The following is a 63648-nucleotide window of genomic DNA, read 5'->3' as shown; positions in this document are numbered from 1 at the left end:
TGTGTGTGTGTGTGTGTGTGTGTGTGTGTGTGTGTGTGTGTGTGTGTCCTTGAGCCTTTTGAGATGGGGAAAAAAAAAATAATAATTAAAAAACAACAAAAAAAACAGGTAAGTATTATTAATTTATTATTATTGTAACAGACTGTCTCATGTTTGTCGTTTTGTATTGGAGATATGATGTCCCTTCAGGGTTGCCATAGAGAAAAGGCGACTTCAGCAGACACTTACATTTTAGTGCACCTATATGCTGAAATTGAAGGTAAACGCATTTAAACAGCACAGATCGGGAGCGAGCGAAGGACTTTGAAAGTTAGTGGAAAGATGAACGTGAGACAATATCCGGTTTCTTCAGACGAACATCCGGTTTTCAGAATAAGATGCCAACAAAGTATGAATTACATTCACATTAAGTATAAAACATGCTACCTGCGTCTCGTGAACCAAATGTTATTGCCCTTTAGTTCATATAGCAGTACTTTTAAAATAAAAGTGCGCAATACACTACTGTTGAATTCATTATTGAACTTTGCCATAACAATGCGATTAATCGTGATTAAATATTTGAATCGTTGCCCAGCACTAATTTTAATCTAACTTTTTTTTTAATTGCCAAAACATTAGATATCTAAACCTGATTTTTAATATACCTTTGGTAAAATATACCTGGCTGTTTTCCCTGAACCAGTTTACATAAGGATGGTAGAGCCCAAATCATCCATGTGTTAAAGTGGACTGTTGTTATTAATGTAACGTTAATACATGAGGCCTGTTAATTACTTGAAATTAACATTGGGATGGTATTCTTTTCTGCATGTCATTTCAAACACCCCAAGAGAATATTGCATTCAACCAATTGTCCTTTTCATCCTCCAATCAGTGGATTGACTGAAATCATTTTTTTGAGCATTTTTAAAAAGCTGCATTCTTTTCTTGAGTTCGTTGATTGAAACCAACAAATTCCGAAGACCAAAACCTCAGAAAACGATGCATGCTTTCACCATAGTCTAAAACACTTCACCTTTTCCCATTAAATGCCACCACAGCCACGTTAGCCTCTCAGAGCTGAGCTGTAATGGGGAATCAGCTTTGATTGCTCCCTGGGCCTGGAGTGGAGCTGCAGACCCACACAGGGCAGCAGTGGGCAGGTGCAAGAAAAGGCCCTGATAATTGGCTGGCTAGTAGTGTGGCCGGGCCTCCGGTGGGGCTGGGCTGTAACTCCTGAGGAAGACACACAAAATGAGCTACTGCATCAAAAATTGAGGTTGGCAACCTCCATGCACGTCTGGGCGATTTTTCAAATGAGCATTTCTCAGCCCCAAAGGAAACCACAGCACTCCTGCTATCATAAGCAATTGGAATAGAAATGGACACGAAATACTCTTTTTTTGCTGGCATGCATAAGTAGGTTGGGCAAGAGAGCAAGCTGTGATGTTCAAAGAGTGGCTGATAGGAGTGCAGGAACTAAAAGGGACGTGTTTTATTTCCTATGAAATGAGGTTAGTATATTTTTGTTTCTGTAGTTTTTCTGTTAGGCCTCGCATTTCCTTTTCCTGTTCTCTAAACAATGAAAAGAGATCAGAGAAATGGGCTTTGAGTCCTAATAAAACAGTAAGGGCTGCTGTGTGTCCTGCTCCCACTGACGGAGCTTTGAAAGCCCAGAGCAGAAATAGCTCAATTTTCACATCAGAGATTCTAAACCTCTTTTTAAAGTTTGATAGATGTAACTAGACAAGTGTGCTATCAGGTTTATTTAATCCAAGGCATTGTTTTTCAGTTGCATACAATATTTAAAGATGAAGTGAAATTGCAATTTATTCTTTAACTTGCCTTATATGACATGTCACAGACATAAGATGTGAATGTAATTTAAGGTGGGATTTGATCAAATTGTTCAGAGATTTAAATTGATTGATCAAAAGTGGTTGTTATTGTGGGCGGGGAGTCTCAAGAGAACGACACCTGGCTCGCCTGCACTGGGAACAATTCCAAGATATGAAAGTTCTTCATGAGCAACTACAGCTACTGGCTAAGCGGAAGGAGTTCCCTGGTCGGTATCTCTTTTGATGAGATTACATTTATGTTGCTGTGTTTGTTCCCACTAGGCAAATGCAAGTCAATACACATGATTCACTCAGCCTTAAGCCCTGTTTTGGTCTCCACCAACTGAAACAAAACAGTGAAGTGTCAGGGTCTAAAACCTAAACAATATGCTGAAAGATACTTTTCAGAGCAATGGGCCTTCAGAACAATGGCCTCCTGTTTGCAGAATAACAGACGACCGGAAAAATGGGCTTTCGACAGAATGGGACATTTTCGGATTATTGGGCCATCAAAACAATGGGCAGTCCCCAATCCTCAGAGCCGTTTCCAAAGTTCACAGGGTTTCTAATATTATTCCATTCCTTTTGGGGCTTTCCTTAAATCTGATGATTTGAAGAAAATGTGCTTGCCTTGGATCCAGATTGTACGCCACGCTTAAAAGGAACTTGGCAGTTGATTGAGGGAGAAATTTGCATTTGGCCGACCAAATCACCATTTTTATAGACCTGTTTCGCAGTTACATATTCTCTGTGTTAATGTTACTTTCAGATGGAATTAGTTCTTTATGTGCTCCGATGCTTGTAGTACATTAATTTAGTTTTATTGCCGCTAAATTAGATTCACTTACCCCCTCTGGCAAGGAAGCATAATGATCATAAAAATAACTTATACCCCTAAACATTTGCTTCCAAAATATTCAGCTCAAGTACACTGTAGGTAGGCCACATGAATGTCAATAACTTTCAAAACTCCTTTATGTTTTAGGCGTCTATTGTGATATGAACTGAATTACTCTCGTCTTCTCATTTCAGTTCTTCTAAAAGTCACAGGCTGCCGCTGCCAGGTTAGGACACCGCGTCTCGCCGCCTACTTTCAGTTTCTAAGGGAACGTTTTCTCCGAGGATCTGGCATTAAGATCACGATAATATTATCACCTTCACCCACCACATTCTGTGCAGACGGCACATCCTTTAACATTATGTTTTAGTGCCACTATTAAGGCATTATGAGTTTGCGTGAGTGGTTTTTTTTTTTCTGTTGGAGAAATGGCTGTGACTCTCTGGGTCACTTTGGGAATTGTCTTTGAATGCAGCTTGTGTGGTGAACTATGAAGTACATTTTCAAAGAGCAGCACAGATTGCTCTGTGGGGAACTGCAGCTATAGGACTACGCTGAAGAGAACCAACTTAATGTTGAACAATAAAAGCAAAGCAGCACATGCTGATTGCGGAAATATGTGTCACAGAACATCTGCCCCTTGAGGAGGTAAATGCTGCTACTTGAGAGTTGTTAGCACATCATTATAAAAATGGAGTTGGTTGGAGTTGTACTAAGATGGAGAAAAACATTTTCTTGTATGACAAAGTAAATATAAATTTTACTTTGTAAAACAAAAAAATATTTAACTAATAACTAAGCGTAAATTGTACTTTAAGGCCAAAAGATCATTTTATTTTTATCACTGCATGCCAACACTTTATTCGGCATTAAAATCAAACTATCATCACATTTCTGGTTTTTATGCATCAATCTGTTTACATGAACTTTTTGCTCAGTGTTACTTGCAACAGTTACTTCACTGTATGCGCTGAGGTAAATGCTTTGAGTGTGATATCAAATATAACATATCACATTAGAGTGTGAAAGCTAATGTTCAGCAGGACTTTGACCCAACAGCTGTAGGATTGTTACTGGAAGATCCTCGTATCTGCAAATATGAAAAAAGTGGATTTTTTTGTTGTGAGAAATAAAGAGATCTAATGTAAAAATTAAACATAGAAAATTCACGAGACACATTTATATTCAGAAAGGCATGGACCTTTTGTTTCACTTTTATTCGCCTTGTGTTCAAGGATAGTATGTGCTACTTTATTATTTTGTGGTTTTCCTATGCGTTTACCCCAAATCATCTTGGATAGAGCCTGAAGCACCAGTTTGTTGCTTTAAATTAATTGAATAAAAGATATATACAAGAAGATGGTTTACAACCACATTTACTAGCTTGCACTCCACCTCTTCTTTGTTTTTGCTTGCATTGCTGCTTTGCTTGGCACATAAGAGACACCTGTAGATTAATAGAATAGTGTGAAACCATTGGCAGTACGGTGTAACACATGCATGTGCATCCTCAGGATCCACTCATTGAAAAGCAGCGTCACGTTGCAACTAGAGGTAAAGGACTCCACACTGAGCTTTTAGTCTCACAGGGCCTGTTCATTTGTTTTCAGCATTCAGCTCATCTGGTTCTATTTATTCAACACATTGGATGAATTGAAGTTATTTATCATATGTTTTCCAGTAGCTTTCAGTGCTTTTATGGCGAGTTGGTTGAATCTGAGAAATTCTGAAGACCAAAACCTTGGAACATGATGCATTTTTCTTCCACAGCCTGAAAGACTTGAACTTTTCTCATCAAATGCCACCACTCTGATAGCCTCTCAAAGTTGAGCTGTATTGGGGTGCCAGCTTTGATTGCTCCCTGGTCTGTAGTGGAGCTGCACATGGGCTGCACATTATGAAGTGATTTGGGGAATAGTTTTAATTGGAAAGGCATACTTCCTTTTTCACTTTTTTGATTATTTATATTAGTGATTTTAATCTATTTTAATTCAATAAATGTATGTTATGCTGTTGTTGCATTGTGACATTATGTCATGAGCATGCCTTGTCTGTCCAATGGTTATATCTTTGAGAAAATAATCACTTGAATAACCAAAAAAAATAAGTTATTTCAAAATTGCACCCTAGGGTAATAAAACTAACAATGGTCATTTCAAGAAAAATCAATTCACATATTAGAGCCGTCTTCATCAGAATTTGAATTGAATGACACTGCTGTTCATTTCAATGAAAGAGAATAATATGTGGCTGCAAAGCTAAAAAATTCTGATTTCAAGTCAAGGTCAAGATTTGACTCCCCTAAAACAGAAACACCACATCATTTAGCCATGTCCCAAATAATCACTGAGCCATCAGCGAGCTCCTGAGTGATCGGTATGAGAGTTTAGAGAAGGTCCAAAGCAGCGATGAGTCAAAGATCTTTGAGGTACACAACGCGTTTGCCTTTATGACTATAAATACACTTTAATGGATATTCCTTTGATTTAGTTACCACCTGCTCTGAGTTTAATGTCCCATTAACACTTTCAGAAATACCTAAATGTCCCATTTGTATGCCTCTTTATGCCAGTGACAGTTGTGGCCAGAGGCATTACGTTTATGGGTTGTCTATCCATCCCATTTGCGCGAATGCGATATCTCAAGAACGACTGGAGGGATCTTTTTCAAAATTTGGCACAAATGTCCACTTGGACTCAATGATGAAGTAATTTGAATTTTGAAGTCAAACATCAAGGTCACTGTGACATCGCAAAATTCATTTTTGGCCATAACGGCATATATGTACATGCCAATTATGTCACGCAAATGCCCAATAGTATTAAATGATGAAGCTATGACAGTTTGGCAAGAAGTGGATGTAAACTGTAACTTGACTGGTCGGCGGAGGCACACAGCCGCGAGGCGGTAATTGGTGATTGATGGTTGGATTATGATAGCTGCCTGAGCACGAATAAATTCAATTTAATCTTCCTCATTGTTCCCACTTGGACCTGAGCTTTAATGAAAGTATCACATTTTTGGTGTGAATCCATATCAATATGCTGGTTTGCTCTGAGTTACATGGAGTCATAGAGCAAAACATTCTGCACAGACTTTTCTTTTGATTGTTGTAATGCACGGATCATTTCAAACCAAATCACTATGCAGAAAAATAATGACAAAAGCAAAACACCCGACACAGCCGCATAATGGGGCTAACGCTCCGTTCCATTACATCTTGGAGGGTGTAATTACAGTATGAGCTTGCCACAGGGATTTGTTTTTCAGATGTTGGACAATATATGAATGAAACATCGATGCAGAAATATATGTATGTTCGTCATGCAGCCGCTATTGTTCCAATATGTTAGTGCAAGCCAAACTCTGTTCATCCCTCCATCATATCATTCTCCATACTCTCTTGTTTAGGTTCGCAGGGTGCTGTAGCATTTCCCAGCATCCACTTGGCCCAGATTACTAAATTAAAATGCAACTTTATATTCTAAATGTTTATGTTCAGTAATTGATCACTCAGATTTTGGTTTGATTTTACAGGAAATACTTTTAAGATGACAAACATGTTAAAAATTAACTGAAGTCAGTTTCATTTTATTCTTTTTTTATTCTGATGTAATGTCAATCTTTCAAATTCTACCTATCATTTCCACATGATCTATTGTTTCGTTCCACTGTGCTAGCAGGAAGGAGCAATTTGCATTTTTCTGACATTTTCGGCAGAAGGAATAATTGGCCTTTTTTTAACGTGTGATGGGGATTACTTCGGGCGATTTCAGTCTCTGAACCTGCATTTTCACACCAACTGCTTTCATCATATGAAATGGTTAAAGATCAGAGAGGAGTAGGAGAATGGCTGCATTCAGGCTACATACTATACGTCTACAGCACAAAGCGCTTGGGGGACACGGAGTGTGGTGCTTTTATTTCACGGCTTGGAGTAAGACATAAACCCCCGCAAATTACAACAGACTACAAACCAGTGATAGAACCACCTGAGATAACGGGCTTTGATGCTGTGTCTCCCCCACTGCCTCCAGCAGCCATCAATCACCACAAATCCAAAAGGGTTCTAAAGAATAATCTTTTCTCTTCTTTTTATTTGAGCATCATATGCGGTTCATGTCTACAAAATTTGGTCAGTGGTAGTTTTAATCACATATACACAAAAATGCATGTATCAAATGTTCTGTAGAGAACTATATCAAAAGACACAACATGTTTTGTCCTCAAGAGGTCTCATATATTGGATTGATGTCCACAGGAATAAACTAGTATTTAATGATCCAGGTAAAGATGTTAAAACACCAGCTGCCGGCTCTTTTTCTGTAAATCAGTTATGCTTTGGTTAGATTACCTGACTCCTAACAAGCTGTCAAATGACGTGAGTGTTCCACTCAATAATTCATGATTTGTTTTCTGTGGAAAGTGCTTTCATAAAGGAATGATAAAAATGTGATTCAGAGATGCAATTTTCCAAATGAGTTGAATAGCTCCTAATAATATTCACCAACCACTAAATGTTAAATTTTGTATTAAAAAAAAGGAAATGAGTCTTGGATGCAGCCGTCAACATTTTTGCATTTGCACTTAATCTCTCTGATTTCCCCCTTTTCTCTCTACTTGCTTTATATATTAAAATTATAAAATATATATTCAGCATTTAACTGTATAAACAGGTCGTGGTGCAACACTCATTGGCTGGATTAGTTAAACAGCCATCTGATGTGTAAAAAAAAAAAAAGCAGATAAAGAAAAAAATCCTCTCTACTGTTTTGTCCACCTCAGTCTGCCAGTGTTGCAGTGATGCTCTTGTACACAACAGCTGGCTTCTACGGTGCGAGCACCTCCCTGCACTTGCAGATACAAATTTGTATGTGAATGTGACAAAGTATTTGGGTGCACCAGTGAGTGACTAGGTTCTGAAACTGTTAAAGTGCACGATTCGGTTGGCATCAACAGCAAAGAGCAATAATGTAGCAGCCAGTTTAAGTCGCAAATATCACTGGTTATGGGTCTAAATCTGTGAGTAACTTAACAGGCCAAAAATAAACTTGCTTGGTTAAAGTGCTCTCTGAAAGCCAGCTTCTGTACTCAGACAAAGGAAATGTGTGAGGGGAAAAAACTGCTCTTTGGAAAGCCACCGCTACATAGACCTTTACCAGCAGAAATTCTGAAGGGCACAGGTGAAGTTGACGACATTACCAATGATTTCCGTTAAAAACTAAGCGGAATGCAGCTCATTAGGATTATTAAATACACCTGTTATTTTCCTACTATGTCAGAATGTATATTGCGAGTGGACTGGGTGTAAATATACAGTGCATTAAACACTTTGTCAGATTTTGTTGTTGCATTAATTCATTTCCCCCTCATCATTCTATATTCGATACCCCAAAAAGACAGAAAGAGGTTTTCATAAGGTTTTTGCAATTTGTTGTAATTAAACCAAAATATCACAACGCCATAAGTATTCAGACCCATCGGTACTTTGTTGAAGCACCTTTGGCAGCATTTACAGCCGTAAGTCTTCTTGGGTATTATGTGACAAGCTTTGAAGATCTGGATTTGGAGACTTATTGCCTGAGCTCTGAGCTCTGCAGTCAGGTCCTTCAAACTCGTGGCTTGGTTTTAGATCTGATATGCATTGTCAGCTGTTAGACCTGATGTATGCAGGTGTGTGTGCCTTTCCAATGTCCAATCAAGTGAATTTTCCACAGCTGGACTCCAATCAAAAGTGATCAAGAGAAATGGGAGGCACCTGAGTTAAATGTCAAGCATCAAAGCAAAGGGCCTTAATACTTACGTCAATGTCATACTTAAGTTAATGAATTTGCACAACTTTGTCACTTTGTCATTTAAGGGTGTGATCTTTCTTTGTATGGAGTTGGTTGTTGAAAAAAAGAAAGAACAAGTGTTACGATCAATATTAGTTATGGCTGTGTTTTATTCCCAAATGCTATGACAAAATTTATGTAATATTTGAATGCCCTATTTTCTGGTTCCATTGTTTTAACACTCAGACAGTTTTGTGTGTTTAAATCTTTTTTGGATAGTATCCCACACCCAAGGTAATTAAGTCTCCATTTAGATAGCTTATTTGTAAAAATCACACCATCATATAATGCCTACTGCACTCGTCTCCTAAAACAGAGCCCCCCAGAACCCGTGGTCCAGGGCCTCATCATCAAAACAGATTACTTGACCGTTGCATGTGTGCTAATGAGTCCACCCCCAGGGGTGGATCATCCTGCAGTCAGTTTGTTGTGAAGGTATGCGTCTCTGAACCCCAAGCCTATTTAAATGTTTACAACCTGTACTTACAGACCCTCTGGTTCTCTTATCTGTGAATCAATGCTTGTGATTGGAGGAGAGTTGTATCCTTCTTAGAGTCCAGTAGAGGGCGGAGCCTGTTTGAGCTGGAACGTAATGTTTCCCATGACAAAGCTGGTTTGCCTTTGCAGTTGACACATTTTCTCAAGTGCTAATTTACTCAATTTGAGTTTTACCAAGCGAAACATGACACCAAATCTATAAAAATAACTAAAACAGAGTAACGGTAATACGGAAAAAAGTTTTATTTTTGTCAGGTCTGATATCCAGTGATGCACTGCCATAGTTCTGTGGAGAGAGAGGTTTTTCTATGACTGAAACTGTACGAGTGCCTGCAGCGCAGAAAAATTGGTTATATTGGTTATAACCATTCTCACAGTGGTCGCATGGTCAGTGATCGGATATGTATCGGATCTATGCATGTATGAAAATGGCCCAGATATGACTGACAAAAAAATTAAAAAAGATTTCCCTGACACCACTTTAAAAAAGACTGATGGGTCATCATGATCGTGAAAAAAAAATAGCTTGTAATGTTAACATAGCCTACGGATAACTGAAAAAGTCAGACTTGTGTCAAATCCATGACAATCCACAAACAAGGCCCAGAGATGTTTCACAGCAGACGTTTGACATACCATATCAGGGAAAGCACAGGCGCTATTAACAACCGGAATGAAGGTCCTCTGTCTTCTGCATACTGTCTCACCAATATATAATAAACTTGTCATTGATGGTATTAGTCATAAGGTAAAAATACTGTGTGTGTGTGTCAAGTATCTCTTCCATGAAAAGTAAACCATTTATAGACCACACATAAAAAGTTTTTTTTATTTAGTGTATTAACAAATTGTATTATACATTTTATAGACAGTTTTTTTTTTTTTTTCAATTCACAAACGACAGCATTATAAAAATAAAAGCACATGTAACATATATTGTGTATCACGGTGTTGGTTTCTTATCTGCAAATCTGTAGTAATACAGCATCTATTTATTCATTTTGTGTATTTATGCGTATTTTGTTTTTGTCTTACAAAAATGTGTAGTACAGCGTAAAAAAAGGAGTGAGTTTATCGTTGAATGGAACGCTTAAAACAATGAGGTGCCCATAATGTGCCAGGTTAAAAGACAGGGCGTGATAGTAAAACAGAAATGTGTGTTTATTTTTGAGCCTGGGAAATAAATGTGATGGAAAAGTACAAACAAAAAAAACATGCTGGTGTTGAAATGTTTATATCTGTAAGATGATAACATTGCTCGGGTAATACTTCATCAGCAAAAGCTTTTGTTTACGCATGACAGCAATTTCAAATGTATGCAACCTACAAACGTCAGCACACTGGCAACATATCAGTGGTGGGAGAGCTTTAAATTCATATTATTAACTGTCAAAGTTAATATTTCAATCAGGATAGAAGAAAAAAAAAGCTATGAGGCAAGTTTGGTGAAATCCTCCTTAATTCTACAATGTTGTACAAATTTATAGGAAAAGCTGACATGAGGATCTCAAATGCACTCTTGAGATCCATGACGACAGTGAAACTGTCCCCCAAATGTCCCTTGCTCGGCTCCAGAATTGCTCTTAACCATCATCAGGCCTGTGTGATAACTGCTCTGCCATCTGTGCAGCTGGCTGCCTGCCCACTTATTAGCTACATAATTTGGTTGTTTCGTATTCGATCGAGTTGGGCTGCTTGGCACTGAAAGTCTGCAGCGCTGCCTGGATCCTGGCAACGTCCGTGGTGGACAGTTTGAGCCGGTGCCGCAGCAGACAGGAGAAGAGGTCCAGAGGCTGAGCTCCAGGTGGGGAGAGCCTGTTGACCCGATCCCGGATCTCCAGCAGCTGCAGCAAGGCAGAGTCCTGCGATCCCTGAGTATATGGGTAGTCAAGCTGTAAAATCAAGTCCTGGATTGCTTCTGGGTCAAAGTGCATACTATAGCCATACACCTGGATGCTGTTAATCTTCATGTAGCCTAGATTTTGCCCCGGTTCCAGGTACTCCAAGGGCTCATAATATACACTTCCATTCCCGGTGCTTGAGGGCGCCCTGATCCGACTCCGGAGGTAAAAGTGGACCGTCTCAAAAAATGTTTTCCACTTGTTGCCCAAAGTCAAAGTCCAGTTGTAACAGTCATAGGGAAGGTCTAATTTAGTTCTCTCCCAGTCTGGGTAGTTGCTCTGGTCAATGGGCATGATCCAACTCTCAGAGTGGCTCCCCCCAAACGGGTTGATATAGACAGACAGCATGGGGTCCAGAGTGCTGTTCTTGGTAAGGCAGATCTGTAGAGACATCCCCAGGAGCATGTGGACATGGTTTGACTTGTATTTATTACTTTTCAGCGTCAGCAGCATCCTCTTTCTCCATGACGGGTCAAACCAGTTATTAAGCCTGACATCGTTGCTGACAAAGATCCCGTGGATGCTGATGCGGTTGTCTCGTTTCTGCAGAAGGTAGCGTAGCTCCATGTCCTGCAGGTCCGTCTCAAAGCCGATGTAGTGATCAGTGGAGTCGGGCACTTCGTTGCGGCACACGCCCTGGCTTAGCATGTAACCCTGGTTACAGGTGGCGCAGCGGGATCGGTTCTCGTAGGAGCACGAGGCGCATGAGGTGCCCTCCCCCACCGTGCAGGGGATCACACCCAGGCAGGGGGGGTGCTCGTAGGGGCAGGAGCAGCTCCTGGTTTCCTCCAGGTAGTAGCCGATGTGGTTGTTCTTACTGCAGTACATGATGGAGAGGATGTAGTTCAGCCAGTAGCTGAAGGGCCTGGAAGAGAAAAAGTGCAGTATATAAGAGTTGTAGATATAAATACATCTATGTAATAAAATAAAGTGTTCACAAGGAAAAAGGCTTGTCCAGAAATAAATTAAGGGAATAAGTGTAATGTCGGAAAGCAATTTTTTTTTCTTGACAACGTTTTAAAGGTACCTAAGTAAAAACAAGAATAAAAGGCTTTGTATTGGACTAAATAAGATATATAGTACATCTCGTCAAATATGCAATTAAAAAAAATTAAAGGAATTAAAAAAAGTGTTCACTCAGTGTTTGTTTTAATCTGTCAAGTATGAATATAATATAAAAGAATATATTTTTGATTATTACAAAGATTTATCTGTTATCTTCTTGTATAACATGAAACTATATTTTATGACACGTAACGTGTTGGCGACCAAATAAATCCACCCATTATATAAAACCACACTAAATCGTTAGCTTGCAGTATCATGGGTTTGCGATGTGTTTCTATGTTATGGCAAGAATATATAAAATACTCCTTGTCAAAGGTTTAATATCTCCCTTGTCAGCTTCCCGATAAAACAATGTAGGCGAGGGCAGTATGGGAGATGGTCCACAGTCCTCATCGCTTCATGTTCTCCTGAGACTCACGCCCACTCAGCAAAGCGCACATTTACACAAATTTTGATCAAATCCTTCTGGAAATTATTTTTTCTATTTTTCTATAATACTTCACTTTACAGAATGTTCGAGAAAAAAATCCATAGTTAAATATATTTAAGTTTAGCACTCAAAGCTGGCCAATTGGCTTTGCATGATAAGCTGAGAGCAGAACAACTTTAATCAGATTCTGATTGCTATGTCGTTACATTTTGATTGGTGCTGGAGATACCTAACATCTTCATACACTTTATACCAATAGAAGAGCTCAGACAAAAACTCATGTATAATAGTTTAATTTATTCTGAGACACAAACTCTAAATCAAAATTCCTGAGACTGTTTATGAAAAAAGAAGCAGATGGGCCGCATGACAAAAATATAATGCCATAAATCAGTCGTTCACCGTCTTGTTCCACATCTGTCACTTTTCTGAATCCTCTCCTGTGCTCTAGCAGTGTTAGCAGTTTTGTTATTGTTCTCGTGTGCAGCTGCTCAATTAATTTAGGGCAAACAATGGTGCATGAATAAGTCATTTACGTTAAAAAAAAATGTATTTTCGAAGGAGTAATACAACAGTTGTTTGACTAACTACAAGCCGGGCAGCTTAGTGTGTGCGGCACTGAGAATTTTATCTTGAATGATGAATATTAGATCAAAGCCATTAAAAGTCAGCAAAGTTTCTTTCCACAACTTCACAGTCTTCTGTGTAGAGCAAATATACGAGGCATGTTTCAGCATTTCAAAATAAAGTTCTACATCATGTCGCATTTCTGCACAGGAACAAATACTATACGGTAGTATTTGGTGCCGACTTTCCCTTTCCAAACGTTTGAGACACGATGATGACAAATGTCGATTGTATGTGCGCACACACAGGACCGTCGCCAAAGTACAACAGATTTTGCAAAACATTTAAAACAAAACCCTCTTTCCAACTAAACTGACGACTGAAGACTTTGATTCTTTGGATATGAAGCTCTGATTTGAAAACGTCTACAATTATTCAGTACAGAATAGACATCTATTAGAACTCTGTTCATTTTTGTTGGATTTGATTCAACATATTGAAATTCAATTAGCTTTAATAACACAATATAAATTGACACGTTATTAGACTCTAACTGGGGCTACTGGATTTCATCTTTATGTAGGAATTGCATAGAAATGGCAACGTTAATGTGATAATATACTACTATATGCTCGGTGATGGATAATGGTGAAATTGTATACATGCAGGTGACATTTAAGGCAGTTGCATGTTGTACTACATCATGTATTATGTTTACATTGTCACACATCACTGACAAATCTTACAAAAAAATGTAGATTATTAAGTATTAAAAGGTGGAATATGGTACACATACTGTAGGTTTCATGCTGCTTCTAAACAATAAGTTAACAAATATGAAAAAAAAAAATAACCAAGGCTAATTACACTTTCTAAATATGAAGAAAAGAATAGAGTGAAAACTGCAACCAATATATATATATATATTTTCTTTTTCTTATGGAGTCTGTAGAAACACAAGAGCTTCGAACTAACAAGCTACTTTAATACAATATTCCGACATCAAAAAACAATAAAATGTGTTCACAGTCCTAACAGTACCCGGCTACTCTGAAACTCATCAGTTGGAGTCAGTTGTGCATATCTCACCTCCACAGAGGAGGCTGTGCACAGCAAGAGAGGGGAAGCTGTCCCGCCATCACAAAGCGCATTGTGTCCGCAGGACATGTAAACTGTCATGGAGACGTAGTGTGCAGTGCGGGCCAAAGAGAAGCTGGGTGTTCACTCTGCAATCTGTTCGCTGTCTGTCAGCTCATTTCACACTGATCAATGCATTACGTCAGCAAAACTTTTTTCTCCACTGAAGAGGCACTCCCATTTTTTTCCCCATTTATTAACAGCAAAAAAACATCACATATGTTTTGTGCGGCTCTATCACTGATATTCAGACACCTTGTGTTCTCTGACAGTGCAGCTCGAAACCGAAAAAGCCTGCTCTCTTTATATTTTAAGACTTTACGAGAGAATTACAATAGAAACTCAAATGGATAGGTGGCATACTGTTGCAAAGCAAACAAGGGGGGAAAAATATAGAAAAACCTCCATGAACTAGGTCATTAGACACAATACAATATGGAAAGAATCTGTTGAATAGAGGAAATCATTCTATTTTTTAAGTGTAGAACTTTCTGCATTTTTATGAAGCTTGTATTTTGTGTAAAGTTTGTAAATTATATTCCAAAGTAAAAAGGATTTTGATCCTGCAGGAAAATGCAATATTTAATTTAACTGCTTGGCTTTTAACCGTGTTATTATGAAAATAAAATGAAAAATAGAGACGCTCCTTAGATCTTTTGAGAGCACCAGGTTATTACACAGCAGGATCCAAAATATCCAGTTTAAGTATTTATTTTAATCACTCCCACTATATCTTAATACTGCCTTTGCTGCTCTCTCTAAATTTGCCCCAGATACTGTCCCCGCTGAAGTGTTGAGAAATATTGAATATTACATTCAGTGCAGATGGTGTTATTTACCTGTATGGATTCATCACCACATAACCTACATGCCATGTATTACCTCATCATCTCATCTCATTGTCAGTAGTTAGTTAGTGTTGTAGATAAGAATAAGACACTATTGCCATTCTACAGAGTCATTTTGCCTCCGAACAGCATTGCCCCTTCAAAATAAAAGTACCAGTCTTTTTAATACATCCAACAGGACAACAAGTAACACATAGTCAAGGAAATACTTGAAATGAATACACATAAAGAACAGCAGTGTATTTAAACATGCTGGACCACAGGAAACTGATGAAAATATGTGTTAAATATCCTGATGTTAGCTCAACAAAGAGATCCATAATTAAGTTAAATTATGGAAACGTGGGAGATTAGCAAAACTGTTTAAACTTTGACTAGATTATTTCTGTAAACGGATAATATGACAGCCTATTTAATCACCATTACTGGCTCATCAAATCATTTTGGACTGAACTGGAGAACTGTGAGCCAATCAAAGTCAGGAAAAATAGGCAGGGGGGACTTGCGGGAAACAAAAAGGGTAAAGTTTTTTTTTGTGTTGCAGTGCTGAGAGGACAGCTCTTCAAAACTAATTCTGTAATGCATTTTTTAATTTGCAAGTCTCTTTCTGTATGTGGCTTTATTCTCACACCGAGTGTGTCTGATAAAACAGTTCACACCTGCTTTCCTCACACATTCAATTTCTGAGACGCAGTTTCCTCCGTATGATGTCAGTCTACAGTGATAAATCAGGTGCAATGGCTATTACCTATGGGACCTTTTTCTCCTATCATACGTTTCCCCTACTAGCAATGCTGTAAAATGCGTATTATTACTCTTAATTTTGAGAGGTGCAGCTTTCCTTTCATTGAATAGCAGGTCAAATCTTGGTGCTTATTAGTAAGTAAGGACTAATGCAATTTGGCTGTTTAGTGGGGTGTAAATATTTATGATCGTGTGCTTCGACGCTGTAGATCACTGGCCATTTTGCTGCTGAAACATTAGAATCGGCTTTGTTGAACGGGCAATACAAAAGCGGAAATTTTGAAATTGTAGCAGCTCTAAGGTTAACAATGCCTCCTGTATGTATGGTCTGATAGGATTTCGGAGGTGATTGGTAAAATGAATGAACAGGGATTATATCCTCTTCAGTGGTGGGCATGTGAGAGATGTAGCTGCAGCTAAAAAATCACATTGCAGAGAATGTATATGTGGTTCTCACCTCAAACGACTCCTAAAATAAACTTGGCTGAAATAGCTGTACTGACTAACTCAGCGTGGAGTTGGCAAACTATATGACTTTTTAGAAAACCGCAAAAAAAGATCGAATGATCTACTGAGGAGACAACTTTTTTTGTCTTGACTAGTTAACAGGAAGAACTTCCAAACTTAGCATATTCCTTTTAAAACACTGCACACTTTAATTTCACAGGACGATGGTTTTGATTTCCTGGATGTAAAGGAGACTTGGGCTGGGAGTGCAGCCAAGTCATCAGGCGTGACACTATAGCTCATTTCTGTAAGACCTCAGTTGAATATCAAAGCTCTAACGTATTGTATGTATTATTAGCATAATGCATAGTTGAGGGGATAACAAAGCGCTGCGCACAGAGTGGGCTGAAGAAAATAAATGAGCACTGCCGTTCACAGCTTGCTTGAAAGAACTTGTGATGTGGCTGCAGGCATTGGATTTTTTTTCTCATTTTCACACATGCACAACCACACGCTGGCTTGCACACAGACTTACACATCCGTATTAACAGAAGTCAGCAGGAATACTTATCAGCTTCTCACCTCTCCCTCAGCATAATAATTTTGGGCTGAGTTCGACACCTCTTGCTGAGGGTGAAGAGCTTGTTGATGATGCGTCGCGCTTTGCTCAGGAGCTGCTGGGTGCTGAGCTCAAGCTGTTTGTAGCGTTGGTGAATGGCCGGCTCCATCTTCCAGAAGTATTGGATGGCGGACGTGTTCAGGGCGTAGAAAGTGGGAAGCCTTCGGACGAAGTTCTGAAACTCATCTGGAAGGCATAAGGAGACGCAAGATGAGAGTTGAACACTTTCTCCAGCACCGGCCAAACTAACGCTCTCACTTCCTTCCCACTCTACTTTGCTAATCTTGTCAAACTAAATGAGAGAACTTTGCAGGGGTCACAGGTGCTCAAGAGCTGCTGGTCAAACTGGAAGTGATATTGTTTGATGCCTATGCTAATGGGAAAAAGGCAAATACAATACTAAATACAAAGTTGGGGTAAGATATTCTTTTCTTCCATTATTGAATAGCCAACAGCTTTTCCAGGGCTACTCCTGCTGGTTAGTCTGTGATATAATATTACGGACAAGTAGCACAGAAGATAATATCCTGTATGTCAACCCTTCAGAGCTGCTGTCTGCTGAAAACACAATGCGCAGCAAACAGATTACATTTCTGAGGCATTCAATAACAATATCATCATCATTGTGATCATTTGTTATATGGGATATCAATGCAAAGCTCAACACTGATGAGAAAATGACTTTACTGTTTGTAATTAGTTAACAATATCTTGATGATATAGCATCTGATTAGAAAACCAATTAAGTGCCAATGGCTTCCTTGGTGATTATGCAAGGTGTATAACAGGTTCCTATGAAATTAATAAGCTGATTAAACAGCTTGTAATAAAATATATTACAGGGGTATTTGGGGTCGGGGCGCTTTCCATGTCCTACATACCATAATGAGAGACATTCTCCTGAGGAGTAAAGCAACTACACGGTGCGGCTTACATATTTGTTCATCGGATTCCACATATTCATTTGTATCGTAATGCAGTGCCTCTTCATGCCACATTGCATGAATAGCTCCACAGATGTCTCTTTATTTGTTTGTACAACAGAAAAAAAAGGTTAAATCAAGAGTAAACACAAAGTCTGATGAGACAAAACAAACAGCTCCAATGAAAAGTAGAGAAGGGAAATTACAATTAAAACCCAAAGAAAGGAATAGGAAAAAAAAAAAAAACAACTTGCTGGAAGGATATTGCCTGGCATTGAAAAACTGTGGCATTCAAAAAATGACACAGTCTAGTGCTTTTACATAGTACCTCATCAGGGTGGTATCTTTCTTAAAAAGACAAAGCTATGGTTTCCTCCATGTTATTTAACCATTGTTAAAAGTATTAGGTGATCACCGTTCACCGTGTGTATTTCCATCTCCAGTACTTTATCCTCTGGAAAAGATATCGATTGATATGGTAGAGGACACAAAATAGTGGCTGAACCTGTTCACAGTGTTTCCTGCAGAACGTTGAAACTGCAAGCTGCTGCTGAGCTTGACCATTATTTTATCACCAAGACAACGATAGCTCATTGCTGGAGACCCACTCTCTGTCCAACCATCATTATCTTGTCAGCCACTGAACCCACTAAGGTAACAGCACTCCCCCCCCTTTTGGTATGATTTTAAAAATAGACGACTGTCAGATTTGAAGGGGCAGAAGAACAGACACATTCTGGGCATTGTTAAAACTCAATTGGTGTTGGAGGGTAATGATGTGGAAAGGCTTATTTGGCAGATTCTTCATAAATCGCTTAATTATGAGGTTACAATTAAAAAATGATCCGTCTTAGTTGTTAATTTTACACATTCGAATCAATTTTACAACAATGCAAAATATTATGTTTAACCATGATCTCATTTGTCCGTATTGTATCACCCTGACTTGTTACATATTGCACCCTCCAGTCAATGGATATTAGACTGTTGTCCGTTTCAGTTTACCGTTATGAATGACTTTTTTACTTACTCACCGAAAATTGAAGATCACCAAGCAAGTGTATAAAGCAATGAAAAAAACATACATCTTTTAGGAAATTAAGATGCTGATTCTAATTAAAGCATCATTCAGTGGAAGGTCCAAGCTAATCACGTCTCTATCAGCCGACTATAGAAACCTCATTTAACAATCAGAGTCATGATTATGAATCGCTGATGTTAGTTGTTCTCTATTAGATCAAATACACAAGTGGATCCCCAGGGGTTTTAAGGGAACTTACTTGTTTTTTTTCATTTAATTCAGCACTGCAACTGCAGTTCTCAGGGCACGTTGCTGCTTAAGTTATTGCCAGCTGTGAGCTAATCAAGTCGCCCTTAGTACAGAAGCATGTCACCTGTAATAACATTTTTAGCCAGCGAGGTGCACAAAGAGCAGATTAAGATAGGGCTGGGAGAGAGACTAGATGCCCTCAGGGTGTGTGGATGCAGCTCACAGTTTAAATAATGATAAGAACACAGAAACAGAGCTTTGTTGGAACATTCAGTAAAATGTGTGATACACTGTGAGCGTGCAACATTTCAGTGTGCCTAATAAAATCACTTTGCAAAAAGCTTGTACGAATTTTCTCACAATCATCCCAAGTGAACACCTCGAGCAAAACGGTAAACTGTATTAAATGAGGTTAACTGATAAAATGGATATAACTCAGCTGCAAAGTATTACATCACAGGTTACATCATAGGCTAACAGATTACAGCTACTGTAGTTTGTTTATAGCGAGGGACAGCTTCCCCTGTAGTCACATTACTGTCAATGCTACTCTTTCATTTGCACAATGCGATTTCTGCACACAGACAGGCTCAAATGGCAGCAAAAGGTAGTTGTTTGAATGCTGAAGAGCACTGGGAGACGACAGATTTATCAACTGTTAAGAAATGTTTGCCTTCATTATTTCTGGCTGTATCAGGGAAACTGAGGGAAATGTTGCCAACCAATAGGCTGGACTGCTTTATGGCAGTATTGGATTCTTTCTTCAATTTGATGAAGTCACCTTAATTTGTACATCATCATCATCATCATCATCGAATTTAGCAGATTGTCCAACAAAAATGTATCTATAATGAGCGACTCAAATCATTTTACAGACATTTATCAATATCAAAATATGATATTGTAAAATTACATAATATTTAGTTCAACAATTGTTTTGGAATGGTATTTACATCAAAACTTACCAAAAAGCAATTAGAAATATGTAAAATGGCCTTACATTTATGAGACAGACCAATATTTTATGTAAGAATGTATAAGCTATGACCAGTGGGATTTTACTAATTCATCAAATCTCAGTCATTTCAGCTAATAGGCATGAAATGCCCTTCTCTGTTGTTTTCTTCTAATTTTTTGCAAGATGCTGGTTTAAAAATTGCACCTCTGTGTACCGTTGAATTCCCATCACGTTGATTGGATGTAATTGCCCCTTGTTTCGTCTTTTGTTTTTTTTGCCCATCGGCTCCTCTAACAATAGAGTCTAATTTGCCGTCAGTGTGAGGGTCACAGCCAATGAATGAGTGCAAAAAGGAGAACACTGACCTGACTCCTCAAAGTCTTGGTTGGCCAAGTTCCAGGAATCTCGGATTTTCAGCACACTGGCTTGCATAGCCCTCAGATCCACCTCGGGGCAATTACACTGCGGGTAGTCCACTTTGCAGCGGCACCAGCAGTCACTGTCCCGGCACACAAACTGGCCCTCCTCATTACAACCGATGTAGCTGAGAGCTGCCTGCACGAACCTGGCCCTTATGTACTCTGGCAGTATGGCCTGGAGGCCTATGGCAAGGACAACAACATGGAAATGTCACATAGATGAATGAATATGGAGCTGTAAGTACTTTAGGTATTGCAGAAAATGTGTAAAGATGGCTGTTGTGCGCTACATCTGTAAATCACAAAAGGCCCGGCACTCATTTTCTTTTTGTTTTTTTTGCCACACTTGACATATGCTTGGCGTCACATGCAATATGCTGAGATTCACTTAAAGTTTTATTTTCACTACACAGTTCTGCTACTTTTGTTCTGAATCATTACTGCCCGGGATTCATTTGAGAATCAGGCAAGGATGCACGGCAAAAAAAAAAAAAAAAAAAAAAAAGCGAAAGAGTGATTGAAGCTAAATTCGTTCCGACACTCTCATGCTGCAGTTATAAGCTTGCCAGAGAACAGACACAGCGACAATTCCATCAGAAATTGGGCGAGTTCAATTATGAATGCCCAACCTTGCAAATGAATCTTATTTTCAGGGCTCTGAACCAAAACGGAGCTGACAGAGTCGAGGTTGTCATAGTTACTGCATCCAAGAGGGCCCGTCCTTGTTTCGGTCACCTGAAGGGAGGAAAACAGAGGCACATAACACATACTGAGAAAAAAAAAAACACACTGATGGCATTAAATATAGAGAGAGTGATAGATAAAGGACAATTAAAGAAAGCACATGACTAACTGTCATGCAGAATACAATTACCAACACCCTTTCCCTTCACTATCTCGTCTTCAACTCTGTTACTTAGACCTGACCTGAAAACTTTGTGAACTTGTGGGCTGGAAATTGAGTTGAGAGCAGGATCCCTGGAGTAAAGCATAATGAGTAAGGTGGTGTCATCTGTCAAATTCATCTCTACGTTGTGTTTCCCCATTACAATGCCCCCCTGACACCCATAACATGCTAAAATCTATTGTGATGCTAGAGTAAGCATGTCCTATTCAATTACATACACACCTGAGGATTCATGTAATTGCTCGGTGCAAACTTTTACATGAGGTATGCAATACTGTTACAGCACTACACACAGGCTGAAATGTGATGAGAGGATTGGCAACCAAAAAAAAAAAAAAAAAAATCATCTCAATTTGGGAACCATTATTGAATTGGTGGAGTACTCCACCAATTGCATTGCTCTTGTGTTACATTGTCAAACACACAATGTACAAAAAGTATTAAAATCAATGAAGCACAACCCGATACGTTTTCTTTTATATTTATTATACGTTTCATCTTCATGCCAAAGCATGGCGCCTACATTACCCACAATGCAAGTAACATCACTCGAGGCAATTTACCAGATTGTACAAGGCTCCCTCTGGAGCAACAAACTGCTTTACACAGAAAGGCTTTCATTTCATATCGTACCCCTCAAGACCTTTAAAGAAACTCTGATATACAAAAAAGTTCCACACGTGAAGCACAAAAACTTTGACTTCGGAGTATATAATCATCATGATCCTCCGCATCAATGGGCTGCATAGAGCAAGCACACTAGCGTTTCCTTTCACTGCCTCATAGCCGCTCAACCTCAGGCTCATTCACGTGAACAGAGGAAGAAAAACAAGTCTTTTACAGAGGTCCCTTTCCCAATGTACGTCTATAGGAAAAGGTATTTTGGGGTTCAATGTAATAATTTAACTCGTTTTAACTTATGTTCTTCTCTACATAGTAATGCCACTTAACCCAAATAATAATATTTTCCTAAATCTAACCCAAATGTCCGTGTTGCCTTAACCTAACCAAGTTGTTTCCCATAAAGACGAAAGGTTTATTTTAAGACTGAATGCATGTAATGAGCGGATCAACACATGTTGCTGGAGATTTTTTCGGAGAATGGACAAACAATTAGGAAAAATAATATATCATACAACCGTTGTATGAGGATATGTTGAAACACTTGATCAATTAAGAATTTGACCTGATGGTGGATCACTAAAATTATTACAATTCATCCTGTGACATGGTCCTATAGTTTTGGAGAAATTTCACTCAAAATGTGAACCTCATGGTAGCACTAGATGAAAGGTCAAGGGATCATCAAAGTCAGTTGATTTCATCCTCTTGGGACCATAGATGTGTGTGCAATAATTCATGGCAATGCATTCAATAGTATTAATAATACATACATACATACATACACAGTATATAATAGATATTTTAGTCTGGACTAAAGTGGTGGACCAACCGAACACAGAGTTGCATAACAAATGCAGTTTGTAGTCCGATGTTGCAACATAAGAAAAACACTCCAGCTAAACTATATTCCATGGTGGAGGATGGAGGATGAGATTAGGAGTCTCACAGCCTGAGGAAAGAAGCTGCTCTGATGTCTGGTGGTACGGTAGCTGATACTTCCGTATCGCTTGCCAGACGGCAGCAGGGTGAGCAGGACGTGGCTGGGGTGGGTATTGTGTTTTAATATCCTTTCGACTCTCCGCAAGTGTTACTGGCGGTATAAAGACTGCCAGAGTATAATTATAGAGACTCTCTTTTTAAAGCTTTTTGTTTTCTTCAGCACACAACACAAACCTCTGTCAAGCATGTATGATGGGAGCTCACATGGTGAAACAAATGATTTTTGGCCATTTTAGTGTGCCTGTGGTGGAGCTGAACACAGAACTACAATTTAAAGGATTATTATTGTCAGTAGGTGGGACTACTTCAATCATGTCAAAGTCGCCCTTTTCTTTATTCTCTTTTGAAGAGTGCAGTTTGGACAATGGAAGCCTGCCAATATCGTGAGGGAGAGAACAGTGTAGAGCTGGTTTCACCATACAAACTGATGCAACTGTGTGGGACGTGTGAAGTCTCCATGTGAGAATATACGACACCCAGCTTCAGCTATTGAGGGTTGGAGGATATTAAATAACTGAACGCATTTGGTTAACATGAGTTACTCGTGTCCAAGGAGCACTCTTGTATAAATCTAGGAAACGGTTCAGTCACATTAAGTGAAGCACCAAACAAGTTGGCAGAAGTTGCTGGTTTGGCACTGAGAGAGTTATCTACCAGCCAGCCTACATAGAGGATATGGCCGCCCTATTTATCCACACTCCATGCATCATTATGGCATTTTTGTACATCTGACAATCTGTCACACAACAGCTATGTGTACATATTTGGCAATGAAAACATTTCCTGCTGGTTTTAAGGATTCATACCACATCAGACAGCTTCTATAAAACAGCACTGGAAAGAAGGTCTGGTCATGAGTGCTGTTCTGTCGTGAGTGTTTGAAGCACCAGCTTGAGGCAGAGAGGGGACCTCATTTTACACACCTATTCTGAGTCAGGTTAATTAACTCAGAACAGGTGCAAACATGTAGGAGTAGTTGAAGTAAAAAAAAAAAAAGACATCAATTGACACACATGCAGACAACTCTGTCCACCCGCCTGTTTATTTGAAGAAAGATGTGTCCATGCAGAGGCCTGTGGCCAGTTGCAACGAGTTGTCTGTGTGCAGGGATTGTCTGGATTGTGAAGAAGCCAGTGTTTGTCTGAATTGCCAGTAAACATCACTGTGTCCTCTTGTCTGTGCTGCGGAGTTGAGTTAAAAAAATGTTGCAATTTGCTTGGTAATAAATTCATGAAATCAGCACCTGTGGTTTGTACTTTGAGCTTTTCACCTGGTCTGAAAAAGAAGCCAAACTTCCCATTACGTTTACCACCAGTGTTGAAAACAAAATAAGAGCAAAAAGTTCAGCATTGATTGTCAAATGCTAATGTAATATTTTGGTGAACAAGAACTAAATGACAGCAACAGTGTAGAAGACCACGTTTCTTGTATAGCATTGTTTGCTTGTATTTACTTATTAAACAAGCAGAATGAACCTGTCTTCTTCTTCTTTTTATTTAAAGTACCTTATGTGTGCCAAGAGGAAATGATTCTCTGGAAGAAATGACCCTTTTGAAGCTGTTGAGGCAGATAACTGCTCCACTCGAGCTGAATGTGTTTATTTCTATTACCAGTTGGGTGATCTATTAAAGCTCATAGCTCATTCTTTGCTGGCTAAAAAAACCCGCAAAGAAAGCATGACAAAAATACAACTATTTTTATGGAGACCACTTCAATTTTCTAAAGCCATTAGGCTACACTCTGCTGTCAAAATGAATCAGAGACTAATGCATTAAGATACATGGTTGAAAAAGGGCTTTTAACACAGTAAGTGGGTGCAAGCATAGCAGACATATTATACTAATGGTATTCCTCTTGAACATTGCGTTTGGCTACGTGGTCAGCCTATTCAGTCTGTGTAGTCACTACAAGTTGTACTGGATACTAAGGCAGTATTTTTAACACCAGGTTAATTTATAGGTCCCTGTGGTGAGATAGTGGTTTTAAAATGGTCTAAGTTGTGTTTTAAATGAGTTCATTGGGTTCATGTTATTCAAACTCACCCACTGATCTAACAGCACCTTCAATCCATACTTCAGGTGCTTCTTTCTAACTGTACTAAGTACTTGTGTGTGTCATGGTTTTCATGCAGGCTAGCCTGCTCACTATAGAGCATGAGTGCGGCTAAATCATTCAACTTCATATAAGAACATGAAAACATTCGAAGAAGAGACTCTCTTATGGGGTACACTTTGGTTTTAGAGCTGCTGCTATAGGTTTTATTTCACCCAGGTGTAACCAGGTGAGCTCTTTTCTTTGAACAACTGTGACACAAATTGCTAAAAAACTGATGGAAAAGCAGCAAATATCTGAGATCATTCATGTCAAAAAATGCAAAAATATTAACACTAAGAGCAAAGGCCAACATGCACAAACGCAAGGCAAGCTTACCTCAGTAAAAAAAAAAACAGTCAGTTGCAGACCCTGACAATTGCCCCAAGTTTGGATAGTAAGCTAAATGAAGCCGTAAATAAGCTGTCTTAACACAAGGGTCGAAGAGACATACAGCATGAATACAACAGAAAGTAATTGGCAAAAACATGTAGGTGTGAAACACAACATCCTCTGGGATAGGCACTACAATATCTTACAAGTTCACTTTTGCCCCACGTCTTGAAAGATGCAACTATATAAAGGCTCAAAGACATAACACCATGTTTGTGCTGAAAACACAGACACACAAAAGAAAAATCACAGCAGAATCTATCTTCTCCTTCTCAGCTAATGGTTAGATTGTTCACAATCGCAGCTCAATCATCCTCGACAAAAGACTGATTTGGAGCGTGCGTATATTCAGGCTCCACGAGCAGCAAAGATAAACTGCCAAACCGGAAGGGAAATCCATCTCCTTCTCTGTCACTTGCGAATTATTGCCAAACACCATGACGGTGTCTTCTTTTAATATTTTCCCAAAGGTCCAACACAAGTAACAACATCTCCTTGCCAGATTAAGGACAGCAACTGTGGTATTCAGCCAGGAGGAGAAGGAAGACTTTTACTGCAGTGGGCAAAAAAGTTGTCTTGCTCTTGACATCTACAAGGTCAATAAGGAAACTAAATTCAGAGACATGTGAGGATGAATAAAAGCCGGGGGCGCTATGCACTTATTTTTTTTTACACTTTCACTCTCCTACTTAACTAGAATAACTGCCTCTTGGTATGCCTTTGCCAATCAGTTATTTTACAGTTTTACGTCAATGTCTGTCAAAAATTGCATTACCTTTATCCTATTAGATAATTGTGAGAAATTGTCATACTTTAAACCACAGAAAGAAATCACGAGATTATGCCTGTGTGTGCAACCGTGAGTGTGCATCTCTGTGTCTGTCCACAACTAATCTCGCATTTTGCTCCAGCAAACTGCATAAGGTTTAGGGTTGCCAATTATACATGCATGCTCAAAGACCTCCCGTGGTTGTGGCGACTCACGCTTTCTCAAAACACGCTTTATGACCTGTTTTACACTGTCATTGTTTGCTTCTTACTACAGACTCACTATTCATACCCGGTTGGAAGGGGCTGCAAGTGATAACACAGCTGAGTGCATCTCCGTTCTCCGTCTGCTACTCTGTTTACGGTGTATTTGATTAACTGCTAACAGAACTACAAATACACACACTGCTGTACAGACTGACTTTTGTTTTGGACATTGTGTTTGGCTGACCTTTTAACAGCGAATGGAACTACCCGCTAACGGATATAGCCGCTGCTATTAGATAAGCTTGTTGAGTTTAATTTGGTCCTTGGCACAATTGTATGACGTGTCTTATTTGACAACTTTGAGCTAATTGTCTGCATTCATCGCCGCTTGTTCTTTTTCAGAGTTTTAATGTTTTGAAAAGATTGTTTTTACGACGCATTACAGCGCATTGTTGTCTAGAAGGGAGAATAGTGCACTTTAATCATCAAATTCAAATAAGTTCATTCTTCAATCCAAGTGGAAGTTTGATGAAATTTGCTCATGGGATGGACATGAGGTTAAAGTGACCTTCACCTTTGACTTAAGTCAGTTCATTGTTAAGTTTGGTGGGCATTTGTCCAAAATTTGCCAAAATTCTCATCCAGGCATTCCTGAGAATGGGCCGAACGTACGGACGGACGGACAACTTGAAAATTTAACGCCTCCGGCCACGACTGTCATCTCTGCAGAAGCTTGAAAATACTTAACAGAGCTACTGCTTTGTAATTTACAATTACTTGAATGCTGTCTTCTGAATACAACAATATCATCATTTCAGGCAGGAAGGGCAGAGGGAGCGATGTGGGAGAGGGAGAGTAAGTGACTTAAATTCTTCTTTTTTATTATTGACGCGTTTAATTAAACACAATTAATTAAAATCCGAGCAGCCTCCGTAGGGATCCACAGATTAATTTCTAACACAGTCAGATGTCCAAACTTAAAGAGGAAAATTGACCAAATGCAAATCTAAAGATGGCTTTTCTATGCATAGCAATGAGACCATCTGCAAAAAGAACCCAGTGGAGCAGAGCATGTGTGCACAGTCAGCCTTCTCTATTAGAAATCGACCCCAAAAAGAAAAAATCCTTTTTGTATAATTCACTACTTTCAAGACCCCACAGGGCTTTTTCTGGGGGGCTTTTTTTTGTGCTAAAAGCAAGAAAACATACAAGTGATTCCAACAATGTGATATGCAAATGACATGGATCAGTTGGTGGGGGAATTATTAATGTGCCATAATTGAGTACAAGATAATTGTGCTGACTGTGTTGGAATAACTAACAGCTGCATTTAATTGCACTTAAAGGCTTTCCTAGAATAAGCAGTTTGCGATGCTTACACATGCTGTGGACGTGACTTGTTTATCTTATCACTATGAATTTTTTCACTATGCCCTCTAGGTTTGCCTTTTGATGTCTTCTCACTGTCTAAATGCTCCTTTCAGAATTAATTAATCCTGAAATAGTCCTAAAATCTTTAGCTTATTCAAATGTCTTTCGGGCTGACTTACATGGATGCAAATTAATTTTACCACGGTAAAAGGAGTGTGTGTGTTTTTTTTTTGTTTTTTTTTAATCACAATATGACAAATAAAAATCATGACTGATCATAATGATGTTCAGCGCTGGAGCAACCATGAATCATATTAAAACAGAAAGTTGTTTCCAAAAAAGCAAATGATCAATTTTAATGAATTCACAAAGCCTAATGCTCATTTCAATTTTGTATTAGGGGAAAGCCATATTCCTCCTGTGCTGTCTGTCTTCTGCAAATCACCATTGTTCCCAGAATCCTTGAAGAAGCAAGCTTTTAAGCCGGTAATCTAAATAAATAAATAAAACTCCTATCAGATTAGTGCTAAGCTTTCCAATCTTCATATGGGCATATACAATACTGCTCCTCAGCAAGGAAAAAGGAGAGCTAACGGCCAGCAAGTCAACTACAGACGGGTGACAAATGGGAAAAAATCAACGTAAAGTATCTGAGGAGGTTGATCAGGACGGACTGTTGTAACAGCTACATTGCTCTTTGGTATAGATTCTTGGAGTCTCTGGAACTCTATCAGAGGAATGAATGCTATTCTTCCCAAATATACTTTCTTATTTAGTGTTTTAGTGGAGAGCACGGTCTTATGGTGTGTTTACACCAAACGCAAAGCAAACCTTTCCCGCGGCGCAATGACATACAAAGGCAATACAAAAACGTACATTAAAATACTGTAGAAAATGTGGGTATACAGGTAAGTTTATAGCCCATAGACATCCAACCATCCATCTAAAATGCGTCTTAAATCTCATAACTGCTCAACTGAGGTGAGATCTGATGACTGTTAATACCATAGCATATGAGATTTATCATTTTCATCAAACTATTCCCTGAACCCTCATGAATAGAGGCATTATACATTTCATAACTCATATATTCATGTTTTCCATTGTAATTGCCCACCAGTCTGTATATTCAAGCAGCAGGCAAACATTCCCAAGTCAGCCCTTTTTTTTTAGGTTCATATTACACTGTGCCGGTGAAAATGTAGCTCTGCCTGCTGCCAGACACTCAGGGAAACACCGCTGCTTGGAACATTGACATAGTTCCACTCTCAGACAACACAGCGGCCCAGCTCACAAGTGCGGTGTCTCAGGAAGTGTCATTTTAACTATTGGAGCAGATGAGAGCCAGAGCCAGTATTTGGCATCTTAAACTGGATTCAACTCTGCTCAACTGCTAGTTTTACTGAGTTTCTGCAGCGGAGAGAGAGAGAGAGAGAGAGAGATATTGTCGGATACAGTGTTCCCACTAGAACACTCTCGAGTTCAAAAATGCTTGATGTGGGAAACGACTACAGCAAATATAGAAAGCAGGATGATACAAAAAAAAACAAGAACACACAAAGAAAACAAATGTTCAATAATTAATAAGAAATTAATCAATAAAACTAATTTATTATCATTTTCTCCCAGACTAAGTAAGATGTCACCATGATATAATGTCTGATTTCATTAAGAAGCTAGAACTGAATATTTATAGTTCATAAATTGAATAAAATGAACACGATACAACGAAATTATGCTACAAGTTGGCAATTAAAATACCGGTATTATCTAAACCAGATTATGCCTCGTCTTGCATAATGTATAGATGGATGAGAGGCTCTGTACTATTGGTGTGGGGCCTTGGAAGGGCAGCACAGCACTTAGCCTGTTAACATGGTTCAATGATTCACATAGCTCTGAGGCACATCTATTATTTAAACATGTAAGGCTTTAATATTATTATAAGACCAGTTAGGTGAGAGCATTTTACTGATGGAGATTCATCACTTCAACAAATCCCTCGTATGAATAATTCCACAAAATCTGCATAAAATGTCACTTAGTGAGCTTGTGTTGTCAGATTGAGCAACAATGAGCTTTTAAATTGCGGCACTTTTTTTTTGCTTGCTGGAAAAAAAAAAGCACAAGACGGCATTAATGTTTCGTGAAAATCATGGTTCATTTCAGAATCGCCTCATTCGCTGCACCTTCAAGAATTGTCGTTGGCTTCATCACCACGGCATAGTAGATATGCAAATCCACATTTGCTTCTGAGATACGTTTTTCCTGCTGTATATTCAGTCTTTTAGGATTTCCATGCCTGTTTTAAGACCACTTGGTTGCAGTGGCTTACACTAAAATGTCAACCAGCGAGGGATAAGCTTATGAACTATAAGCAAGAAAAAGCAGAAGAGGAAGAAAAAAAACATCAGAATAAGATTATTGTGTGCGTGTGAGGAGGGAAAAAAAAAAAACACTCAAAGTCACAGGGGAGCAGAGGGGAACCTTTGGTGGAAGAAAGTGGAATTTAATACAGTATGTGGTGTTTTGTTCACTGAGACTCTCCAAGGGGAGCTACAGTAAGCAATGCGATTTTACAGGAAGTACCAGTCACCTGAAAAGAGGCCAAATGAGCTAATTCTGAATTTGGCTTCACTTCATTGAATTAGCTGCAGGTCGAAGAGAAATAGCCGAAAGAAGTGAAATTCTTGACATTGGAGATCAGATATGAGACTAAACCAGGAGCTGTCATCCATCTACTTATACCACACAATTATCTGTCGCTTCTTCACTCTACACATATCCAGGAAGGAAACCCAGAGATCCCGTTAAAGGTTAAATGGGTCGAAGACACGGTAAAAGAAGGACATTTATGTTCCTTTCTGAATAATGAAGAAGCAAAAAAAAATAAAATCTGCCAGTAATGAATTATTCACCCACGCTTGTGATAACGGAGCGCTATGTTTTGTTTTCTTTATCCTGCCATCAAAACTGCCCCGTACTCAGGGAGCCGTGTTCTCTGAAACTGTTCCTCAGCAGTCATTATCTGATTTCTGAAGCTCGACTCGTACTTGTGTTCTCTTCCACGCCAACAAATGAAGTGTATCGCCGCACGGCTGGCTGAACACTCGAGGCTCGCGCAGCAAATTGTGTCAAACGTCCCTCACCACTTCTCCTCCCCGTCAACGATATTCTCCATCCAACTTTAGTTTAATGAATCTTCAATACAGAGGAGCCCGGGCTGCAAATCAAAAGCTAAGCTCGTTGATTGATGCAGCATTTCCTGCGTAACTGCAGCACCCCAATCCTGGGCTTAAAGGCCTGCTAAATAAGGCCCGTCTGTCCTCGTCTCATCTCTTCTGTGCAGTCGCACATGACACCTTAAGTCATACCGCAAAATGTTTGACGAATGATTGAGGGTCTCAGAGGAAATTACTGAAATGGAGGGGCTGATTCATCACACTATGTACCAGCAGAGACATTTTTTTTCCCACTCCTATCTCCTTTTTCCCGTCTTTGATTATTTTCCAGTGCTGCTGCACCGATTCCTCCAGGCCTTCAGGCCAGGCATTTCTACTATTTAGACTATATTACCTCTTGAAACCAGGGGACCAGTGCTCTTCTTAAAGGCAGCTTTGTTTTGGCATCCATCTTCATTGGTTGAGGTAAAAACCCATGTTTGGAAATTAAAGGCAGCTGAGGGTTGTGAATATTTTACATCAGTCACCTGAAAGTGCCTCACAAACAAATATACCCCAGAGGGCTCTTTCTCTATTCATCTCAATCAGAGGGGTTTTTAGCAGCACTTTGGTTTAGGGGAGGCTGCCAAATCAGCTCAACGTCCTCTTGCCAATTCACTTCAGAGAGTGTACAGTTTTATCTCTGACGGACTGTATAGAGGGGCATCGGTAAGGAGGAGTCGATGAAAAATGGGCTGCAGCTCAGAAAACGGCAAGCAACTTAGCTACACAGTCAGAAAGAAGGATATAGACCCGGCTTTTCCTGCTTTTCCAATGGAGTACTGTGTTAGAGCTCGGTACTCGCTAACGACTGCTTAATGTACTGTGTACAATCTTGGCATGTAAATTAGTAGAACACCGTGAGCTTGTCTCTCAGAATATTAGGAGCGTGGAAGGGTGGCCGTTTTTTTTCTTTGTGTCTTCAATCCAAGTTTCTATGTGCTTTGTTTACATAGGCGGGTCCACCATGTTTGCATGTTAGTGCATGTGAGCGTGCCCCACTGGCTATAGCAAAGTGCCGCCGCTTGTCCCTGCTCCAAACGGCAGATTCAGCTGATAACGCTCTCCCGACTGATAGTGTCGTCCGCGGTAAATGAGCCTCCACCGTTAGGTTCCGCATCAGGTTAACAGTGTTAACTATGTGAGCACTGTTAGCACCATTAGCTACAAGCTGCTGGGTCAGCCGTCGTTATATATTGAGAGTCGAGTAGAGGCGAAAGATATGCTCTGAATCTGAAAGTGATTTAAGTCACCAAGAAAAAAATACTAGCTCTATAACTAGTTCTAGATTTTCTAATGTGAGGCTGTCCTGTTTAGTTCTGTATTTATATTATTGTATGTGGCCGGTTGGTCAGAGAAAACATCACCTTCAAGACGTAATGGATGTTTTCACTGGTTTCTGACATATAGACTAAATGGTTGGTATAAAAAAAAAAATGTTTAAAGCTTTAGTCCCACGTAATCCATAACAATATTGTCACTGACAATGAAACAAAGTATTTTTGTAGATTCACGGTTTTCACTGGCGGATGGCAGATTGCGACAAATAATGCTACTGTAAATTGAAATCTATAACTTTAAACCCGGGGATGACGCCTGAGTCAGATCGCTCATGAAGACTTAAATTGAAAAGCACCCCAAAAAAGTTAGTATGTGATACACATAAACGTCAGAGTAGAACTTTTATGTAAATACAGTTCAACTTAAAAACAATGAATGGGGTCTATTAGTCAGGTGTGTTTGCAGTGGTAGTTTCTTTTTTTTTGTATTATTGGATGTACCAACCCCAGAGGCAGTGCAATCACAGCATACAAAACAAACAGACTGAAGAAGCTGACAGTGTCTCAGATGTGTGTTTTTGCACGTTGTTGATATTATTCCGTGACGTTAATCTGTTGTTTACCACAAGCAGGTGTGAACACATAAAAGCCATTTGAGGAAAAGGATTCCTCAGAAAGCAAAGGGAATTCAGTCTCCAGTGCGAAGGGCAAACTCAGCCAATTCCATTAATTCAGCTTGATAACAACTGACAGAGTGATGAATGAACACACCCTGAAGGTAGCAAGCGGTAAAAGATGCATGGTGATATTTACATCATAAGCATATCTTGATATGCATAGCATGCCGTTCTATATAAGAGCATGTACACGGATGAAAGAGCGAAGAGGGAAGCAAACAGTACTGCTCGCTTCATCTCTTCTCTTGCTGGGACTCTCCTTTGCATGTGTACATTTTTACCCCCATGTCCTATCAAAGCGCTATAAAGTGCATAGATTGCAAGGAATACCTTATATGCTGTGGGACACTGGTTTCCAAAGTACGTGAAGTGGCACCCATGGGTGCCCTAAGGAAAAGCCAACGGTGCTGCAAGATTCATTTCTATTTCTTTCTTTTAAACAATGCTTCACCCCATCAAAAAGGACAGTGCATTTTCTATAGGTTTATATTATTTATATATTACATTACCCTTATGCTGCAGCTCACTCACGGTTTCTGATTTTCATCGTAAAAAAACACGTTTTACAGCACACAATAAGTTGCACAGAAACTAAAACAGCAAAATGTCAGAGCAAGCAATGGAAGCACTTGTCACTGGAACTATAGCTCTAAGAAATGCTGATACATCTCACACAGTCTCAGACAAATAGACCTGAGCTGAGCAAAGCAACTAAACTGGAAGCTACATGGTTAGTTGCAATCTTGTCTGTGGAATACATCACCCTTTGTTTGTTCTGGACAGAGGGATGATGGAAGGACAAAAACATTGGACTTCAACACGAAAGACCACCGTTTGTTTCCCGTTTTCTATAGAAAGTCAACACTGGTTTATTTTGATCATAATGACAATCATTCCTTTGACTTTATCAATTTGTTATTACTGAACAATGATGATGAAGCTGTACCCTAACCTTAATGAAGTAGTTTTAAATTAAATCTCAATATATCCCAAACCAAGTGAGTTTTCGCTCAGTTTTGGGAGGCAGTGACCAGCAATGCTGTCCTGTTGATAGTGAGCAGATTCTTTCCAGAGGGCGTAGAAAAGCAGCAAGCTCTATTTGTTTAATTCTGACGACTTGTTAGCATGGCAAAAACTGACGAATTTGGCATTGTTACCGAGTAAGTTCATAAGACATCTTAAGAAAAATCCCTATGTAGCCAACGAAGATATTTAGTGCTTCAAGTAAGCAGAGGTAAATGAAAAACAGAATTAATACATGTTGTCATGAGCTCTCAAGTTTGAACAGAAATTATTAATACTTGTTAGCCAATATGCTTAATTTAATGTATCATAAATATGAAGCACCCTGTTAGCGTAGCATTAAAAGTGGAAACAAGGGGAAGGCAGTTTCCTGGTTTTAATAAAAAAGAAAAAAAAAAACTGTAAAACCACTGCGGACACATTTTGCCCAATGGTTTTCAGATCTAGAAGTAGCAGAGATTTTCTTACGAGAGGTTTTCTCTCAATAATTTTCCCTTTTAGCACCGTGGAAATATTTATTTGGAGTTGGTTTTTGCTCCTTCAGTGACCTGAGGTAACCTGTGAAACTATCACTACTGCCGCTGGGCGTTTGGCTGGAACATTACGTGAGGTCTTAAAATGCATTCACTTTGAAGGGTTCATTAATTAAAAATGGAAGTTCATCATTCCCTATAGAGGTTTCAGTCTGCTTTATGTCCTTAAGATTATGTTTTATTGGTCTGCAGCATGATGACATTCTGCATTATGAAGCAGGACAGGGTAGCCCATGGAGGGCCTGTTGATGGGTTTCCAACTGCATACAGTAATTGGTAGTAAGTGGGAAGTAGTTGGCAAGTACTTTCCACTGTAGACGGATCTTCTTAATTTGTTCCAATACTTTTTCCCAGAGGAAAGCACAAGCAACATTGTTGTCTCAAAAACATGAGCTCATAAACAGCAAAAACATATGTTTTGTTGACTGTAAACAATATTTAGTTTTGTTTTGTCTTTGTGTCTAGTCCAAGCAGCATCAAAGGCTTCTATCAGACTAATTAAAGCTGTAAAACAACAAACCAATGTGGATGTTAAAGCATTCATTAGCGAAGCAGGTCTGCATGCACCGTCAAACAATATGAGTCAATATTTCACAGTAAAGATCCCATAAAATGCTGTTGTCATTATACTGTTTTATATAAACTGCAGTGTCATGTAGGTCAGTAACTTAATAACTGTCTATAATGATTGCCAGTAAAAATATAATGGTTAAAGGGGTGTAAGCTGAATCCTAAAGACTAAAGGAGGAGACTAAATCCACAGAGGTCAAAAGAAAATAAAACTGGACCCTGATTAGGAGTCAATAATAGCTTGTCTCATTAAAATGAGCTAAACCTGCTGATTGTAGGGTTTCTATTCAAATGCTACATACTGGCCATGATTTCTCAAATTCTTTAGTGAGTGAGCTAATCAAGACCACTTCCCATGTTTTGAAAAATACAATAATTACGTTTATCCACTGAAACAGAAGCTAATTTAAACGATGTCGCCATGAAATGGCTGTAGGCCTACATGAAAAAAAAAAAAGAAAATCCAACAATGGTGGCAATTGTTCTTTTTGACTGAGCAGCGGAGCTTCTTACCTTGATGGCAGTGGAGGCGATCTGGATGTGGTGCAGCTTGTGCAGGGTGCTCTCCCTGTCAATAAAGTAGGAGGCAGCCAGCTGGTGCAGAGCTTCCAGAGTCACAGCTGTGCCATTGGATTCGCTCACTTCAGACGTCCGACTCAACTTCCGCTTGTCCACAAAGATCATTAATGACTCTTCCCCTATGAATACGCACACAGACACATACGCACACTTCATTAATGACTCATCCCCTGCGAACGTAGACACACAAAATGTTCTCAGTGATGTAGTGGTAAATATTAACCTGTTAACACCTGCCAGCGCTCGTTATACAGTCACGTAAGCAGATAAATTGAGCCACAAAATCGAGATGCTCCACGGAACAAGTCTTTCAATCCAAACAGAGCCAAAGCCTTAAGAGGACGATGTATTGACGAGCGGTGGAGAGAGTGAAAGATCGATAGAAAAATCCTTTTTAACAGCATTAGGTTTTATGGGGAATGTGCTTTTAATTTGGAGGCATTAGAACAAACATACAGTACATTGGGCAAAGATAAAGGTTAGCAATTGCATCCACCACAGTGTGAAGAGAAAATTACCCATTTTAATAACTCACTTTGTCTATTATTGACTCCTGAAATCTGTCAACAACCATGCGTATCCAATACTAATGAAATGACAGGTATACGGCAGTATAATTATCTTAATAATATTGTAACAAGCAAAACAATAGGGTTATTCCTTTGGAAACACAGATTAACTTGCAATACTAGCAATATTTGTTCTTGTTTTTTTATAAATATTTTATAACAAGTAATCACAGTTTCTCAATATGTACTGATTTGAAAAAAATTGTAGATAAAGCACCTTAAAACACTTGCAGATAGAAAAATGACCTATATATATGCCTTAACACTGGCCTAAGGCAAGGTTATATTAGGCCATGCTTTAACTGATGCACTTTTTTAATTGCAACTCATGATGCACTCGATTGCCTTTCCAATCTATTTTAAATACTGTTGGTATTCATCTCTGCTTTGAGGGTTTGTGCACAAGAGACAAGGGATGAAAAGAGCCGGCAGAGGAGCTGAGAGAAGATTTGCAGCAGATAGCCACAGGAGCTTTGCTGCACATCACAGTTGTCTGGCTAACTTACATCTATTGTTGTGGAGGATCCACTGACATTTCTGTTTAACAACTCCAAACAGATTTGCCATGTTGAATCGGGGAATATGTGCTTAAACAAGCAAAAACAACCCCATAGTCACAGCTGAGACAACATTTAATCAAATATTTAGCTGTTTGAGTACACAACAAAGATCTCTTTTCAAAGATTACTCTCATGACAATTCCCCTTCATTTGACAGCTGACAGTCTACAGCCATAAGGATGGACAAGTAGAGAAAGGTACCAATTTAGAACACGGTGGTCAGGAATATGAGCTGCTATTACACTCAGGAAATAAAAGTCCCTTGAGCCCTTTCTACTTTTTTGATGTGTATTCATTACATAGTTCTTAAAATGTTATTGCTGCCTTACTGTGATCTTTCAATGGGTGTTGGACTGGAGAAGTTCAGAGGTCACCAAAGTAAAGATCTCGAGAGTTAAACAATCAATAAATACAGTTTAGTTGCATTTTGTTTCACTCACTATGGACCTCTGTTCCCCAAATTGCAACACTGGTTAAGTTCCTCAACATGTTTGTTTTGGGTTTGGGCCACATGGGTGCCTTAAATCTCACCATTAAACACTTCCTTTTCCCTCGTGTTAAGGCAGGTTAATAAAAGCAAGCATAATTTATTTACCTCCTAGTGTAGCGGAGAGCAGAAAGTGGGTTCCGTATTTCCTGATAATGTTGTCAGTGATGGCGCTGAGACTGGGCCTCCTGCCCAGCTGCCTAATGGTCTGGTGGAACTCGGGGTCCAGCGGCAAGGAAAAGCCATTGTTCTCTTGTCTCTCCAGGGCCAAGCTGTTCACCTTCCAGCGGCCAAACTCCCTGCAATGTCACAGAAACACATGCTAAGAGTAAGCAAAGGACACATGTGAATGCTGCATGTGGGTCCAATAGAAATCACACATTATATGGACAATGCAAAGACTAAATGGGGCACATGGGGCACATGGTTGTGATTTAAAGTGGACAAGGCACAGCTTGTGTCCCTCACATGGAGGCCGTGAAGGATGTTGTCTGCAAGACCTCAAAGGGAATCCTGTGTACCACTTTTTAGAATGTAAATGGACAACAATCTTTTTATCCGTGGTGCAAAGCAATTCACACGAGAAGTTAAATTGTAGACAAATACTATAGATACAAAAAAAACATACAAATATCCTTATAGATTCAAACAACTTCATCATAGTGTGTTAAAACATCTTTTCATGGTAATTTGTTTTCTGCTTATGAAAGCTATATAAAGGGACTTAAAAGTGTTGCTGATGAAGTCTGCTATTTCTACCTCTAGCTCGCAGGATTGCTTTGCACCATAGTGAAAGACATTGTAATTCTCCACCGATTTTAAATAATAGCGCAATCTTTTCTCATCTCGAGTCACTATCGAAGACTCTGCGGTTGGACGAGCTATAATCATGGATGGAGTCTTGCTGCTTTCAGGGCCTCTTTTGGAGTGAACAGGCTTCATCTGAAGTCGTTTGATATTCAGCCTGGCCTTGGAGCATGCCAGCTGCCTTTATCTACCAATTGCAGACTGAATGCTGCCGCTTGATGCATAGATTAGCGCCATTGAAATGCAGCTGGTGAAAAACATGGTTCTACCTCTACCTAGCAGGGGAGAAATTGAAGGCCTTTCAATTATTGTTTGCTTGGTGGTTACTTGTCTTTTGGGAAAAGGACCTCACATCTGACAGGAATTTTGAGTTGGACTGTGCTTTGTAAGGCTGCAATAGGTGAGGTTACCATGCAAAAACATACCCCTTCTCAGAAGAAACGATAAAATACTTTGTTGATTGTACTGCATTTGTAACAACTGTAATCAAGTTAGAATAAATTCAGTCAACACTCAACCATTCAATCGATGTTTTTATTATCTCGATGTGATTATACAAAGATGCAGTCTGGAAGATGTTGAAACAAGGCAGACTGGCAGCCACCACCCATCTTAATTTTCTGCAATTTTGGATACCAATTTTACAGTTAATTGGTCAATTCGACAGTTTCCTGTAAACTGAAACAAAGAAATTCCTAAGATAAAAGGGCAAACAATACTAAGATGTATGCAGACTTGGAGCAACATTAACATTGATTTGGAGTTGTTTCTGTCAACTGAATGAGTGAAAGTCAAAGTATTAACTTGCCTTTTAAACTCGTGTTTGGTCTCTACCAACTCCTGAGAAAATATCTGGCTTATTAGTTGCTATTTGCTCCACTTTCTTCACCAGCTAGTTGCTATCTCTGCCGTTTGGTGATGGGCAGACAGTGTACAGTGAGTTTATCAGAGCTTGTTTGCTGTAAACACGACTGATGAGGGCACTATGACCGAACCATACAGTAAATGTGACGCAACATAACAATGAGCTAAAGGTGTTGAAGTGCGAGTTGTAGTTGGGTAATAATTATCCGTAGGTTGATTGATTAGTTAAGGTTAGATAGGCATGGTATCTCTTACATCAGGGACATTCAATTTTATTTCCTTGTCAGGTGTTTCATTCACTGGATTAGCCCCCCAAAAAAGACATTCCCATCACGTTATTAATTCTATATGGATTCTCAATTGATTTTTTAGAAAATGTGCAATATGCCAGTGACTATTTTCAATTTCATCAGCATTACGTTATCTAAATCACCAACCCCTTGCAGCATCCTATGCATACAAATCACCATCTAATGTGAATGCAAGGTGGCTCTCAAGAACACAAGTGATATTTTAGCTTCAACACAGTTTTACAGCATAATACTGACAACTACTGCATGCTTGAAATGCCTTATATGGTTTCTGAGGAATAAAAGTCCTCAAACTATCAAAAATGTCTTCAAACACTGCTTGCACCTTCTCTTTTGCAAAGGTGCAAATGGGAACTCATGGGTTATGTCTGTCCCTCTCTTACATACATAAAACCCCTACACCGTACCGACGCATACCAACTCCCTCATGCAAAGACACTTGGCCACACACATGCATTCACACACCCTGCAGCTGCAAACATCTAAACAAAGCTGCCCTTGCTGCAACAACTCTGCTATCGCCCAGAATATATCCCAGAGCCCTCATGGGTGCGGGCCAGCTGCCAATCAATTTCTCACCAGTAACAATGACCCCCTGAGACAAATACAAAACTGAAAACAGCTCATTAAAGCCTGTTTCATGTCTGTGTTTCCCTATAACGAGCGTCCATTAGTGTTTCTATGCGTCCGCTGGGGCCGGCTGAAGAACGGGCGTAGCGGAAAGAGAAAGAGGCAGAATTTAACTGTGATCGGCACAAAGCCTCGCTATGCTGCTCGCTGATGGACATCTATGACCGGTGCCACCGCTAAACTGAAGGATACACCGTCGAAGACTTCAATTCAACCTCAAAATCTGCACGCCACGCACATACACACAAAAAAAACAGATTTTGTGTTTCATGAAAGACTGCAGGTTTATTTAATCTTTTACATCTTTAACTCCTCGTAGATGCACACACGCACACACACACACGCACACACACACACACACACACACAGGTTTGTTTCGCGCTGCAGCTCCCCCCCCCCCCCCCCCCCACGAGCAGGCTGGAGCGCTGCAGCAGGAGGTGAGGAGCTACAGGGGCCGGGATCAGAGTGGGGGAGTCATATCCTACTACCTGTCTGTCACAGCCCAGGTGTCTCACATCCATCACAGCGTACAGGCAGCCTGAGGGTGCCGCTTGGTGCCCAACATAAGAAATCAAGGCGGTGAATAACCTGCTGATGCAGTCGAAACACGCTGTCGAGCATAGCAACGCAGATTGTGTCAGTTCAGAACAGTGTTTGACTGAGCAGGGCTCAGTGAGTGTCTACTATTGCTGATGTTATCTCTTGAGGCATGTTAACAGGAACATTATCGTAAGAAAATGAAATGCTACACACATGGCACATCAGGGTGTAGCTTAATAACAAGAGGGCACACGCTAAATCAATTTTCAATCTAAAAATGTAAAACTGGCATTAAGCTCAAAGGAGCCTTCTGCAGTGCAGTTAAAAGATCACGACTATAGAATACAAGCAGCACGGTTATTACTTTCATTTATTTATTTTGTTGCTTTTTTTTTCAAGCACCAAGTAAAGTTCAATCAGAATTTTATACTGGAACAGTATTGAATGTGATATTGTATATCGAAGGAACAATCAGAGTGGCACTGGCCCACATACACTATTGGTTAGCTCAGCCTCAATGTCATTATTCTTCGTGAAAAATACCCAAGGGTGTGTCTATATAAAGGACTTCTGCCAGATGAAATCCTGACCCTTTTGGTTAATAAAAAGCCCATAAACTATGTTAAGACCGCTTCATAATTCTGTTAAATGACTGACAACACACATGGCCACACCACAGCCTTTAAACTTCAGGCAAAAAAACAAGCTTAATTAGGTTATGTCTAGGGGTGTAACAATACACGTATTCGTATTGAACCGTTCGGTACGAGGCTTAAGGTTCGGTACGCATTATGAACCCAACAATACCTTTGAATAATACTATTGCATTTGGAAAATGCAGAAGCTTAAATTATGGGAAATATAATGTGCTCAACATGGCAAACCACTCGACGTAACAGACAACGTGCTGTCTGACACTCCCACCACGGAAGAAAAACATTCTACTCTGGTGAGGCACATGTGTTCTGGGAGAGGCACGCTATGCTAAACTATCTCACCAAGAAAACCAACAGCAGCACACACACTACAAACTTATGTCACATGTAACTGGCATCATGTGAGGAACTCAAGTAATTGATGCATAACCCGAACCTCTGTAACACGGAAAATGAGATCGCACAGAATACTGACACCTACTGAAACTGCCACTGTCTCAAATGAAATTGTGTGAGGTAAAAATGTTAAACAGTTTTTCCTCTATGGGTTGCATATGTGCACACATTTTTGCTAACCTGCAACTAGATTATTTTTTATATAAAGATATATACGTATCATTTAGGGTTAAAATACCTCTTTGGCCGCACGCTAATTAGTCTAGCATGAATGAACTCAATGACTTCTCTGTTGCATGGTGTCTCAGTCAGGCTGGTGTTACGGGAGCTGTATTTAACATTCAGAGCGTTAATATAGCAGGCATTTGAACACCTCATAAGAACATTGGAATGTCTCAGAGAAAGAAAATGAGGGGAAAAAAAACAGATACTCGTAATTGTCTTTGCAGGTGTTCAGAATATTTGCATGTATACACTGTTTCGAGCAGCAAGCTGATTACCTCTGAGGGCATTTTACTTACATCTCTCATTTCCTCGCTGCTTTACTCAGGCATTATATGTTGACTTTACAGCAGTTAGGTCCAGATCATTGCTTTAAATACCAAAACTCTGGATTCAAACCATGATTTACAAAGCAAATGCACAATATTTACATAATGGAAGAACTGCGGCATTGTTTTACTTATATTCTGATGTAATTACTTCACATTTCTGTTGAGCCATATCAGTTGTTTAAGGGGGAGGAAGTTAATTAAATTACTTGAGTGACTCAAATTTCATCTCTGACTTCATGCAGTATTGAGCTTTTATTTAAATAACATCTTTGAATTTCATTGCCCATAAGATTTCTAAAAACAGACACTGTTTAGGCACTGCTAGTTTGTTTCGCTGCAGTTAGTTTTAGACAGGTAACATAATTGCTGGTCAGATTATGCCCACTGGCAACATTTTTCCCACAGAAGAAAATGTCAAGTGTTTTTAGAAATCAGAGGAATTTAACACTGGTTTCTCATCTTGAGTCCCACATGACATTATAGCAACCAAAGCACTTAATGTTACTGTGAGGAACTTTTAAGTGGTTACGAAACAGTCTCAATATAATAACAATGCCTCTATATGATCTACAAAAGTAAACAAGGCCATAAAGGAAGAGATTGGCTTTCTATATAGTTATTCGTAATGCTTGTCATTGTTGGCACTGCGCAAAATAAGAAGAAAGAATGCAGGTTCAGCAGAAAGTCCTTCAACCTAAACTCCAATGGGGCCTCCAGCAGTGATCAGCCCACCGCGGACAGACCCAGGGCCGGCTTCCCTGCATAGCTCATGGCTGGAGAGCAGATATCTGCACCCAGCAGCAGAGCTTTGGTACGCTGCTCCACCGGTTCGGCAGGGAGCCAACACCGACACCGTGCTGCTGGAGACCCAGGCCGCATTGCTGGGCCCACTTGAGGGAAGGGAGGCATTGGAGAACCAGGACTGCACGGGGGCAGATAGTCAGACCCCTGCTGCAGTAAAATGAGAGGTTGGCCCAATCCCAATGTCCCCCCTTATGGACTCACGGACTTTGAGGCGCGCTCCCGCGAAGTCCGTGAGGGTTTAGGGATGTCCCACTGTCAAATCATCGAGTGTTTGAGGGCTCTCTGGCAGACATTTTGAGCCCTTTATGAACCCTATCCGTAAGTCAGCATAGGATGCTGACTTTGCCTAAGGGAATTACCCACAAATTATTGCAGTGTGACGTTAAACACGGGATAACCAGTGGACGACGCATGGAGACGTAAAAAAAAAAGGTAAACAAAGAGGACGGCTCATGTTCAGCCTGTCTTATTTAATTTACACAGAAACATCAAGGGTTAAAGATGGAACAAAAACTAAACTTGAAATCAGAATATTTATTCATCAAATATTTGATTTTGTCATTGAAGCCGTTTTGACAAAAACAAGTAAATAGATTATATGAAATTGCCTCTCATCTTGTGAGGAAAGAGCCTGGAAGACGTTCAAATCAGGGAGCACAAAGTATAAAATAAAAACCCACAATTATACATCATATTTATTGTCGTATTCACGGTAACGTGATATATTGCAGCAAAGTGCTGTCCCATTCATATTTACACCATCTCAAGCCCTCACAGTCTCTCACACTCAACCACTTACCAGGTGACGTCTAAGTCCTTGAGAATTCAGGGTTTGAGGCTTTAGGGGGGACATTGGGATTGGGCCGTTTTCAAAACAGAATCTGATGCTATTGGCTATTACCACATTTGTCCACAGGGACCAAAACAAACTGTATTTATGTATGTATTACCCCACTGTTGACTTTTTCAATATTTAAGGACCGCATTGTTTCTCTAATTCTAACCTAGTGCTGTGAGTACCAAAACAATACGATACATATAAAATGCTATAGACAAACTAGTACCAGATATGTTAAGAATCAACATTTTGTCACTTGACAGATATGTTAATAGACAATATTCACAAGATGCATATCCGGGCAGCATTATATTTTTTTAAAGAAGTAGTACTTAAACATGATTTCCAGGAGATACCCTGGAACATCTATAATCAGCTGCTACAAAACACTTTTGTTTTTATTATTTCGACAAATGCATGTTTCAAAAATAATTAAAGGTCTGGATTGACGACATTCACTTATTCAAGAGAAAACAGGGAAAGAGGCGAAAGAATGGCATCTGATGAAAGAGAATCATGTGTATCGTAAATGGATCGCATAGTTTTTGTGTGGATGCACAAATAATGGTGAACCCCCCCCCCCCCCCCCAAAAAAAATAATAATCTAGCCTACCTTACCATGATAGACAAACATTTGCTTACCATCAAAAAGACCTCAGCAAGAACATATGTGCGTGTGTGTGTAGTTGGGTTACCCCAGATACCAAAATAACCCGTTGTGCAAAACAGTTGGTTGATGTAGACTCAATGTTATTTCAAGGACCTCCCCAAAGAGAATTGTGCAAAATGAGAGAGAAGTCCTTCATGCTTCATTTAGGAAAATACAGCAAATTATATTTATTTTGGAAGACCTTGCAAGCACACCTTTTTTATTTTCTTGCTTTAATCAGATGTGACATTGATCTTTCTAAATATGCATGTGCCATTAGCAACATATAAATTATTTTAGAAATTAACAATAACATCAAAATAAATTCCTGCATTTGCCTGAAAGTCACCTTCATAGTGGAATACATGAACCTTGTTAATTGAGCTTCTAATGATAGAGGAGAGCTGGAGACCCAAATAAAAATGGAAGTAAGATGGGGGGGGGGGAGAAAAGATGGAGAGACTTGTGTCTTTTAGTAATCCACCCACGGAGGAGACCAACAGGGAACGAAAGCGAGATCAAGACGAGGGAAGAGAGTGTAATGATGTACTTAATAGCTGCTGGTTGTGAACGCTTCACAAAATTGCCACCAACAGTTTTTCCAACAACATCAAACAAACATCAGACCATTAATTTGAGAAAACCCTATTAAAGCAGCCGAGAGGTCCTTTAAACAAGATAGCAAACTGTTTCATGCTCATTTTGTTTTTTCCTGCCTTTGATGCTTCTTAGTGTTACCCAACTACGCATTTCAAATAATCTTTAACTACCTAAGACTGCATGTGACCATCGCCACGGACATTATAAAACGCCACTAGAGGATCAGGATGAAACTCCCCTGGTTGCTGAGTGCTGCTATAATGATTTTCTTTAGCTTTGGAGGAAGCCATTTTCGTTGTTAAGCCCTGCTTCCAATCTTTATGTTAAGTCGATTGATTGTTTGAATTAAAAAACTATTTAAAAAAAAGCCAAAGCTATATATTTCTCAGCAATAAAGTAAATAAACATATTTCCCAAAAAGCCCAAGTATTTATTTGAAGGATAGGCTTGACTGTAGGAGATGGGGAGCATTAACAGGCGTTATCAGCGACTATCAGCTCATTAATAGATGTTGGTTACAGGGTTGATCACCAATATGAATACAAGAAGACGACGCCCACCTCCAGTGGTCGCAGTAATTGTGAGGCGAGTATAGGAGGAAGTCAGGTGACAAAGCGAGGAGATTGGGCAGATGGATGCGTCAAACAAACACAGGACTTTCTCCCAGGAGACCAACTTTCATGTCCTGTGCGAAACCATAACTCAACATGTTGATTTATCTATTTTTTTTATGTACGCAACTTAGGTAATGTAACAAATGTACGCCATTCATGCTTTACCATCATTGATCAGCTGCTTGGCTACCAGATGAGCAACAATCACATGTGCAGAGGGGTACACAGTGGCCTTATTAATAACCTCACACTTCTCACTAATTGCTCTGTTGATACGCTGCTCTCGCTGCTTCAGCCCTCTTCACCGCCTCAAGCTCCTCCTCCGTACACATTATGATGTTGGTATTGTTGACTTGTGGTGTGTGTGTGTGTGTGTGGTGAGAAAAAAACAACCTTGTTACTCTGATTCTTTGAGACCCTCACTCAAGGAACGGGGCCTTTGGCACCAAACGGTATAACTATTTGCTATGAATGGTCACTTCCTTGACTTGAATGTGTCTGACTGAACTGATTACTGGTTTTTATTTCCAAACCAAAACCATTTTGAAATACTTTACATACAATGGTGGCTCTCTCTTCTTTTTCCTTTTGCAATTACAGAGGCAATTCAAACACAAGCCGGTTTTGTGAAACCGTGAAACAGTGTGCAGCACGAAAAAAATACAGCTAAAATGTTGTAGGAGGGTGAGTTTAGTTAAAAAGGCAATTGCTTTATTGATTTGTAGCTGCTATGAGTATCACAGCAGCTCTGATAACCGAAAGCAAGGGCAAGTCAGAGCAAGAGAAACAGAGAGAGAGAGAGAGAGAGCTTGATTTACAGGAGGGTTTGCTGACATGAGGACTGCTGATCCCTTTTGTACTGCTATTTGTCATAACACTGTTGACAAGAGACTACTCTTCACACAGAAAACAAGGAATGCCTGGAATCACATTGTGTACATAATGAGGCATGCACATACTGTTAATACATGCTGTGCATACACACTCATCCTCACAAACACACAAACAAACAGACCAGAGGCTAGAAGAGCCACCAGCTATGCTAAATCCTGCTGTCGCTTTCTGTCAATGACATGCCTGCATGGGCTTTTTAAAATGATAATCACTGTAGCTGCAAACAAAGTGTCACCACTTACGTGCATAAGCTCTATTTTTCTATGACACACTTAGTTGTGTAACACTTTAACAGTTGATATGCTTTGACATGTTTTTTGTTTTTTTTATCTGGTCTTATAAAGACAGTTATGATCCCATTTTGCAATGTTATTTCTTTGTTAAGCTGCATGCGCGTGACAATCACGGCACATGCTTGGACCACAATGTTGCTTTGCATAATATAATTGACATTTAAAATAGTTTGGATAGTACTTTTAACATTTGCTTTCTGATTCGAATGAAATATAACACACACGAAGTGATGATCAAAAGCATGGAGATGGTGTTTGGAGCTTGAAGGTTTATAAGACTTTGTTGCAAAGGCGTCATGAAATGTCTCTATATGTCTTTAAATCTTTGTGAAACACAATAAACTGTGCTATGAAGAGTCTTTATTTAAGGCCAAATTCTACTTTTTTGATGTAAAAATCTTGCTGAACGATAAGTAGTTCTTCAGGGGACAAAACAACCTACCCGACACCAATGATGACAGCTCACGCCATCTGTATAAAAATAAAGCCAAACATGCATGCAGAGGCTCTTTTTCATAGAAGCTGCTTCCGCGGACCTCTGGCCCTGATAACTCCCCCATCACACACTTGTCAGAAGCCATAAGCTCCGCGCTTGGTGAAGTCCTCGTCACTGCCATCGCTGCTGGTGAATAGGAGGCTGCTCTGCTTCTGTCCTGGAGGCACATTCAACCTGTGAGTGGAGGACGATGGACTTGTCTCCACCACAGCTCTGTCATTGAACAAGGCATTCATGCATGAGAGAAAACTGCAGTTTGATGAAAAACTGGCTCTCGGGATGCACTTCTGCTCTCTCTGGGTCTGTTTTGCCGTGCGTTTGCAATCAATCTTCACCCTAATAATTTCCAGACACTAATATATTGATTCTAAAGTAACAAAACCATCGCACTGAGGATCAACTACCTTCTACCTTCAACAGCATTCCACATTGTGCACAAGGTCAGATTGGATTTGGATACCCGTGCCAGGAAAGTGGCGGGGCAGAGGGAAAGTGCTGGAATGTGATGTGCATTTTAAAAAACACGGCGCCAACAATAAATGAAGTGTGAAATGAACCTGCATCGGCTAATTGTTTATGGTAATTATACCAAGGCAGAATAGTCAAAGAGTTTGATTTTATTTACCTTTTTGTACTTGCCCAGAAGTCTAATTATCCCCAAATTGCTTGAAAAAAGTGCAAAACAAGCAACTGAGTCGCCAGTTCACCTGTCAGGAAGAGTTACTGTAGCAGCCACAATGTTGCGTGCATTGCCGGGGACACATGCGCCACTTTCCCAGGAAGTTTCCACCGCATCAATTAGTTTCGCTGCTAGGTTCTCAGCTGTGTGTCTGCCTGGCATACTCTGTCAGGGCTTCCATGTATTGCAAGCCCGGCTTGACATTAGCGAGTGTCTAGGCAAGAGAGAGCACGTGCGTGACGAGTATGAGGTTATCGGTAATGTTTTGCCATGAACGTAGCAGTGCAGTGTCGGTGAACATTATTTGTCGGTGGATAAATGATACAAGCCAAGTTCTGGTGTCTTGCTTGCCACCTGCGGATTAAAGTGAATGGTGTTAGCCCACGAAGTTAGCAAAATCTTGGGCTCAAATCCAGTAGTTTTGCCCCGCTTGAAAAAAATGTTTTGATATTCTTTTTTTTAAACTGTTACTGTAACTGATCGTCAAAATTCTTGTTGACGATTAACTATTAAACGGTTAATTACGAACATCCGTAGTGGAACCCAGAGTCCACAGTCCATGACCCGTTCTCTCGTGACACAAAAAATGAAGGCAAACTTTCCAACAAGTCCTCCAAAGTAAACAATGAACTTGGTTTATCAACTTATGAACTTTTGCCTTTCAAAAGGGATATATTGATCTGGCATCCCGACCTGTTTGTCAGTACCTTACAAAACCATTACAAAGTGGCTGATGTGAAAGTTTGCTTTGTTTAGGCACAAACACTACTTGGTTAAGTTTAGGGAAATGTGAGAGTGATGGTTTAAAGAAGACAATGTTGACTTTTTGTCTTGCATGTAAAAGTCAAACCCAACTGTCCTCCCTGACCTTTTTGATATGAGGTTGTGATGTGCTATATCACACCTCGCATCCAAGAGTAACATTCTCAAGGATGCTTTTGGTCTGTGCATTACCGCCACCAATTAGCATACCATCATTCTTCATGGAGAGATCTAAAAGTATATCCATGAAGTCACTCCACTCTCGAAATTTTTCATGAAAACATTGATCTGTCCCTTTGATTTGACAACACATGGGATGCGCTGGTGAGCAGGCAGTGTCAGACTTCCTATACATTTGGTGACCGATTTTTGCATTTTATAATTTGTATTATTTTTATCCTTCTGAGAGAAAAACGCCATTGATTAGCCAGTGGACTAGTAACAGCAGGATGCCGACAGGGATAGGATGGAGAGCTCGGCTTTGCTAATGCATCCTTGGGTCTCGCTGCCTCAGCCGTTAGGGCTGGACCCACAGCAGGACCACGGTGGCGTGCGGCAGCCAACGTGATGCTGCAATTCGCTCACCCGGGACTGGATCCCGGTATGGCCGACGGACTGCGGCACACCGCTCAGCCCCCTTTGGACCGACAGGCTTCGAGTGACACATCACACACACACACACACACACACACAGTTCTCTCTTTCTCTCAAAAGCATTAACAATGGACCCGTCTGTGAAAAACACGAATATCCAAATCCCAATATTGAAAACTAAATACATGCCCAAGGAACACATATCCGAAGAGTCAAATATTCGGATCCAGCCCTAATTGTGAGATCTCTGCAGTCTATTCTCACAAATATGTTTGCATGTAATTGAAACACTAATCACTCCATAATTACAATAGACTACTGCGTACATCACACCACGACAATGTAATAGCCAGTGGGCGGACAGGAGAAAAGAGAGAAGAAAACATGGGAGATGAGGCGTGATATAAAAGTTATGGCCCATGAAGAAGAAGAAAGGAAGAGCTGACATTTTGACTATTATGTCGCTGTCTGTGGAAATGGCTCGACTACAGAACTCACGGAGCAAAAGCTTCTCGAGTTCCCAAGACCGATTTCACAACCCCACAAGCTCCTAAATTATGAAATGAAACATGCTTTTGTTCATTTTACATCCACTTCCACCTCTGTAGGAGCTGCAACTGCAGAAACATATTTCTAGTTTGAACTTGTGCTATCGGCGTGAACAAGAAGAGCATTCAATGAAGAAATGCTGTTAACTGATAAAGTTGTGTCTCTTTCAGATATACCCAGGTGTATATGGTGGATGAGGAAACATGCAACCAGCTGACTGCTCTCGGTATAAAATAAAAAAAGACACAAAGCTTTTAGGAGATTTTCCATCCTTGCCAGGAGAAGACAAAGAATGAAAGAATGAAATAAATAAATTGCTGAGGAAGTGATTTTATTCGTGCTTTTCCTGTCTTTCTTTGAAAAACCTCCATGATGACTGACATAACAGGTGCAATTCCAGCCAAAGTAATATTGCTAAGTGCCTCCTTTTCCTGTTCTTCACTGCTTTGGAATCTGCTGAATCCATTAATTCATTGCTTCATCTCTTTCTCTTTCATTCTTTGTGTCTTGGAGGACTTGCAGTTTGAAAATGACATCTTTTACAATGATTCACAGAACACCGCTGTGACAGCAAGCTGTAATTCTCTAAGCTTTTAAACCTGTCCTTTTTAAACGCAGTCCAGACAGAAGATGAAAGGTTGTTAGTGTAAAAATCAAACACTTTAAAACTCCTACTCTGATTAATACTCCATTCAAATTTCCATTTTTTTAAAAATATGATTAGAAATGGCTATAAGCTGTTCCGGTGCAGTGACCAGCCAGCAGGGGGGGATAAAGCTCTGGTTCCTCTCACATCACCTCCTCTGTACTAAAACTCCTCCAGTCCCCCTTCCCCCCGCTTCATCCCCGACTCCCTCTCTTCTGCCCCCTGACGGGAAAGGCCAACTGAGCTCTGGAGAATATTTATGAACGAGGGAGAGCAATTGGTTTGAGATCATTCGACAAGGGAGGGAGGGAGAGAAAGAAGAGGGGGGGGGGTGAGAGGAACTGAGACAAAGCAAAAAGGAAAATAGAGATAGACGTGGCGATAAAGGCAGAGGTTAAATTTTTATGTTTTTATTAAAACTGCTTTTAACCTAGTGGTTAATTAAAATGAATTACTTATTCCACTGTCTCTATCTCAGTATGCGTATGTGCTTGCATACATATAGGATGACTCTTTCTACAGCTGCAAGGACCAGACATTTGCACAAGCATAGAGGAAAACAATTTAACCCAAGGTTATTTTGGCTTCTCCTCAGTTCTACAAGGGACCAGTTTGGGTTTTGGACTCGGATTGCAACACGTAGCGGTGTCAGTTCAAGAGCCAATAATAAGACTTTTACAGTTCCATAAAGGGTCGTAACGTGTCTGCAAGAAGCAGAACAGTGTTGAGGATCAATACGAATGACCCAGTCTTTTTTTTTTTTGACCCAGATTTCTCTGGCTTTCAGAATTTATGAGTCTGTTTTAGAACAAAAAAAACTGCGCAGCCCGTTGCATTGTGGAGGCAGTTGAAAGGCATCTCTTCAGTTCTCAACTGGCATCCTCGACTGCTCAGCGATGAATGACGGTGCTTCGGGTGCAAGATATTTAAAGCCTGCAAAGACTTGTTATTCAAGGCAGGGAAAGCCAATGACAACGCAGGAGCATTATTCCACTTTTCGACATGGTAATATTCTGCCCCTTCACTTGAGTTTCTGTTTGGTTTTTGCTCTAATTGGTCAGCTTGCTTTTCTTCAGAGGAAACCGAAAAGGCCACTGTAGCTCGAGGGGAAAGGAGGGTTTTAGACTCGTCAAGCTTTCATTTCTGGATATTTGCTGACAAGGGTCAATAGTAGGTAGTAGTCATACTCAAGGTTACAGAATGATTTAAAAAAAAAAAGGTCTAGTGCTCGAGTTTTGGAAATGAAATTGTCAGGCAATGTCCGTGTGAGTTTTAGTAATGTAAAACTGTGAATCTTGTGTATGCAAATATCCGTTAGATTCTCATGCCAAGGGTGTTGTAGGAAGACAAAAACACAAGAGGGGAGAGAGGGAGGTATAGAGACATCCTGAGAGACAGCAAGAAGAGGCCAGCAGAGAGGCAGCGAGGGAGGAAGTGATGGATGTGAGGAAGCCAACAGCGCTACAGTCTCTATCTTTGCCTGGCATTGTCACTCCTGTCAGCAGCTAAATGCCAGTGTCAGTCAAACCTCTGTTCGGCTGGCATCAGACCCTCCACTTCACGGCTGCGTATGCTCCGCCGACATCGTTCTCATCAACGGGTATCACAACACTTACCTGGCACAACACACCGCCACAAATACAGACACTGCAAGTAATGCACGCCCAGTCACGGTTTAGCTCATTGTTGTTGGCCGAAAACAGTATAGGCTGCATCAACGTTTCAGAAAATTAGAAAACCAACATTGTTTCCGGCTAATTTACATTAAAAAAGCAATTTGAAAAGGTTTTACTAGATCAGAGAAATGTCTTACCCTCTAGAGAACCACGTCACTCTCAAGTCAAAAGAAGAAAGTATTCAAAATCCACTTATTAGGGCAATTTGTAAAATAAACATGTACACACACACATCGTTTCTATCCTGCAGAGAAAACTCTGTGTGTATGCATGTATGGATGTGTGTTGGTATTTGTATGGCCAGTGAGCTTTTGGTGGACTGTGAGATGCAAGACTTAGAACGACGTCTACTTTGAAACAGCGTATATGGTGTGTGTACTATTTCATAACATATATCTGATTGACAACAAAATGGGCAACTGCCTCATATCCTGTGAACTCATACAGCGGGGTTTGTTTGCATCTTGAAATACTGCCATGGAATCCTGTAATTTCACTCTCTTGTCTCAAACTACGGAAGAAAAATGTTTTCCGTCGCAAGCTTTCAAACAATACCCTGCTGCTTTCCAGCGCACACCCACTATACTTCACACCACACACATCTGAAGCCATCCTGTCTACCCACTGTCACACATCAACTAGCTCAGTCAGATATCTGTTACGTCCCGCTGCTTTGCCCAAACCCCTCCTGCGGTATCTCCACTTTGAGTTTCCACTGATATGCAGCATTCTGAGGGTTTGTATCAGACTCAAACCATATGTCTCTGCAGCCCACAAAACAAGAGGAAGCAGCCAGTCGCACCCAAAGAAACGGTCACATGCAGAGCTTTCATTTGTATGCTAAACTCCACTAAGTAATCGCTTTATCCCACAGTTTTCCACCTACTGAATGTGCATCTTATATAGTCCAAAAAAAAGTATGATGGAATATATTTCCTATGCTGTAAAAAATGCCTATTTTCCTCCAGGCAAGGCCACAATAGAGCTTTAAGTAATTACACAACATCTCTGCATTTGGTTCATTTCACAATCAACCTTCCTCTCAGGCAACACAGCCTTGCAGACAGGCATCCCTTACCCAGCCGCTTACGATCTCTCACCTGTATATCTTGTACTTGGTGGTGAATCCTTGTTGGTAGCGCTCTGTGAAATCAACAAACTCCTGGGAGTGGTGAAAAGGACCCTTGTCCGAAAGGAGCCAGCCCAGTGGGCCTGTGGCGCCGCTGAAGCCAGCCCCGACAGGGTCCGCCGCCCTGGCCCCTACTGACACCCAGCTCTGGAGCAGGCTTAGTGTTAACCACTTCCATAGAAACATGAGGGCCGTCAGTCTAATGGAGATGCACGGGCCACTCATGCTGCTTCCCCCGGCCCCGGTGACTCCTCATTCTCCCTGCACTCTGGATGAGTCCTGCCGGGAGGAGAAAGGGGGAGGGAGAGGAGTTGAAGCAGGGCAGACACAGAGAACAATAAGGTTGTAATTGTGGGTTTGGGCGTGAGTGGGATATAGATAAACTGAGAACGCTGCAATTCTCCAGTGATACTGGGTCAAAAAAGATGACAAAGGGTCATTCGTTTTAGAGGTTAGAGTGTCTACATTGCTTTTAATGTAGATAATAAAGTAAATCATATATTAAAATGATTTGCTCGAAACGTAAATTGGTTGTTAGAAAGAGTGCAATGTGTCAAATTCTGTTATTGTTTTAATATGATGAATTTTTTACCTTATTTTGTAAGCCCGTGACTGTTCAGAAGTAGTCCCCGCAAAATCCCCTGATAGGACCGTGAAGTTAGGTTCAGCGCATGGACGCGGCGACATTGGCAAAGGACTTTCTTTTTGTTTTCTCGGGGATTATTGTCGCCACAAATGCAAAACAGACGCACAATTATGTGCAGCGCAACTTGAGCGAAACAGAATATGACGTCCAACCTCCTCAGAGCGCGCTCGTGTCCTCTTTATCACAGTGGCATATTTCCGGCGGAGAGCTTCAAACGCTGCGCAATAGGTAGTGTAGGTCCAATCCAACGGAATGAGTCGCAGCACACACGATGCGTCTAGAGTGCACAGTCTCAAGCATTCCAGGTAGAACCAAATATTTAAACACAACAGTAGATTTTGGAATCGGTGAATGTGCAGTGACCAATGACCACCCGCATGCGAGGAGTGACTCTAGTTGCTGCCCTCTAACTCTTTTCTGCTCTTTTTTTGGAAAATCTCGGGACGCGTGCAGGGCGCACGAAATGCCGCTGACATAGCTGCTGACGGTGCCTGGGCTCCCAGCGCACTGAACGCGTGATGACATTCGATGCGCTCTCTCTCTCTCTCTCTCTCTCTCCCTCTCTCTCGCCCTGTACCATTCCGCCCAATATAATTTATTCCAGCACCGAGCACACTCCCGGTTGGCTGGGACGTAAATGGAGGAAGTGAGAGTATGAGGTGTTCAGAGTAGGGGGGCAGGTTAGATGAGCCGATGGTCAGAGGATGCGATGTGCTCGAGTCAGACGTCTCATTTTAGAAACCCGACAGAAGTTACCTGCTGTTGAGATTTATAATATACTTTAATATATATAATATATTAAAAGCAGGATGGAGAGAAAACAGAAAACGATAGAAAATGAGAATGCAAATTACAGATCAATTTTACTGATAGTGCCTTCACATTTACAATCATGGTTATTTAATTCACGGCAAAAAACGTGTTCAAAGAAAAAAAAAAAGAAAAAACATTTAAAGATGAAACTTCAAAATGTATTTGTGAAAAGTTGAGATTTTCAAAAAAATTGAGAAATGGTCCTTACAATGTAATTGAATATTATAAATAAATATTCAAGGAATCTACTAGATGTAGAGTCAGTCTGTTAATTGTAAATTGTTAAAACAGATATTATCTTAGTGTAAATGAATCTATAAAAGTTTTAATCATTTTAATAATGGCTTTAATGTTTGTGCTGTGCTGATGATGATCACGACGAGGAGAGGGTGTATCCAGCCCCCTGCAGTTATTCTCGTTATCTTATTTGCCCTCTTCCTCCTTCCTCCTTTCTTCCTGCAGAATAATCATCACTTTCACCATCAGCAAACTTAATTAGATCTGCTCTATCCCTGCTCCTTTCGAGCGCCTGTGCGTCGGACACTGAGCGTGGATCAGAGAGGCAGAGAGCGGGCGAACGAAGGGAGGGATATGTGCTGCCTTTCAGCTTTTCTCCAGACGTTCAAAGGGAGGTTTTATACAGGGATTGGATTAGAGAAATGAACACCATTGAGTCGCGAGATTCACTGGCTTCAAAACTCAAAGAGAAACTGGAATCCCGTGGCATAGCGACTTTCAGATTCTGGAGTGGAAGAATGAGTTGATTTGGCACGGTTTCATCATCATGTTTTGGGATTGGGTGGCTTTTCTTCTGACCCTGCATGCCTTGAAGCCACGACGATTTGAGAAGGACAATTAGGAACATTCTATAGTGTCGTTTGTTTGATGAGGATTTTCAACTTTTGTTTTAAGCTGCATTGTAGCTGGCCATTTAAAGTTTGTCTGCAGGCAGAGGTTAAAGTTTCTTTTTTTTTTAAGTTTTGAATAAAAGATGGAGAAAGTGTCACAGCTCATTACTTGCATGGATTCACAGTGCATTTTAGGCAGTTTTTATAACACTGTTTCCAGGTTTCAGAGCCCTAAAACTCATATGAGCAGAGTGGAAACAACGCTATTTACGGTTTCAAATACATCATTTATCAATGTGTGTGTGTTTGTGTGTGCAAGGAGCTACGTTTACATGTGTATTATGATGTGCTCACAATAATCTGTGCTTGTTTATTTCCTGTAAAACAGAGACAGACAAGGCAAATAATTGATAGCCAATTGATGGAACATAGGGATGTCCATGAAGGCTAGATGTGAACCAACCAACATAGCACAAGATAAAAAACAAAGGGAATGCCACAGCAAAGTGCTCATTGTGGTACCAGATAGATGCAGGAAGGATACAAGTCTCAGCTGCTGAGCAGTGAACAATAACAAGGAGTCATCCTTACGCTCTTTCAGGCCGCAGTATCACAAGGTTTTGATAACACTTCTATAAGCACAGGCGATGCCCTCTTCTGGACTTTATTTTCCTTCCAATCATGAGCAATGGTTCGCCCTATGAACATTTGCATAATTACCCAGCCAATCAGGATGTGCCTACCTGAATACATGCAAACACCAGTGCTTATAGAACTGGGGTTACAATATCTTAACCCTTGTCATAACTCACCCAGGCTCCGCCCTCTACTGGATTATATGGGTACAGTGGGTGATGCCCGATGAACGCATGCCCTGCTGCTTCATAACATCAACTCAACCACACTGATCCTGGCCGACTAATGGTTGGTCGCCACAGACCACCTACTCCTTTATGACCTCGGCAACCTAGGAGATGTAGAGGGCCCCACCGTCCCAGCTAGTACATAACTGAACTGAGTAAAGTCATGGCCTAACCCTGAGGTGAAAAAGAGAAGCTGTAGACACCCTTCAGACCACAGTCCCAGGTCATCAAGGAGCACTGGGACAACACAACCTACACACTAACCCTTTTCACCATTCTTGTTTCTTTCCAGCAAGCACAGATCCTGAAAAGGATCTGTGTTCTAGACTTAGCCATGGCAATGAGGTCTTTAAGATAAAATAAGACCCCCATGTCCTGATTGCGCAGCAGCTGAAGTGCAGTGTCCACACTGCTGCTGAAGGTGCTGGGGGCCAGGGCATAGCCAAATGACAAAACTTGCTAGAAAGCTCTGCAAACCTGAGGGGAGCTGGAGACTTGGGTGATAATTGTCGTTAGGTTCAACGCAACGAGGAGCCACTTTCACACTGTTATCACAGCCTTTTAAGCCATAAATTACACACAGTATGAGAGGGGTTTACGCATCAGAATTTACATAGATCTATGTATAAGTATCGTTACACAACACATTTTTTGTCCAACATCCAGGCCAGGCGCCAGGATAACGTGACCGAGGGGGCTGCTCATACAAATTAAATTATTTGATTCAACCATGCAATAGTCTTAGAAAGGCTGGATAACAACAAGAACATAAGACTATCGTCTCAAAATCGAAGAATACATTCATTAATTAGAGCACTCACCTGAGAAAGTAGCACTAGCAGAGCACAAAATATGTTCCGAATTCATTTATTTAACGATTCTCAAAATAAGCTGGGGGAGGCTGTAGAAAGCTATTTGCAGCTTGCAGCTCTTTCTCTCTCACTCTGTCTTTTTACAACCACAAAAAGCAAACGGAAACTAAACTAAGTGACCAGTTCTGTCTGTCCGTCTATGGATAACCTCAACTCAATTTAAGTTCTACGGAAAGCACCGCACCTACACGTGCACCGCCAGCCCCTACAAAATAGAAACGGCGTTGTCCATGGTTCTGAAACAACAGCTAAATGAGCATGTGCCTGAAGCAAAAAGGCACATGTCCATTTAGTTGTTTCAGATTAACCCATCTAATCCAACAGAAAAGCAAAACCTGTTTACTTTGAAATGTACAGATGAAATAACAGCCAAAAAAACAAACATCCTGTACACTAGTGTTTTTCAACCTTTTCTGACCCGCGGTACATTCTTACATTAAAAAGATCAAAAAAAGTTACAAAATGACACATTGTAGCATAATACAGCATATATACTGACAATTTAATGACAAGTCTCTCAATGTGTTGATCGTTACTCAGTGTGAAACATGGGCCTGTTTAGATCAACACAAAGCTGATATCCTGGCAGAAACTGAGAAAAGGCTCTTCCTCAACAGCTCTCAGTCTCTCTCTGTTTTTAGTTTTGTTGTCCAGGGCCCAGTTCAGAGTCTTGTCCCAATGGCACATTTGTTTGCAGCAACTAAATAATGTTTTTTTGGACCGATTAAGTGAAATTGGACGTTTTCCCACGGCACACCTACCAATCTCTCAGTGGTTGAAAATCACTGCTGTACACAACCAAAACACTGCCGCAAGTCTAAAACAACATCAAATTCATTATTAGAGTCAACACTCAGGAGATAAACATCTTATACACACAGAGACGGGCGGGCTGTGCAATGCCTTGCGTGCCCTGTTTGGCTCGTTTATCAGACTCCAAAAGCTACCTGGGCCGCAGCCCCCCTTGTCCCCCCGCTTCCGTGCTCTATGCTTAAAGCTACACTAATGGATATTTTTTCCATTACATCAAATGTCATGTGAAAGTGGTCATTCATACTAACAAACCTACAAGTCATTTTCCAATCTGAGCTTTTTAGCGTCTACCAGCTCATTATTTTCATTATTACTTTACTGCCAGCACTTGGCAGACAGACAAAGTTAGCGACCAGCTGGTGAACACAGTGGACCATTTAGCAGCTAAAGAGCAAGATAGTTCCCTCAGGAGTTGGGGATAGACCAGATCAGAGCTAAAAGGAGGGTGAACATTGGACATTTGTCTGCCAGGTGACCAGAAACTACATTAGTGAATGCTAATATCCGTATGTGTGTCACTGTCAGCTGGATATGTAGATGGACAACCATTTGAGACATTCAACATATTACTAGTATATAAGTAATAATGTGTCAATCTCGTGTTTAGTGCTTCTTGCACCGCCCCCAAGTGGCCAAAAAAGTAAATGCAGCTTTAAGTACAATTTTGCAGTATTGGAGTATTTTCATGTTGAGCTACTTTACATTTATTTTCGGAGTGAAATACCTTTTAATCCACCACATTGTTTTTGTCAGGTTCATGTATAGTTACTATCACTTTGCAAACTATAGTTTAAAATATTAAACATGAACAGCAAAATACGATGCATCGTAATACATTCAACTATCAAAAGGTTTATATAAAATATATATTAGCTTCACCATGAACAGCTACATGACTAAATGATCTTTATGCCCTGCATAACTGTCATTTTGTACGTAGGATTTTCAATTGTAATCAGGTATTTTTTGGACTTTGGTACTGCTACTCGTCCACCACAAACAACTTCCCTTAAAATAAAACATTTATCATCCACTTCCTCTCACCTCATCATCAAAGACATTCGGAATTTCTCAGCATGCATTGGATCAAGATGAACACAGACAAAGAGAAATTCCCGTTCAGATTCACACATGCCGACAGTTCGGATTCTTCCATCAACATGACTTGCATCTTTTTTAAGGTAGCAGAATGAACTGGCATGCAGCATTCTCTCTCATTCACTTGCATTCTTCCTATTGTGAAGCAACATTGTGCGCCACTGAGCCACCGTGCGGTCCAGCAATCATCAAGCACAGCTAAATAATAACAACCTGCAAATGGTCTTGTGTCGACAAACAGCCGGTACACAGACCTCCGACTGAGGTCTCGACTCTGAGCCAGTGTGTGTGTGTGTAACCTTAACGAGTGGCGAAGAGGACCGAGGCAGTTGTATATACTCAGCACTGAGACAGATAGTCATTAGGGGAGGTAAACATTCACTTAAGCCTGAGCGTGCTCATTGGTGCCACTCAAGGGTCTTTGTGAGGAGTGATCAGGGAACGGAGTGAAGCTGAGGTTTAAATTAGCCTGAAAACCTGACAGCCTTTGTCAGTGCTTTGTCACAGCAGTGTTGCTTTACTTGTTTTTTTCCTGGTGAGCGGTAGGACGGGAAAAAGTCATGCGCTTATTTGACACTTTTATAACGCTAGATGAAATACACGCCTAACTGTACTCCCAAGCAGGTGTGTTTGTGCACAAAAATAAATCTTCAAAGTTATCTCCGCCTATGAGCTTTGATGGATAAGACACTGCATCTTCTTTGTTTGGATACGTAGCACTAAGTGGTGCAGGATGCCCATTAACTGCTTCTGTGTCTCTATAAATGATAAACTGCTTCCAGTGAATTGTGAAAAAAGACTAGACAATCATCCTCACTTAATATTGACCACAGTACATATCTCAGTGCGGTCAAAGGCGTATATAATGTGATGATCAGAAGAGCCAATACCCTGACAATGCTTTAATTAATCAGGACTATTACTGATTGCTCATCTGGGTCACCAAACTCACCATTAATCATCTTAAGAAAATGCTGAGCTTCTTTAATACTCAAGCAGGATTGCACAAGTAGCCTATTCAAGATTTTGGAGGGTTTACAATTAATACAGTTTTTCTAATTAACTGTCTGGTTCACGGTGAGGTCTTCTGAAAAGTGAACAAAATGCGGAAGAGTCTTACACTTGCATTCTCTCTAATGGCCATCAGTGGGCGACTCCCTCTGGTTGCAAAAAATAATTCTGAACGTGCAGACAGCCCTTTCTCATTCCAAGGGCGTCAAATACTGACCCTTCGACATCTATATGAGATGCACCAGGCTTTCAATTAACTGTAATGTAAACCCATCCGTGTCATTATGCTTAAGGAGTGAGATGAAGTAACATGAAGACTGCAAACACATATACAGGGTGGGTGTGAGGAAGGGTTTCCCATGTGAAACCAACAACGTTTTGTTTGACTTTGTGTTTACGAAGTTAAGTTTTACTTTCACTTTACGAACGTAGTATTTTTTATCCAAAGCAGGATCTTTCTTCATGAACCTAATTATTTAGTGTTTTTGTTTGAATTCACAATTATAACCACGTGTTTACTTTGACCATAGTGGAGTGTCATAGTTTGACATGGTGGGCTACCTACTGCATTAGAAAGTGTCAGTATGTGGCGAGTTAGGATGAGAACAGGTTGGCATAGAAGTTCATGAGAAAATGACCCTCCTTCTCACTTGATTTATAACCTAAGTAGGAATTTATAAACATGAGTTTATAGCCTCTTCTTCAATACAGCATGATGTTCATTTGGTAAATGATGGTCCCATTTAGAGTAAAATAGACAGTGAAGTAGGGCAATGTTAAAGGTCAGTTCATCTCATACAGACAAAGTGTGCCTTGTGCATCGATACCAAAACGCTGAGGGCCGCTGCCAAAGTGTTGGTATTTGACACACTGTTAGTCAATGTTGGCAATGGCCTAAAACAAAGATGGTGACGTTGAAAATGCCAAAAGCCAGACTTCAAAACGTAGTCCACAAACCAATGGGTGTTGTAGCAGTGAAGACGTCCACTTCTTATATTAGGTCTATATTTCAGACACGTCATTGCATTGCACACAGATAGTCAATAGATAAATGCTGCATGTCTGTTTCAGTGCTTGATTTTAGATCTTGGCCATGGCTTCTGTGCATTATGTATATACATATTCTTTCATTGTCATACATGCTCTTTTTCTCACTGTGCATGTTTATATATTTTATTAGATTGCCATGCTAAAACCACATCCTCAGAGAGGAGAATGAAACATCTTCTGGAATATAAAAACCATCAGTCTGTACACACAGTAATTACTGTATGCCTTTACTTTTTCTCTAGTACTTAATTATTTCTACATTTGGACATGTGTGAACATTCTATGAATTTTGTGAGGAGAAAGTCTGCATTCTGTTGTGTGAAAATACATAAACAACACAAATATCCGCAGAGCCCTCACCTGCCATCAGCTAAAACAGAAAACAGATGTTTGATGACACCCTGTAAACCCATTATACTGTATATAATTATCTTCAAAACATGTGAACGTGACTGTATTGGCAATATGTGTATCTGCATGCATTTATGTGCAACCATCCAATATGCCACAATAAGATCCAATTTCTATTATTGTGCATCATCATAATTATATTACTGAACATTTGTATTATTCATGTTCTTGTTTCACATTGTCCAATTTGTTTCAAACCTGCCAGCAATGTTTGTTCTATACATACACTTTGTATTTTGCAATTTTTATGAATGATACATTTTCAACTGGGTAATTCTGTTATCATGTATGTTCTTCATAGGTTGTTCATATGTTTCATTGTTATTAATTTTCATTTATATGTTGTCTTTTGTTTTATTCTTGTTTTACAATTTCCATTGCCCATTCATGCAAATAGAGTATATTGGCAGCAGGAGAGAGTGAGAGAGAGAAAGAAAGAAAAATATTATTGTATGTAACTCTGTCCACAGAGAGACAGGTTCATACCCCTCTTACAGCCTCCCCAGATGTTCACCCTCTCCCTGTGGTTGCCTCTCTCATTGAATGAATCTGACATTCAGATATTCAGTCAAGAATGCCGGTGACTTTGTGTGCGTTCGTGCATGTGTGCTTGCACTCGTGTGTGTATATGATATAATAAGGAGTCTGTGTGGAATCATTTCCCGCTGTTAATGCTTGCAGACGTCTCACCTCATCAGGGAGTGGAGTTCATTTGCAGGAGCAAAATTGTTATTTGCAAATGTGACCACTCCAGTTGAAAAACCATTAACTTCAGAGATTGAAATATATACTGTGTTGCACAGTAAAGGGTAAACATTATTGCATTTTTATTGAATGAGAAAACTGTGGACTAACAAGCAGATGGCAAACTCCAGCATGTCTGGCTTTCAAGATGTGCATATAGCAATTACATTATATTCTTGCTCTCTTGTCAGGGATTATGGGCATAAAAGTGAAGCAGGTATTGACACAATTAGCCAAATTGTTGATCAGATGTTCATTCACCCACTACCAATGTGCACGGCACAAAAAGCTGAGAATACAGAGCAGAGTTTTACCAGCTTGGGGCAGATTCATGAAGTTGTTTTTAATAAGAGTGAAGCGTTTTGTATGCTTCTTTTGCGCCGCAGAGCACCTCGCGTTTTTCCGCTACAGGAACCTTGTGTTTTTGCAGAACCGCCCTGAACACCTTGATTCGAAAAATATTCAACTCCGATGGGAAAGGTGCCTTATGTCATCAGGCAGTTACCTGAAGCTATATTTACAAACCCTAGGTACCATGACCTGAACACAAAAGAGCAGGCCTGGAGTCAAATTAGTGCGATACTGGAAATTTTGGGTAACGTGTTACTATCGACTAATAGGTAATGTGTGGTTTGTCATTGTGTGGTTGCCTCGAAACAATAAAAAAGATCGGGCAACAAAAAGACAGGTTGGTGCGCCTCATGTTTCCCACCTGTAAAACACGCTCTATTTGATCAGGACCTATGTCTGCTTTGTAGGAGTGTAGAAGTCTGACATCCCTCCTTTACACAGTCTTTATCCTCTCATGGACTGCAGCATTAGTGGCTGTTCATTCCTCCGTATTATGATTGATTTTTAAAGTGTGTGGTGCAGCTTTGCCTCTAACAACATTAGCTCATGATGGAGCTTTGGATTTCACCACAACACAGTGATCATGTACTTATTTTTACAGAAATTGTTATTCAAATTATTATCATTCAAAAAGAAAAGAAAGAAAGAAAAAAAAAATATATATATAAAGCCTATGCAACCACAGTCGGTCCTGAAAAGTTCAAAAATCAGTTTAAGAACACTAATGTGATTTAACCAATTTTTTTTATTAATGATCACCTGAATAAATGTTCATTTGCAGTTGTTCAACATTTGGTTATTGGCTGAAATATCCCTTTAATGTAATGCATATACATAAATGAACACACAAACTGTGTCTTATCTGCCTGTCTAATGCCCCCCAATAGCTCCTTTTTTTTAGCTTAGCAACCAGTTTAATTTTTGTCCAACTGGGCTGAATGTTGTTAAGGGTCTCATAAAACATGGT

The 63648-nt window shown here is 40.1% G+C and overlaps 1 protein-coding gene across 1 annotated transcript; it reads right to left on the bottom strand.

Annotated features, from left to right (window-relative positions):
- Nucleotides 1–10056: 10056 nt before the first annotated feature.
- brinp3a.1 (bone morphogenetic protein/retinoic acid inducible neural-specific 3a, tandem duplicate 1) lies at nt 10057–54315 on the bottom strand. The gene is made up of 8 exons (XM_031869661.1): nt 53754–54315; nt 53133–53440; nt 37289–37479; nt 35499–35683; nt 20951–21056; nt 20268–20504; nt 16715–16937; nt 10057–11756 (listed from the first exon to the last, which is right to left on the bottom strand). Exons 2-8 carry the CDS (start codon nt 53384–53386, stop codon nt 10640–10642), a joined length of 2313 nt encoding a protein of 770 aa, XP_031725521.1. The 5' UTR covers nt 53387–53440; nt 53754–54315; the 3' UTR covers nt 10057–10639.
- Between the last annotated feature and the right edge of the window lie 9333 nt (nt 54316–63648).

The sequence above is a fragment of the Anarrhichthys ocellatus genome, unplaced genomic scaffold (genome assembly GCF_004355925.1).
Source record: "Anarrhichthys ocellatus isolate YVR2014 unplaced genomic scaffold, GSC_Weel_1.0 scaffold48, whole genome shotgun sequence".
Classification (NCBI taxonomy): domain Eukaryota; kingdom Metazoa; phylum Chordata; class Actinopteri; order Perciformes; family Anarhichadidae; genus Anarrhichthys; species Anarrhichthys ocellatus.
This window is presented reverse-complemented; position numbering and strand designations above follow the sequence as displayed.

What these genes read in the sequence shown, in the direction of transcription:
- brinp3a.1 (XM_031869661.1), bottom strand. Translation starts at nt 53,386, where the DNA reads ATGAGTGGCCCGTGCATCTCCATTAGACTGACGGCCCTCATGTTTCTA. An exon ending in CCAAGACTTTGAGGAGTCAG is followed by an intron (nt 16,938 to 20,267) that starts GTCAGTGTTCTC and finishes TATGCCTTCCAG; the next exon opens with ATGAGTTTCAGAACTTCGTC. An exon ending in ATTATTATGCTGAGGGAGAG is followed by an intron (nt 11,757 to 16,714) that starts GTGAGAAGCTGA and finishes TTTCTCTTCCAG; the next exon opens with GCCCTTCAGCTACTGGCTGA.